Source organism: Paramisgurnus dabryanus, chromosome 16 (assembly GCF_030506205.2).
Source record: "Paramisgurnus dabryanus chromosome 16, PD_genome_1.1, whole genome shotgun sequence".
In the NCBI taxonomy this organism is placed as follows: Eukaryota; Metazoa; Chordata; class Actinopteri; order Cypriniformes; family Cobitidae; genus Paramisgurnus; species Paramisgurnus dabryanus.
In genome coordinates, this window is record NC_133352.1 from 31723612 (window position 1) to 31795700 (window position 72089).

The 72089-nt window shown below is 36.8% G+C and overlaps 2 protein-coding genes across 4 annotated transcripts; both read right to left on the bottom strand.

The window, feature by feature from the left end:
- Nucleotides 1-7925: 7925 nt before the first annotated feature.
- npm1b (nucleophosmin 1b) lies at nucleotides 7926-55857 on the bottom strand. 2 transcript variants are annotated; one of them, XM_065263866.2, is made up of 11 exons: nucleotides 55776-55857; nucleotides 55272-55357; nucleotides 54544-54663; nucleotides 42172-42265; nucleotides 41271-41365; nucleotides 39397-39485; nucleotides 38965-39019; nucleotides 35349-35432; nucleotides 15141-15248; nucleotides 14117-14191; nucleotides 7926-9648 (listed from the first exon to the last, which is right to left on the bottom strand). In XM_065263866.2, exons 1-11 carry the CDS (start codon nucleotides 55822-55824, stop codon nucleotides 9604-9606), a joined length of 900 nt encoding a protein of 299 aa, XP_065119938.1. In that variant the 5' UTR covers nucleotides 55825-55857; the 3' UTR covers nucleotides 7926-9603. The 2 variants fall into 2 exon arrangements, with proteins under 2 accessions (XP_065119938.1, XP_065119937.1); XM_065263865.2 differs by having other exon boundaries at nucleotides 35349-35435.
- A 5226-nt stretch (nucleotides 55858-61083) lies between these two features.
- tlx2 (T cell leukemia homeobox 2) lies at nucleotides 61084-71543 on the bottom strand. 2 transcript variants are annotated; one of them, XM_065263910.2, is made up of 4 exons: nucleotides 70451-71539; nucleotides 64141-64378; nucleotides 61868-62048; nucleotides 61084-61429 (listed from the first exon to the last, which is right to left on the bottom strand). In XM_065263910.2, exons 1-4 carry the CDS (start codon nucleotides 70929-70931, stop codon nucleotides 61418-61420), a joined length of 912 nt encoding a protein of 303 aa, XP_065119982.2. In that variant the 5' UTR covers nucleotides 70932-71539; the 3' UTR covers nucleotides 61084-61417. The 2 variants fall into 2 exon arrangements, with proteins under 2 accessions (XP_065119982.2, XP_065119981.2); XM_065263909.2 differs by lacking the exon at nucleotides 61084-61429 and having other exon boundaries at nucleotides 61496-62048; nucleotides 70451-71543.
- Nucleotides 71544-72089: the final 546 nt, after the last annotated feature.

Consider the following 72089-nt stretch of genomic DNA (forward strand, 5'->3'; position numbering starts at 1 on the left):
AACAATTTTACATGAAAAAACACATAAATGTAAAATAATATCTGTTTGATAATTAATTTATTGTAAAAAGTGTAGTTTCGCTTAAAGGGACACTCCACTTTTTTTGAAAATATTCTCATTTTCCATCTCCCCAAGAGTTAAACATTTTATTCTTACCGTTTTGGAATCCATTCAGCTGATCTCCGGCTCTGGTGGTACCACTTTTAGCATAGATTAGCACAATCCATTGAATCTGATTTAACCATTAGCATCACGCTAAAAATAACCAAAGAATTTCTATATTTTTCATATTTAAAACCTGACTCTGTAGTTACATTGTGTAATAAGACAGACGGAAAATTAAAAGTTGTGATTTTCTTGTGATTAGAAGTTTTGATTCTCACGTAATAATCAAGGACTTTGCTGCCTTAACATGGCTGCAGGAGGCGCAATGATATTACGTTTGTTAGCCAATCAGAAGCTTGCTCTAGTATTGACGTGATTACAGGAAGCGAGCGGAGTCACAGAAGCCCCTCCCATTACGCAAATGTCTCGAATGACTAGAATTTCACGCGTGGCTTTAACGTGCGAATGAAGCGAGTACATTCAAAAAGTGTCCAACCACGCACTAATAGCGCATTTTTGCCGCCTTTTCCACATCTGGTGTGAACGCACAGTTAGACCGAATATGTAATAATGATATTTTCCAGGTTAGTGATATTAACTATCACCTAACCCAACCAAACTTCTTCATCACAGAAAGGTGCAAAACCCAGTAAACATGGGAGATCATGCGATGATCACAGTGACATCACACCATTTTCATACTGTGACAATCTCATTTTATTTATGCCCTGAAAACGTCTCGATCACCCCCCAGTGACTGGTCCAAGTATAGGTCATAAACCCGGCCTCCCCATGTTATTCAATGGGACTTGAGACCAACTAAAAAATTTAATTAACCTTCAATTATCGTTTTTCAGAAGCTGGTTTCTGTCATTTACTGTAATTTTTATCATGCTGATGTACATTCAAATGTGTGTTTTTAAAATAGGTTTGTGTTTAGTTAGTTATTTAATGATATAAAAACAGTGGTGTCACGTCATGATTGACAGCTGTGATAGCGTGTGATATGCACATTCTGCGAGAGCGAGGTAGGGGTCTTGATTTCGTGGCTTCACTTCCTGCTCACTACTGCGCATGACTGGTCCCGAAAACGCTACTGCGCAGACTCAAGACCCAAGATGTCACTGGCGGCTTCACTTTTCACCAATGGAAGAGAACGAACAGGCGTCGTCCATCTTTTTTTACAGTCCATGGTATGAGTGCACAAAAGTGAGCCTTATTTAGTATATAAAATGTCAAGACATGAGATCAAAGAAGCCTATAAATAAAGCTCACACAGAGTGGAGGTAAAAGCGACCACAGTGATTCACAGATTTGTGTTGTCCAAGCATCGTGGCCACGTGGGTAGAGAGTCTGATCCCCATAGCTGGCAGAAAGTGACTGAAGTGTTTCAGTATTGCAGTGATAGTGCCCAGTATTTTTGTCTGCCTCTGCATTTTACCCATCCACTGGAAGTCATGAACACACACAAAACACACACAATCAAGTCTTTTTTTCACTTTTTCTTTTATTGGCATTTTATCAAATGTGTTTGATCATAATAATCGGGAGACAATCTGTAAAATAACAGTATTTGGCTGCAGAACTTTTTTGTAGAAAATGTCTTATTTCTTTATTAGAAATAAGACATGGTTACACTTTATTTTGATAGTCCACTTTAGACATTCTACTAACTATAAACAACTTTGCAACTACATGTCAACTAACTTTTAATCATTTGCAACTATATGTCAACTAACTGTCATTAGAGTATAAGTAGACTGTAAGGGTTGGGGTTAGGGAAGAGGTTTGGGTTAGTGGAATAAGTTGCACCTGCAAAGATACTTATAGTCAGTTGAATATCTGTTGAGATATCATCACAATAAATTGTTAGTACACACACTCTAACCATAACCCTAAACTTTCTGCAGTTTTACAATAAAAAAACTTTGTGTACTATATTTTATAGGATTTTTACAGATGGAGACATCCCCAAAGGGACGTTTTGCTCACCTTTAGGTGAAAATTTGTTGAAAACTTTTTAGGTCTTATCAATTTCAATCAATAAATTTTTCATGTTGAACCAACAGTGTCAAAATAATTTGCAGCATCCAGGTTACCATTTGCAAGCTTTGGCGATGAATGCAATACGAAATAATTTAAAACACTTTGATCTCATTATGCTGAGTGGAAAAGTTCAACTCCGATCTCATCTGTGCAACATAAGCTCTCTGTTTCATTGGTTAATTAGAAGCAAACTAAGCACTTAACTGTTTCATTAACATTGTGAGGTCGTGAAAATACCCAATTTCCAGCCCCTCTTGCTGGTGTGAACTTTTTTCAGATTGTTTTTCTTGCCCTGAAAAACAAGAATGTGTATGAAATGGAGAGATAAAGTTGGAAATTATTCTTGTGTATCATACATATTTTTCTTGATTTTAGTGTTTAAGAAAAATGTTCAAGATTTTTTTTTGCTTATTTTATCCACAAAATCACTTAAATTTGATATTTTTGGTCTAAAAAGGTCATTTTGCTCATCAAGAAAAAGCATCTTAATTTATTTTTATTTTATTTTTTTGATATTTTTACTGAAAACAAGACAAAAATACTAAGAATTTTTTTTCTTGAAAATCATTTTTTGCAATGTAGGCAGTATATTTTGAAACACTACATTAAAAAAATATGCTGGGTTATTTTCAACCAAACGCTGGGTCAAAAAGGGACAAACCCAGTTTTTGGGTTAAATTAAAGGGATTGTTCACCCAAAAATAAAAATGTTGTTCTGAACCGGTATGAATTTCTTTTTTTTGATGAACACAAAAGATGATACATTTTGATAAATGATGGTAAACACACAGCTGATGGTAACCATTGACTTCCATAGCAGGAAAACAAATACGATGGAATTCAAAGGGGACGGGCAACTGTGTTTACCATCATTTATCACAATACTTCCATAATATTTGTTTTTCTACTATGGAAGTCAATGGTTACCATCAGCTGTGTGCTTACCATCATTTATCAAAACGTATCATATTTTGTGTTCATCAAAATAAATAAAAAACTCATATAGGTTTAAGACAACATAAGGGTGAATAAATGATGACAGAATTTCCATTTTTAAGTGAACTATCCCTTATACCCAAAAAAGTTTTATATTTCACCCAACAATGGGTTAAAACAACCCAGCAGTTTAACCTAAATTATAGTCCAATTGGTTGAATTAATTACTTTTTGACCCAATGCTGGTTTGAAAATAACCCAATTTTTTTTTTTGAGTGTATACTTGAATGAATTCGGTGTAGCTCTAAAAAATAAAAGGAAGCACCAAATCTTTATGAAATATACTGAACAACAAGCAGTCCCAAAAAATGCTCACATGTACCCTAGGGGGTAGATTTGGTCTGAACATTAAAGAGGATTTACATTTACGCATATTGGCAGATATCCGAATAAGTTTACAGTGCATTCACAGGGAGCAAAACTTTACCAACAGAACTAGAGGAACACTTGGTGAAAGTGTCAGCTGTACATTTTCATCAATCATAGTTTAAATATTAGGTGATTGTAATTGCTAGTTTTCATTGAAAAGGCGTTACACTAACATGACCTCAAAGCAAACAGACATGAAGTAATAATACCATCATACATGTACAGTAGTCAAGGTTCTGAACGTGACCCATGTTCTGGTTGTGTCCCGGTCTAACCCAACCAAACAACCACTATCACATACATCACAGACCCATATCACTGCCAAGCTCATGACAGCTGAAACTGAAGGTACGTCAAACATTTAATCAGCCTTGATCCAACCAGTTTTATCCCCGAGGGTTCACACAAAACATGCCAAGTTGCCATTCTTTGACTCGCCCACAGTCAACGTTTACAAATCCGTCTCATCTGCTGTCTGATTTCTTCACCGTATGCATGAAGCCTTTGTTTTACCTTGCCCAGGTATACAGCCTGATTCCCTGTATAGTGAGCATGCATTTTAACCAGTCAAACTGAAATGACTGCCGTGACCGAACAACAGCAGTGCTATCAAATAATGATCGTGATTATAACACTGGTTGCAGACCACTGAGTCAAGCCCATTGCATTGTGGGATGCATTACACAGTACAAATTGTGCATTTTTATAGCACACAGCTTTTTAGACATACCTGAAGTGGATTAAGGCTCAGTCCCCATTCACTTTTATTGTGTGGAAATTATTTTCTTTTTTTCTCCACAAAATGATTTTTCTTTCAGGTGAACTGTTCCTTTAAAGAGCCAGTGTTTGCACGCAGTAAACATTAATGCACACTCTGCAACAGTGTTCGGGACAACCTGGACATTTGCTCGAGTTCCAGCCCATTATTAAATGGCATGGAAATGCATTACGTTATCTCGCTGACACTTATGTTTGTGCAGCTATGAGTAGTGAAAATTTCTGCTAACCACTGACTGGAACAGCTCATGGCTTCAGGTGAGATTTCTGTAAGTTCTCCTGCATCCCTGTTTCTGCCTGTAGCGTGTGCTGATCTGGAATTCCTATCCCTTGGGAAAGAGGGGAAATTCCGCACAGTAATGCTTCATGTCTTGCCCTGTCTGCTGAGCTCACTTCCTGCCGTGGTCTTAGACAACAGGAAGTGGGTGAGTGTCAGAAGACATAATAGGGCGTAATTCAGGTGAGAGGGTGATTAATTGCCCCTTACGCTCAGATGGGATACAACGTTCCATAAATCACTGTCATTATAAGCCATTATCGCCCCCATGTGGTGACTAAAAGAAGAAGAATTTATAAATCTAAATTAGCAATGAAACTTTAGGAGAACCCTATAAAATTTAACTTGAGTTACCCAAGTCTAGTTAATTTATTTCTAGTATTTTACCACTAGAGGGCCTAAAGTTTGTAACTGTCTCAGAACTCAGAATGGAGAATACAAAACTTGCTTCTCTCCTAGATATCTCTAAAAATTGCCTAAAATGCTAATTTTAAATGTAAAGGCTTGGCAAATACAAATAGCAGAATGATGTATTTTTCTGTTATTTATTTGTGTGTTGAAGGAGCTAAATAGTAAGACACCGTTTCATCCCACTGTAGCACAAAGGTGTTACTGGATTACGGATGCAGACTGGCTCCTGTTTGTAGGGAAAGAGTTTGACAGAATAACATTTGCCATCTAGACACAACCCACACATCTTCAGTATCATTACATCTAGCAAATAGAAGGCAACATGGTCTGTTCTGCTTTCATTCATTTAATAATAATTGAAAGTCAAAATGGGACAACTGAAACTCAACAATTGAAAACCACTCTCTGAAGATGAAGAAAATGTCTGTCAGGGTTCCTAAAGAATTAGATTCACATTTGCACAAATGGTTTTGGAGGTGCAACAAGAAATGTGAGCAGTGTTTGTATTTTGGCAGTGTTGCATCTTTGTGAATCATTAATCCTAAAAGCATTTTACATAACTGCACATCAAATATCATTGTGTGGAGTTGCACAGCATTTTCATTTGGACACATTACTTATGTCTTGAATCACATGCTCTTGTTTTAAAAAAAAAACTATTTCTAATACAATTTCTGCAGTATACACTTTCACCTTTGCACCTAAAGAGTTCAAATTAATAATTCAGAGGTACATATTGTACCAGATGTATACACACCTGTACCTAAAATATACATATTAAGACAAGGGTAGGGGTGAGCGGGGCACAAAGTAACGCGTTTTAAGTTAGATTAATATTTGTAAACAATCAACACACACATCTCTGCTACAAATGAACATTGTAAAAATTAGCTGTAATTATGCATCTGGTTGCCAGTAACTTAACGTAAAAGATAAAGACTGAAAATGTGAAAAACTGTTCCCAGTAAATAACATAAAAAGTAAAATATATACAGTAAGTTTCTAGCAGCTAGTTGCAAGTAATACCCAGTAATACTGTCATTTCTACAGAAATTGTTTACAGTGGACACTTAAAGTTTTGTTTTTTGTGGGACCTACCGTTATTGTACAATTACACTGAAAATGACAAGAGTGCAAACGTTACAACTTACCCCAACAAACAGAGGGTTTGTTGTAAAACCTGCTAGAAAATTTAGTTTAAATGCAAATACTTCAATAAAAATATCTTTCTGCATACTAAAGATGGATATTGTTTATATATCTGTCTATAATAGATAGATATCCACACATTTATCCATCCATGACCCTTCGTCTAACCATCCTCGTATTATGCATCAATGCATATAAATAGATTTTTTTTGAAAGGGCTGCAAAATTAAGACAAAAAAATTGTAATAGTGAGTTATTTGCCCTGATATTGTATTAATAGTTATAATTTTGATGAATAGTATTTACATGTTTTCATTTCATTATCATTGTATACCTGAGGTTTAATTGCAACACAGTGTGACAACTAACCCCGCCGTGTCAAAATTTTTCAATCCCAGCTATCAGTTACTAGGAGGTGCTGACATGTTTTAAAATGGTGTTATGTTTTAGGTAACAAGACCGTGATTTAAATAATATAAGGTTGGATTTGGTGACTTACACACCCAACTCAGAAATCGAAAAAAGATGAATGAAGATCTTATGAATGAAGATGAATAAATGTCTCTAAAACACTTATTTGTTCAACATCTTACTGAAAACACATCAAATCTTTTTACAAAATCACATGAGATCATCTGACAGTAAGAGAAAAAGACCAAAAGCACGGCCCTCTATAAATATATGAAGTAGCCAACATGATCTCATGGCAAGTCGTGTTACAGTCACGAAAATTTTTATTAATTAATTCATGTCCATGGCACGAAATTCAGCTTTTTTCCATGCCTTGAGCATAAATGTCTTTTTCCTGTCACTAGCACAAACTTTTATCAATAGTTCTTCGTGTCGGTGGCATGACTTTCTTTTTCCTCTTCATTTTATGTATTGTTTTCTCATTGTTTTCCTCCTGTTTTAAAAAAATCATTGTCGGTTGGGGTTAAATATGGGGTTTGAGTTAGGATGTACTTTTGGGTCTACATGTTTTTCTTCTGCTTTTAAAAATGATTCTCGCCTGGAGTAGATGGTGTTTGGGTGTCTAAAAATGTAACAGAAAGTGATTCTAACCCCAACCCCAAGCGACAATTGTAAGAAAATAGGAAAAATCTATGAGAAAACAATACATAAAAATAACACGAAAAACAAAGAAAGTCGTACCATGGACACATAGAACTATTTATAGAAATTCGTTGGAGTGACACGAAAGACATTCATGCTCACAAAAAAGATACATTTTGTGCCATGGACACAAATAAATTAATCAAAATTTTCGTGACTATAACAAGCTTTCCATGAGATCAGTCTGAAAGTAGCCTTGTTACAATTAACCCCGCGTTAGTTTGTGCCCCGCTCACCCTTACACATCTAAAAGAAACATATTAGGACATTTTTAAAAAGTACTGCCCCAGTGACAGCTAGGGTTTTTTTCTCACAATATGCACAGAGTAAAATATTATGTCAAATCAACATATATTTTTGTTTAACTTAACTTATAAAAACATGCTGAAATGTTTAACTTTATTTGTTATGTCAACTAATCAAAACTTTAAATAGTAATGGGTTGAATTGACTTGCAAAACCAAGTTGTTTAACTCTTTACACACTGCACTGTTTAAATAATCATTGTGTGCATAATGTGTAATTTAAAAAATAGCAGACATTATACAGTTATACTGAATATTGTATGATTTAATAAGCTAGTATTTTCCTCTAAACATACATAGTTTTAGAAACACACCCCAACTAAGAGAAAGCTTTGTTAGAGAAAAATAATTGGGAACAGAAAAAATTAAGATGAAAGTTAAGATAAAAGAACAGTTTATTACTTTGTAAAGAATCACACAGTTGCATCTATACACCATAACAACAACTTATTGGTTGCACTTGGTGATCTTTGCAGAGACACATGAGTAACTTCAGTACAGAGTATAGGTAACTTCACATTATTTAAAGAAAAAACAAAAAGGATGTAAAACAGTATAAACCTGGTTTCTTTCCTTTTTTCATCCATGACAAGACATCTCATCTATACTGCATACGAGTGGCATAATGCAACGACCCTACAGTGCTCCCTTTATAGTCAATGAAAAATGACTAACAGTATAGACACATACCGTTGATTATATGAGGGCTGATGATGTTTTGTTACCATGCGCTGCTCATATGCAATACAGACGATGTGTAAAAAAAATCACATCTGTACAAACTTAAAGCAACACAACATGCGTCAAAGAAATTATAACAGATTGAGGACAGACTCTCTCAAAAAACCACCTACGTATATTTAGGGGTTAGCACTAACAAAATAAAAAAGCTTATTGCAAAAAATTAAAATGAAAAGTTTAGTTTTCAAGCATTTTATCAATTAAACAGTATTGTTGTCGTATTTAATGACCTAATACTAGGGGACTAACAATCTTTTTTTTTTTTACGAGGTATAAACTTTAGACCGAACTTCTCCGTTTTCATGAGCATCTAAAGCATTTAAGATGAGGGCAAAGCTTAAATGTATTCAAGCTTACAGTGTGTAAATGATAAAGGCCATACAGGTCGCGGCAGGGAAGAAACCTGAGAGCTATACGGAACACTGGGAATCCTCGATTTAGAAGGAATTTCATGCCGGACGGAATACTTGAAATCCGACGGAATCTTTAACATTTAAGCATCTTTAGGAGTTATTAGCAATGTCAGCTGCCTTCAGATAAAGAGGAGTATTTACAGAAAATGGCTACAGGTAGAGTAAGATCAATTTTAAACCTTGAATTTTTTTAAACAAATTATTATTATATGAGAAATAAGCACCAATGAGCATCAGTTCAGTGGCGATCAATTTTTTAAGCATTTACAGGTGAATCTCAAGAAAAATTTCACATTCAGTACAAAATAAAAATTAAATTAATGTATGAAGAAAATTAAACATTTTCTTTTAGGACCCTTACAATTTTTTTTGCATCGGAAGAATTATTTTCATGACAGACAAGCACATTTCATAACTGTAATGCTTTTGAATGTATTATGTATTACTGCAGTAAAATTTTATTTTATTTTATTAAACCCATGATATAATTATACAAAAACATATGTAATAAATCATTTATGTCACATAACAGTGATAAGTATAAGCACATAACTGGCTTAAAAGTCATGAAAATAAGTCACAATGCAATGCAAAAAATCTCAGAAAACACTCAAAATATTTTTCTCTATTCATTTAGAGATGATGCATAACCTATATAGATTTTGTGAGATTCACCCTTAAAAATTAGTTTAAAATGATAACAGCCTGACAAAAACATTTCAATAATGTTTTAAAAGAAAATCATCATCTATCATTCAAAGAAAAGATCAAACATGAACCATAATATCTCCATTGCCGAAGGCTTTTTAGCTCTATGAGGATCGTGTTCGGTGAGGAAGAGGCCAGATCGCGCAGCTGAAGGAGTCACTGGCCGACCTCAGACTTCTGCACAGAGCTGCCATTACTTTTTCAGTGATTGTACAAACTTCCAAAGGTCTTTGATCACCTGCAAGAAAACAAATGAGGGGAGAGGAGAAGAAGGTGGGGGGGGGTGAGAAGGATGAGTTGCTAAAGTAGGAACTGGGTTTCTCTGATGTAGCGACTCATTTGGATGCTTAATAATTAGAGGCGTGCGAGTCAGTTTGGACGGAAAGCTTCACATTAGCGGCGCGTCTGGGGTATAACTACAGTGCCGAGCCCGGAGGAAAGGGGGGCAGTTGGTGCACATACCAGAGGGTATGACTAGCGCCTCGCTTTGACAAAGACGTCTCGCACGTCTTTGCCTGCTGAGCCGCTTCTACACGAAAACACGCACGCGAACACCTGCTCGGCACTGAAATGTCTCGTTTTTTTGCACGACAATGGTGCACAACACTTGACTGACATAAACGTGCTACTTTCCGAATCTTTCAGAGCTGTCATGCTGACCCTTAGCTATTAACATTACTCTGACCAATCCAACCTTAGTAATTCATATTGACTGTGCACTAATGCAAGTGTGTTCAGGCCAATTTGTTACAGAAATTATCCAAAATGTTGTTGCCAGGGCACTCCAAATAGTGACACGAGGTACCCAGAGAAGACACATGCAGTATTTTCTTTTCCATTATCCAAATAATTAAAATCTCGCTTTTTGTCTCTGTTTAACATCAGTAAGGAATGACACATACATTTCTTCCAAAGCAAATTAATATTACATAACAGCAATTAATTTTGTATTATGCAACAAATTATACTTTGTAACATTTAAAACGAACATTTACGTTTATTCTTTTAGCAGATGTTTTTCAAAGCGATTAATAAATAAGAAGGCATACGGTTATTTACAATTGTGTTCTGTAAATAAAATTAGCCAAATAAGTTCCAAAAGCTAATAACTATTCAAAGTTTACTCCATTATGAACACATTATTAAATCAACTAAATAATAAACAGACCCAAACATTTAAAAAGAACCACTAGTTGCATATTTAGATGCAATAGGCAAGTTTTGGGTAAAATGGCAAAAAAATTTAGTTTAAAATAAAATCTATTTTCTTGGAACCGCTAATAGAGAAACTAACACTTCATGCTCTGATACGAGGCAGACGTGATGGTGAGGTTTAGTTGAGAGATTTTTCTCTTTTAACCTAACCGTCATCATTTGTGAAGCCTGTTTTACACTACTTTAATATGTTAGGTCGACACCCAACTTGACACATGAGAAAAACTTTGACTTAAAAGACACTGAGATAGAGGAATGAGTGAACGAGGCATTTAAATCACAGCCAGACATGTCTGTCCTGACAGATCCCTCCTGTTCTTCTGAATGCCAAGAGGTCATGGAGTACATATTTCATCCTCTGATATAAAAACATGCAGGAAAATCTCAATATGCCACATGTTTACACAACAAAGATTTTAAATGTTTTTTTTTTGTGTGTGTGTTTTGGCTGTTTGTTTAAATAATGGGGTCCTGAAAACGGCAACTTTTAAGATGATACCAATGCATTTCTAGGTTTGTCACATTTTCTTGTTTGATAAAAGCACGGGGGACAAAATTATAGCACTTAAACATGGAAAAAGTCAGATTTTAATTAAAATGCCTCCTGCATTTATTTAACCTTTTAATTATGAAAATGTTGCAAGTGGTGCCTTCGAGGTGCCTTACAAACACATCGGTCCAGCAGCATGCAATTTATATTTTAATTGCACAATAATTGTTTTACCTCGATTATCTTGGTTTTGTAATTGTTTGAATAATTTTTTTTTCAATAAAAACCGATTATTGCACAGCCCTCAAACTTACCTCTTGGTACACTAAACAAAACAGCTCAATGCTTTTGCTGTCTTGATTGTTTGTATTTGAAGAGTTTGGTTCCAAAACGCGATAAATGCCTTTTTTAAATTACCACCAAAATCGGTATTGTATCAGGTCAGTATTAAAAAGTAAATTCTTGTTATTCTGTCTTTTCTCCCTTTTTCCCAAAACGTGATAAACGGCAGTCCTCCTTCTCTGCAGAATGCAATAAATCCGCTTAACCAATCACAGTGCACCATTCCACGCATTGTAAACAACAATGGTGGCTCCTAGTTTTCCTCATCTACTTTGTACTTCTTGATCAACAAACAAACAAAAACATATTAATGCTTTTAATGGCATTGATAAACCTGTGGTGATTTTCTGGGGCGTGGAAGAAACGTAAGCCATCAAAATCGAATAATTTACATTAGAGGCACTCGGGCGAAAGAAAAATGCCGGCTGTTGCTTTTTCTCACACGACATCATCAAGCTTCTGTCATGAGCCCTTTTCACACAGAAATTCCGTAAAATACACGGGATATGCATCCTGGATTTTTCCGGAATAGTTAGATTTTTTTTTCATTCACACTGCCAAGTTTACCCGGCATGTGACGGTCCCGGAAAGACACGTGACCTATTGAAAGTCCCGCCCTCTCTTCTACGCAGCGTCTGAAGTTTGCATATTATATATTATTTCTCTCTCCAGAAACAACTCGCTGTATTTTTGTTTATAATAAGACTATAAAGGAGCGCGTGAACGCACAGTTCTATGCTGGTGAATGATCTCAGCTTCAGAGTGGATATTTGACGACCTCCCTGATTTCTGCTTTGATACAGTTTTCAGACATTTCTCATCGTGATTGTTTATATGCATTTAAAACCCGCATTTTGAGGAGCTGAACGATATATCTTGGTGGGATGACGTGCGGGTATTTTCGTTTATTATAGCTCAAATGAGCACGTGACACGATATTCTTTTATGCTGCTGAATGATCTCTGTTTCAACGCAGTAAGTAACGAGCTTACTTACCTGATATCTGCTTCAGTCCAGTTTGCTGACATTTCTCGTCGTGAATGTTGTAAATTCCTTATTTTAAAGAGTTGAACCAACTTCATCTTCAGGGGACCCTCACTACGGCACGTGCGTCATTGTTTATGCGTCTCATATATCATTTCCTGATAACTGCTTCAATCTAGTTTGCAACATTTCTCGTGGTGAATGTTTATATGCATGTTATCTCTCGTTTTAAGGAGCTGAACCATAACTTGTGTTGTGATGATGACGCGCGCGTCCTCACTTCGACACGCCCATTACGGCATTCTTGCGGCTTCTTGTTCACACAGAGGGTTACCCGCGTATCTTACTAGGTCCTCTTTCCGGCAACGATCCCAGAAGATTAAGGGAACGAGTTTTTGTTCACACAGACGCTTGTCTGGCAATTTTACGGGTATTTTCTGGGACCAGAGGTCTGTGTGAATGGGGTTATGCTAACACATTGACCCCAGGGGATCTTATGAAAAACTTTACATTGTTTTACTCGAAGTCAATGAAAATCGAGCAGGACCAAAATATTTTACAGCTGATCGCTGTCAATAAAGTTCAGTGACAATGTCCCAAGGATGACAGCAGCAATGACAGTGTTTTTAATATGACAAATTAAGTGTTTTCATTATTTGCCACTAATGTTTCTTTTTTAATCAGTGTATACCACTAGTCAACTTACTGTATATAACATGGCAAAGATGAATGCACATTTATATACTGATTCAAGAGATTTATTGCATTTTGCCAAAAATAATCAGTTTTTATAATAAATCTTTGAAAATCAAATTATGGATTTTACATTTTTATTTTTATTATAACCTAAAGATGCTTGTCACTTTCTTGGTATAGAAAACACATTTTTACCAAAATAAGTCGAAATTGATTTATTGCATTCTGGAACCAAACTCTACATTTATAGCTCTGCAGAGGAATGCATATGTGTGCAGGTTTGTAGTATTTCTTTACAAAGTAACATCGCCCTCTACTGGCATGGCATATATAATACATGTAGTCGTCTTTGCAGATCCCTGTAAACGCTGATCTTTTTAACTGCATTGTTTTTCTTTTTCTTGATTTCTTGATTGGCTGAGCATTACTGGAATAAAGTCCAGTTATACTTCTGCGTCATTTGCATGTCGTAGCCTAAGCATAGATGCAAACCTTAACATGTGCCTCTTTAAAAAATGTAACAATGCATCAGTTCTATGTCTATCCCGTCAGGTCAAAAAAATGTGCGTTGCATTCCTCATATGCATTTCCCCTTGCGAAGGTAAAAATACAGATGGACCAAGTTGAGGAGCTATATTTAACAATATAGTTTATGTTTAATTTTGTTTGGAGTGATAGGACCTTAACACTAAAAAACCCGCAATGTACAACGAGACCATCTGCATTCTGTTTCTATACAATATTTCTATTCTACCTACCTAATGCTTTAATATCTCTCTCTTGCCGACTGAACAGTCACTCACTTAATCTCTTAAGTGCACCGTAAGTGCACTCTGTCATTTCTTACATTTATAAAGACCTCTTAGAAGTCTTTCTCGATTTTGACAGGGCCAAAATTGTTTTCAAGGGTGTACGCGTGTTTTTGCACTATAAACTAGCCAAAGAGCGTTTGGCGCTTTACAAAAGCTGTGATACTCACTTGTTTATCCGAGATCTTGAACGAGCTTTTAGCGTAGTTCTCAAACTTCTGTTCCGTTTTTGGAAGCGGCCTCCCCTGTGGAGAAAAACATATTTGTGAAGAAATGAAAATGACTCTTTTCATCACTTTTGTCTCTCTGCTAAGTGTTGAGATCATTCTGACCGCGAGCCAGAGCTCTGCTGTGCTGATGAACAGGGCGAGTCGTTCGGCGTTGGACGCACTTCAGTGAAGACATATTTTTTGTGGCCTTTACTGTAATTCCAGTTCGCCTTATCTACAGCAGACCGAATGAAATCACACCAACACAAATCATCGATCTGCTCGACGCGACCCATCCGCTAAATACTTACAGCTTCAAACTAGATATTACGACATACTAATCAGTTCATCTTATGTTTCTGGAGGTTTTAAGTCATCCAGGCTTTTCTCAAACTAAAGTTTAAGTAGAGAATCTACGATGTTGTTGTCACGGTGTAAACAAATGGAAAACATACTTTACATTTACAAGGGAACAGAAAAACCTCAACAGATTAATTTATCATGATTATCACTTTTTTGTTTATGGGAGAGTGAACTAGCAATGTTTATTAAATAAGACAAATCTGGTCTCTAATGGAGAAGATGATGATGAAGAGATGCAGAGATAGTGGTGGTCTCCATATGCAGTTAGTGGTCCGGGGTGGCGGATGAATCCGGGTGTTTAGTTGATTGAGGAAGTGAGCAAGCAGGTGGGCTCAGGAAGGCGGGTTAATCCCGGCACATGGTCGATATGGTGATGTCATATGGGTGGTCATTCCCCCCAGGCCGTAGTCTTGATACTAAGACACCTCATTAATATTTGACCACCCAATGCTTTGCTGAGCTGGCCTGCTTAATGCATGGCATGTGTATGCATTTGTTTGTATGTCAGGGCTTTGGCTTAAGCGACTGCATGTGTGCGATTATCAACTCAATCAAGAGTAATGCAAACATTGTTAGCAGAGAGACACACCTTGGTACAAAATATGTTGCGTTGTAAGCGTACCTCTTTAGCTGCCGATGCCAGCTTGTTTTTGATCTCACTCAGGTCCGGAGTGCTGGGAGACTTCCCGGACGAACCTGCCGCAGACTTGTCTTTTGACTTCTGTGGTGTCTGTGAATGAGAGAAATCGCATGATGAATAAAATAAGAAAGTAGGTTTTTATAAACCACATTAACTCATTCACCGCCAGCAATTTTTTGAAAAGTTGCCCGCCAGCCATTTTTTGTGATTTTCACAAAATGCCTTCCAGGAAAATTTATTCAAATATATATTTAAACATACAAATATATCAAATAAAAGAAACAGATCCTCTGCTTTCAAACAAACAAAAAACAAAACGGGGAAAAAAATATTTCCAGTTTATCTTTAAAAAAATTTTTTTTGCAAAAAGCTAAAATAATTGCATTTTTGTGAAGGAATTTTGTTAGATTATCAAAACATACACAGAGTTTAAAATTAGTAAATAACGTTTTGGCTTTATTTTTTCATAAATTGGGTAAGTGCGTCTAGGGCAGCGGTTCCCAAACTTTTTTTCCTGCCCACCACCTTCTATGTCCCAACTGGGTTGGCGCAACCCCAATCCCCACAAACAAACAAAAAAAACCCAACAAAGATTTGTTTTCTTGCCATAAAGACTCGTGTTTAATCATGCGCAAATAACCAGGGGCCGGTTGCACCAGCCAGACGTAAAGAAGTTGAGTGTAAGTCCTACGTCGGGCTTAGCTTCGTCCGACATTGTGAAAAATATTTACTCGTGTTGCACCATCTGAAACTACGACTAGACGCAGCTACCCTCAGCATAGATGATGTGCGCCCCGTGTATGCATTTAACCACTTTGATATTTATACGCCATTCGAGTTTACTATGGTTAAAAAACTTACACTTACTGTCACCAGCTAATAGATGACATATGAGAGCTTTCCTCATGTTTACCAGTGCGCTCTCCCTCAAGATGCGTGCGTCACGTGCAGACCCATCATTCACAAAAGCCTTTGCACAAAAGGTGTATAATAGTTTGCAGATTCATTATAACAGCTCAAGTTTCAAACTAAATTAAATGAATGCTTTTAATAAGTTCTCTACAGTGTTTTTGTAAGTATTTATGTATTTTATTAAATAATTCATTGGCGGTCTCTCTACCATGCATGAAAACACATTGCTCGCGTATCATGTGAATTAGACGTGCCTCAGTCTCGTTACATTTCATTTTTTCTATTTTTGCCATGGAAAAAAGTTTCTCTCTCTTGGTCCCTCTCCTCCTTCGTGACTAACAACTTTATCATAAGACGTCCCACTTGACAGTTTCCCTGATTTCAGCCAAGCATATTTATAATATATATGGAATTAATGAAACGAGTTGACAGGCAAATAGCGGCAGCAGTGCATAACAGAAGAGCAGTGCGAAGAAAAAGACAGCAGCTGTCTTCTACGTTTCTATCAAAAACTACTAAATTATAGTTTTTTATTTAAAATAAAAGCGATTACAAAGGAAATGTTTACTGTTCATGTTTTTTTATTCATTTATTGTATGGAAAAATCTCACTTAAAGAAACAGACCGCCATTAAATTTTTCCTCTCGTGCACCCCCTGTTGGCAGCTCCCGTACCCCTGGGGGTGCGCGCACCACACTTTGGGAATCCCTGGTCTAGGGTAATAGGCTTTATGCCCAGCTGCACTACTTCCTGAACTTTAGCCAGCTCCTTGTTTCCTGTCTGCCATTATTGGACAAACTGATTAATCCAGGTGTGTCTGATTATTGTTGTTGTGACTACTGTCAGGCACACCTGGATTAATCAGTTTGTCCAATAATGGCAGACAGGAAACAAGGAGCTGGCTGAAGTTCAGGAAGTAGTGCAGCTGGTCATAAAGCCTATTGGGGGAAGTCCATTGGGTAAGTCCAACTAGTGTATAATCGCGGTATTGCAGATAAACATAAAAATGTATCAGGAACTTTTTTTTATGCAAATGTTTTCTCTTAAAGGTTTAAACCCTAGTTAGTGTGTAATGTTGCTGTAATAGCATAAATAATACCTGTAAAATGATAAAGCTCAAAGTTCACTGCCAGGCGATATATTTTCTTTAATAGAATTCCTCTTTCAAAGCCTACAGCGAACAGCCGGTTTGTACTACAGCCCTCTACTTCCTGCTTTAATGACGTCACTAGAACAGTTTTTTTTTTTGACTAAACTCCGCCCACAGTAATACGTCAGTCGCCAGCTAAGCTAACGGCAAGCTAAGCTGCTATCGAATTACAACGCTAAACAAACTACACAATCAGAACTGGTTACATATTTCTAAAAGGAGGGACTTCACAGAACAAGGAAGACATCAGACCGTTTTGAGGACAGTGAAAATAATACTACAGAGAAGTAAATTGTTTGAAAAACACCGCTTTTTTACACGTGAAAAATGAACACGTTATATTGTTCACTGTAAACACAATCAAAGCTTCAAAAACACAGACAGACGGGAGCTTTAATCGACAATAAGTCGTGAATGATGGGGAAAGAAGTAAGACTCAGCTTACACTGACCAAAGTGCTGTACAAAACACTTTGTGTCTAATAAAGACAAGTAGGATGGCTATGACTTTTATTCCATAATGCCAATGTCCATAATCCGATTATTTTTCTAAGTAAGAGGAGTACAGTAACATGGAAACGGCATTGGTTTGAATCCCAGAGAATGCACATACTGAGTAAGAATGATTTTCTTTTTTAGTCCCGTGACCTGCATTACTGCTATTTTTTAACTGAATGATTTACTTCAGATGGAAGTGTAAAAACTTTCCCTTCCCTGAAACGTATTTTCACTGGAACGGCAACACAAAAAATATATTTTCAATGAAAACAGTGCAACGTTATCGTCATGATACGCAAACTGTGTTGGGGAGACAAACACTTAAAAATACCCGAATTTAGAAAACACCTGCAAGCCAAGCACAACATTTGGGTTCCCTAAGAGAGGGAGAAAAAGAGAGAAGGAAAGAGAGATAGCGAGAAAAAAAGAAGAGGGAGAGAGATAGCGAGAGAAAAAGAAGTGAGAGAGTGAAAGAGAGACTAAGAAGATGTAAAGCAGAAGGCATGCATTGCATTTCATAAAAAACAACTATGCAAGATTAAAAAAGTAATTATGCTTTAAACACATAATAAACACAATAATGCAATGTTACATTTTAAAATAAAAATCGTCAAGATATATCAAACAACCTAACACATCAGCACGATTAAAACTAGGACATGAAGCCACGTTTAAACTATGAATTTTTTAACACTGGATAATCAAAACACTGGCATCTGCAAACAATTCCCGCTATGATCTTTGTTACCGTCATATCAATTCCGCACCAGCTAAACGCCTCCAACTTGGAGGGAAACAGATTTTGTTGGCACGTTTTAGGGAAAATGTTTTATGTGTCTGCTGAAGTTTGGTCACATAAAGAGGGTCAGAGGGATTGTAGGGGTAAATGTCTGTAATATTACAACTTCACTAAAGAATCTGGTGTCCACCCACTATGAGAGCATGTGTGTGTGTATGTGTGTGTTTGTGTGCATGCTCATTGGGCACAGGTGTGTGTCCGGCTTTGATGTGATATACTGTCCCTCTGTTGCATGCTGATGTAAACGTATGCACATGCACACACTGGCCTGTCCATGCACGCAGCCCAGCCAGGAATCCACACTGATTGCAGGGTTACAGTGATGGACAGAGTCGTGTTTTTCACAGTGAGAGAGAAACAGAAAGAGTGGGAATGCATGGAGAAAGAGTGTGTATGTATGTGCAAGAAAGATCTGCAGAAACTGCTACAGAAACATCAGCATCACCTGTAATGCAATGCCTGATGGATCATTTTAGGGCCCAGAGAGCAAGAATTTGGGCTTGTATGAGAGTAAACAAACCAAACTGAGACCATCTTGCGTGGTCATGCGTGTTCAGCCCTAATGGGTTGATCCCCAAGGAACGCACCTACTGTACGGATAGAACAAAAGTAGGGATCTATAAAATCCGTTTTATTTTTTCCCAAATTCCGTTTTATTTTTTCCCAAATTCCGTTTTCTCCGTTTTAATTTTTGCAAATTCCGTTTTATCCGTTTAAATTTTTGGCAATTATATTTTTTACCCTTTACTGTTATTTTAGTCATAAAAAGAGTGTGCCTTTAATGTTAATGATTAAAATGTAAATGATTTGGGGCAAAACTGGATAACAGGATTACTTAATGACTATAAAAGATGCATTTACACACGCACATACACACGCGCGCACACACACACACAACTCAATTCAATGCATTGTTTAGTGTTGTTGCAGGAAGCTACAACAAGGTGTCAAAGCAGTGGTGCCTTCAGAAGTGCCTTAAACACATCAATCCAGCGGAACGCGATCCATGTTTTACAGTGTTTCCCATACATTGATTTATTTGTGGTGGCCCACCACGGAATCAACACTGGCCCCCACAAATAGAATTTTCATGATTCCCATTTACATTTTTATTTCACTATTTAAAACAGCTTAATTTGGCTTAAAATATAATTTGATATATAATACAGATCAAATACAGATACAGATCAAAGAGTAGAAGTGAAACATATTTCAGGTGCCAACACTAGATCAAACGGAAACACGACATGATGACGTCACATATATGCTAATTAGCGGGTGACATCATCACCACCACAGTCTCTTCAAAATCCTGTGGGAAACACTGTTTTATACACAATCGCTTGAAATATAACTTATATAACGCATATAACTTTACAAACATACACAGGATAGTGATCTGACTTAGGACAGCATGAGCGTGCAGCTCTTTGCACGTGCGAGCGAAAGAGAGACAGAGAGCGGCACCATAATGCAGATGATTATATTTTAAATGCGAGGGATAGTTAGTTTGCCTCAGCTCGCTTGAAATGCATAAAACTGAACAAATACATGAGGATTTGTGTTCGCACTTTGGACAGATGCGTGAGCGTGTGCACGTGAGAGAGGTACAGTGAGACAGACGTGGATGAGAGAGTGCATGTATCTTTGCGCTCACCGTGAACAGAGTGTTGACAAAACTTCCAAAATAACAGTTCTCCGGTCACATAAAAGTCATGTGAGACCTGCTCGGAACTAAGGCTATATCCACACGAAGCCGGTGCATTCCCTATCCGATCATTTTTTTTCCTTGCTCTAAAAAAATAATCCGTAAACACGGAACCACTGAAACCGACTGAAAGCGGTGTAGTATATATGCCGGACCAGTATGGGGCGCTGTAATTCTGCCACAGATATACACTATACACGGAGAAGAAGACTTTGAGCATGCGCATAGCCAACGTATGGTGTTGTCCATTATCGCTTGTTGGTCACCACAATTGCATAGACGCAATAGATTTTGCTGTAATAAAGCTAGTAGGCTTTAGTAGCTTCTGTAGCACGAACACAATCACGTAATCCGCCGTTATTGTTGTTGCTGATACGTGTGACGCTTCCGACACGTGATGTGATGACGTTTTCGCTTCACAAAATATACGGATTGGCTGTACAGACGAAACCGCAAGGGTGTCGGTTTCAGATTTATCCACTTTAGGACCAGGTTTCAAAAAATAGCGGTTTCACTCTCTGAAATCGCCGGATCCGTGTGGATGAAACACCAATACGATAACAAATTTATGCGTATACAGTGATTCGCGTCTCCGTGTGGACAGCCCCTAAGTGCTTAGCGTCGAATTTCTTAATTTTTTCGCTAACGAAAGCAGAGTCGTGGAGAGCCACTTCACCATGGTTTCAGTGTTTTGGAAGGGTCTGAAACAACAGGAGAGGGCATGTCGCCCAGATTTACTTCCCTCGGTCTGCATTTCCCCCAGACATACGTTCGTCTCCCACACAAAAACATAATTTAATCCAAAATATGTAAAATTCCGCAAAATTCCGCGTTAATACTAGATTCCGTGTTAATTAGCCAATTCCGCGATTCCGTGATCGCGGAAATTATAGGGCCCTACAAAAGACAGAACGCACTTTCGCTTTGACTACATGTAAATTAAGTGGTCTGAATATGTGACCCTGGACCACAAAACCAGTCATAAGTCCCATTGGTATATTTGTAGCAAAAGCCAAAAAAAATTTGCATGGGTTAAAATGATCTATTTTTAAATTACAAAAATCATTAGGATATTATGTAAAAATGTTCCATGAAGATATATTTGTAAATTTCCTACCGTAAATACTAGGGCTGTCAACGGATTAATTGCGATTAATCGCATACAAAATAAAAGTTTTTTGCATAATTTAAGTGTGTGCTCTTGCAGTCTTGCCAGGTCCTTGTCTTTTTGTACTAATATACCGTTTTGGTGCTTAACCATTTATGGCTTTTGGCTCATGAAGTAATCAAGTTTTTGGTGTTATTAAAGTGTGAACATGCCGGTACACATATTTTGATCTTTGAGATAAAGCATTTGGATTAATTTTGGTTCATTATTGGATCTTTCTTGTTCGCTGTTTTTTTTCGTGCAAGATCTGGCAACACTAGTCAGCAAATGCTCGTGCCTCTGTCATTTTCTGCACCGCACATACAGAAGACTTTTTCCCCTTTTAGGCATTTATTTTTCAGAAGAGAGACCTGTCATGTCCATTGTGCACCTTTAAACGATTTATTAATGACTAGTTGTTCAGTTCGGTTATGTACACACTATGCAGAGTTTCTGTAAATGCGGTTGTCACTACCTGCATTTTGCGGTAGTTCATTCGGTTGTATAATGCGGTTGTCAGTCCCGTAAATTACTGAACTGTGTGTACAGAACAGGATCAAGCATTAAAAGGTGAAGTGACAACCGAATTAATATGGAGTGTGTACGGGACCATCGTAAACTAACCAATTGCGGGACTACCCATTGTCTGCTTTTTCCATCGTTCTTTAAAAACGTTTTTGACCTTCGCCTCTTTGTCCACTGGCTCCTCCTGAGATGTTTCTCTGCAGAACTCTTAATGCCTACGATGTAACGCCACATTTTTGAAGGTGTGCCACCTCTAAAGGCCGTTTCACATGGTACACGGCAACCGCGAGTGTTTCGTTCTTTTTCAATAGGAGACGTGCGGAAAGCGGCAAAACGGGGGCGGTTACAGAGGTGAAGCGGAGTTGGTCCACACGCCTTGCTCGTGCACCCAAAATTCTGTTCCTTCTCCGGACATGGTACTTCATGACAGGCGCCGTTGAAGATAAACATATTTGCACTAAATGCTGCACAAAACGCTTCCAATACAAGAGAAAAGCTGAAGCCGCGCGGCGATTTTGCCGCTTACCGCGTACCGTGTGAAACGGCCATAAAAGTGTCCGGGTGAAACAGTGTGCTATTTTTATTTACGGTGGCCGGTAGGTGAAGCGAGTTTACCCGCCACGACAAAAAATCACCTGCATTTGGCTGGTGCTAATTTCCATCCCTAAGACACACACACATTAATGTTTGTATTTAAGAAACATTTACATGTGTATATATGAAGATTTTGATATATTTTATATTATAAATATAAATAAAAATATACCTAAATAACATTTAAATTCATACATATATAAACATAATATACACACACAGTACACACACATATATTATGCAAACACAAACTTTTATTTTGCATGTGATGAATCGCAATTAATCTTTTGACAGCCCTAGTAAATATATCAAAAACGTATTTAACATTAGTTATATGTGTTGCTGAGTGAGGACTTCAGTTGGGCAACTTTAAAAGGCGATTTTCTAAATATTTAGATTTTTTTGCATCCTCAGATCTTGAAATAGTTGTCCAATTGTCCAATCCTAACCATACATTAATGGAAAGCTTATTTATTTAGCTTTCAGATGATGTATGAATCTCAATTAAAAAAAAAATTACCGTTAAGACTCATTTTGTGGTCCAGGGTCACATATAGTTTCTTCTAACATGTACTGTAAAGTTTTTATATCATGGTTAAAGTACATATTATTTATGTATGATAATAACATTTATTTTTGATTTAATAAAATATGTGAGCATATAAGCTGATAAATTATAGACTATAAAAATGGCGTGTAGGGGAGAGCGGGGTAAGTTGTCACACTTTTTACACTGTCTAACATTTACTGAGCACCATACATCACAATGGTATAAATCTCATACCAAATGAAAGAAGGAAGTCTTGGGAACATATCATTACATTTTCATATCTTATCTCATTATGGAGCTGTAGACTTATTAATAGAGAATGGTGACTTGTGACAACTTACCCCGGCCCTAATGAGCACAATAAAAACCATGATAAACTATGTCTTGATACTCAAAGTTCCTCCCTTAGGCTTTACTGACAAACTTTACAATCTAAAAAAATTATATTTCTTACTTTAGAATAAATACTTCAGAAAGTGTACTATCAGTGAAGGTGGACCAAAAGCCAAAAGTATTTTAAGGTGGACACGAGTGTAAAAAAAATACCCTCAAGCTTGTCACTGTGGACCCATTGTGACCCGAGCACAGTTCGGTTTCAAGATGAAAAGGTGACCGACCTTCAAGAGACTCCAGAACTTTTGGTTATGCCAGATGAAAGCAGAAAGAGAACTAAGTAACGAACAATGTCTTCCAGTCTTTTGCTCTCTGAACAAAATAAATAATCCTCTTTTCCTCCGTAGCGATTGACGAGCATGCGATAGATCAAAAGGTATCAGATTAAAGGACAAATGCACTCACAACACACACACAGACACACACAGGACTGGCAGTGGGCCAGAGAGGCCCGGTGTGGTGGAGCCATTATATAGCAGGGCGTTTTTGTCTTTTTTTGTTGGGAAAGGACAGCTGTAGAGTTAAGACAGCTGACAGACAGAGAGCGCAGGGAGCTTTTTAATCTACGCCAGACGCTGATTACAGATGCCAGGGGACGGCACTTAATCATTAGCACGCTAGCATTTGATGTAATCGGCTGTCCTCAGTACACACAAACACACACACACACGCAAAGCCGACGCACCTCCGCGTGTCCTCTCTGACTCCATGGAGAGCCCATCCGAGGTGGATTGTGGAAGCTGTGATTGAGAGAGTATCTCTAAATCTTTCCTGACCTTTGACAATCCAAAACATTAAGGACTTTGAACACTGTCCTTAGCTTGACTAAAAGTCTAAATTTCATAAGAAATGACATCACAAGCCGTGTTGACACTTAAACCGATACACCACTCAAAGGCATGATACTGGAAAGTACAGTATGGGTTTTAGTGGCATCTAGTGGTGAGATTGCCAACTGCAACCAACCGCAGTTCCTAAACGCAATGAGAAGCTACGGTAGCCACCACAGGACAAACACGTCGTCGTCTAAGACAACATAGTGACGAAACGTGCTCTGCAGAACTGTTTGTCCGTTTAGGGCTACTGTAGAAGCATAACAATAACTTCCATATACGGAGACCCGCGGTGTACAGAGATAAAAATGGCTCAATCTAAGGTAATAAAAACGTAAGGTACAGTAAGGTCTTTATACACCACTGATAATGTAGTTATGTATATTATATTGCATTTCTGTATAATACAGGGGGTCGTGGCTGATTTTGAGCAGTTTTGACCAGAATCGATATTTGTGCTTTTTTCAGTTGCTTAATTCCTTGCCAACCTTTTTTTTTTTTAAGTTGCCAGCCAGCATTTTTTGTAATTTTCACAAAAGTTTCACAAAATGCCTTCCAAAATATGTTCATAGTATGTGTCATATCTTATCTATATTTTTTCTTTGCTTATAAACTCTTAAATATGGGTATTTTTCTTATTCACATTTTTTAAACAAAAAGCTGACATAATTGCATTAAGAAATTTTGATAGAGATCAGATTCAAAACGATTATCAAAACATGCACAGTTTAAAATTAGAAAAAAAATGTTGCTTCAGTTTTTTTTATAAATTGGGTCGAGTGGATAATCGCAGTATTACAGATTAATATAAAACCTCATCAGGGACACATTTTTTCATCCAAATGTTTTCGCTTAATTGTCGAGATAACTTGTCAATGGTGGGGAAAGAGTTAAAAACATAATAATGGCAAAAGTCTCATAACACTGTGTTCAGCACAAACTGGGCTACAATATTATATGAGCTACATGTATGTACATTAGGGATGTGCATTGATGCATCGCGTTCCCATTGAAAAGACCTGTCTAAAAATCGATTCTGAATCGTAAGGCTCCGATTCAGTGATTCATGCACAGCTTGTGCATGTACAACGGCTCCGTGATCAGTAGGAAGTCCTTATTAATCTAAAATCACTACGAGTTTGACTCGTTTATAACAAGTATTTAAAAAAGCAACACTCGTCAAACACAATAATTCAAAATATTCTCTATTATCATGAAAATACCTGAAACAATCTGAAGAACAGCAATATAAATATTCCTGTAGACATTTCCTGGAATAGTGTTTGTAATGATACTTCTTCTGTGGCACAAATGGAGTTTCTGCACGAAAGCGCCCCCTGGCTTTTAAAGTGGCGGCATTTCACCGTAATTCATTTAAATTCATTCATTGAGAAAATGCGCATTTGCCCGATTAATTGTCACAACCCTAATGAACATGCTTGTATTTTTGAGAAAAAAAAATGTAGGCGTGGTTTTGAAAAGGAAATATTTTGGGTCTTAACATATTTTCACATGACTTCTCAATACAGGATCCAGTCGTCTAGAGTTTTCTCATTACAATTATTTGAAAATCATTCTGCCTACTTAGAAATACGAAATCAATATATTGTTTTATGTGTATAAGACACTTTTTGCTTAGAAAGGCCATAAGCGAGGAGGCATGCAAGCTCCTGAATAATCTGTGATTGACAACTGAGGAAACAAAAGACTTGCATAATGAAGAGAGATAACAGAACGTGCAACATGTTTATTTTCTTCATTTTGGGAGTGGGCACAAAAACAGACTTTTAAATGATGTATCTGTATGTCCAAAATCAGTTTTGCTATCTCTTTGCACAGTGATTAAAAATTAAAAAGATTGGGGCGTGGGCGCAGCAGTCGACCCCAGGGAGTTAAATGAACAATATGAAAGTTTTATGCATTAAAATATCCCCTAAACATTAGCACAGTGCTTTACATTTTGTTCACTTGTGTTGGAATCGTTTGGGATAATGTTTGAATGCAGAAAAATTCACAGTTTTAACCGATGTAACTTTCCTCCTTATTGCGTTGCATGTCAATGGCACTTAAGTCCCCGTTATTCTTGGTTTTATTCTTTTACTACTGTAGAAATCATACAGCCTGCACAAACAAGTTGATGAATGACATCAAAATTGCACAAAAGCAATTCGAAAGCAGCACCGTCACTCCCGCAATACTCTGATGTCATGAGTCAATCGATCTGCACAGGGGCGAATGCATAAATAGTTTGTACCATCTAGCATGACACTTTATGCTATAACGTAACAGTTATAAAACTTTATTTCAATACGCCAAACATGAACATGATTTGTGAGTCCTGTAGGACCGATTTCCATCTGCTGTTAAGGTGAGGACTACAACTCCCACCATTCCATGCTCCTTCACATTGGCATCAAGCTTTTATTATTGTTTCAGAACCTCTAGCAGTGAAAATTACATATTGTGCCTTTAAATATAATCCCTTTGTTAGGAAAACAAAATTACTGTTTGTAACATGTGTATTGTTTGTAATAAGATTATGTATGTAACATGTATGGACTGCTCCACTAACATCATCTGCACTAATATCATATTACATTTATGCAATTCACAGATGCTTTTATCCAAATGACCTACTAATGCCTTCAAGGTATACACATCCCTTATAATTATTTGTGTTACTTGGTTTAGGTTTTAGGTTTAAACTGAAATCAGACATAATGGATTAAATTTACCTTATACAGTTTGCAATCTTTAAATAAAGCATAAACAATCTAACTAGACTCAAAACAACAACATTCCCGTATTCCTTAGAAAACCATCCTATTCCGAAATGATGACATCTTGTGACCCATACTATTTACGTAAACGTGTCTCTACATGCGTATGCCGTCTCAGAAAGCATTCCACACTTTCTTGATTATTCTGTGTAAAATGCAAACGATTTCTCTTTATGGTCTCATACCGATATGCAGTTATATATAAAACAGCTCATATATGTGAGAATGCATTGTTAAGCAACGTAGCGTCTGCCACGCTTTAATGACAGACCACACAGTTTCCGCTCCTCTCATGGCCCGCAGGGACACCAAGTCCTAATGATTTCTAATGGTGGGGAGTGGCCACCGGAAAAAGGGTGTTGGTAAGGACGAAGGGTTGTTTGTAAAGCCCACCGGAAGACGAAGTGTGAAAAAGTGCCAGTTTTGACAAGTTTCGAGGTGGAAGGTTGTCCGATCGGGTGTCTGATCTCATCAGGTTTTTTAACAACCGCTGTCTTGCATCAGAACGTGGCTATTATGGAATTAGCCGAATGTGCGCACTGACACACACACAGCCCTCTGGCTGTTTCATACACTAGGTAATTAGCACTCCTCACGACAGCCATCTAAGAAGGTAATGACATGCTTACGCAGTCTTACATTGTTAGGTCAAGTGAACTGCAAGCAGGAGCGATGAAAAACCCGTCGAGACATTCTAAAGAGGTGTGTGGGTGCTTATGTGTTAAAGGTGGTCTGTGTTTAAATGCCAAAAAGCAAAGGTCGACGTGTAACGGTTTAAACCCGTCCTGAGGGGGAGTGTTTAAGGAGTGAAAGGTCAGAAACATTTACATAAGCAGGGAAAGTTTAGTCTCGCTGTTGTCTGTCACCTGTCTTATTCTGACCTGCCCGTTTTAAGTAATTGCTTTGGGATGTTTGACAGCCAGAGCTTGATGGACATTTATGACGATTTTAAATCTGATAATATCTAAAACCCAACAGTGGCTGCCCATGGCCTTGGTTCAGGAAGTATATTTTCGTTGTAAAAATTTTAAATAAATCTTTGGTGTCCCCAGAGTACGTATGTGAAGTTCTAGCTCAAAATACCATATAGATAATTTATTACAAATTGCCACTTTGTAGGTTTGAACAAAAATGTGTCGTTTTGGTCGTGTCCTTTTAAATGCAAATGAGCTGATCTCTGCACTTAATGGAAGTGCAGTGGTTGGATCGTGCAGATTGAGGGGTGGTATTATCCCCTTCTGACATCACAAGGGGATCCAGATTTAAATTGCCTATTTTTCACATGCTTGCAGAGAATGGTTTACCAAAACTAATTTACTCATTTTTTTTCTTTTTTTTTGAAAATGTTGGTTGATAGAAGTACTGAGGACCCAATTTTAGCACTTAAACATGAAAAAAGTCAGATTTTAATGAAATTTTCCCTTTAACAAACAGATGTTAGCCCTGAACCAAACAATCAGCTCTGAGCTTAACTCTTTCCCCACCAGCGTTTTAAAAAAAAGTTGCCAGCCAGCGCCAGCATTTTTCATGATTTTCACAAAAGTTTCATGCCTTCCAGAAAATGTTCTTCTTTAAATATATAAACAAACAATATATCAAATGAAAGAACAGATCCTCTGCTTTCAAAAAAAAATCTTCATTGGTTCTCTTTATATCACCTGTCAAATATGGGTACTTTGGTAGGTTTCTTTAAAAACAATTTTTGTGAAGGACTTTTGATAGAGATCAGATGCAGAGCGATCTTTAAAACATACACGGAGTTCTTTCTCTTTCACGTGAGGTGCTATTTCCGGGTTGTATAAGTTGCGGAAGTGCGCCACCTGGTGAATAATAGCGATATTGCGGAAAACCAGAAATTTTCGTCATTGGCAGGCAAGCGTTTTCTCTTAATTGACGAGTTATCTCGTCAATGGCGGCGAAAGAGTTAACATTTCAAGCAAAGCAAAAAGTATTTAAAAATCTGCAAAAAAATACAACTGCATATTTTAATGAGCAATCCTATGATACACTATAAAACAACTTTACTTTATTGTTTATATTTATAAAATATCACATTTATAAATTTAATTGCATATTTAATACCACTTAAATGACAAAAATCCCACCTTGCCATTAAAATAACCAATCATCAATCAATGATTTTCTGGGGTGGGGCCTTAAATAGACACTTGCCAATCTGTATGCAAGAGTAGTAGCTGAAACAATCTTTTTTTAGCGCATTTTGAGCTTACTAAAGCAAACTTGTGGTACAGTTGATGTCACGTATAATTGTTGTTCAGAAATATGTTGCTTTATTGTTATTTTAGCATGCATTTTTAAGCTGCCTTTTCACTATACATGACATTCGAACATGACTGTCAGAGTTCGCCCCCTAGTGGCGGTTGTCATGAAATTTCAGTTTATTTGTAAATCCATGCCAACATGGGAGAGAAATTCATTCCAGCGTAAGAGCCTTCAATCTATAAATATTTACTATAGTGGAATAAATAAATTTAAACAAATTAATAAAACAATTATGCATATATGACAAAGACCACCAATATTTTTGGAGAGAAAATATAGAGACAAGATAACATTTATATTAGATTTAGATTTAGTCATTTAGCAGACGCTTTTGTCCAAAGCGACTTAAGGTAACATAATAACGTGTAAATATTAAATAAATAATATATTACTTATCAGTAATATTTCGTTTTTAAAGGATTCAAGTGTTACTGATAAAGTTAAATCAAAAAGAATGGATAATTTTCACCTCACACACAGTTTTTGATTGGATTACACTGAAACACATCACTTCCGGTTGGCGTATTGCATGAGGTGTAGCCACAAAAGTTCAACTTTTTAACGGATCCAACGCTCAAAACGGATCTGAAAATGACGCATTCGCAGATGATCGTCACCTCACGCAGCCCCTTTGAGACTCTCCATAGGGAATGAATGACTTCCGGTTTTTCAGCCGTCATTTGTTGTGTACAGTGGAATGGCAGCTTTAAAGATATCTGTCTCTCCCTATTCAAGCACATAGGACTTTAGTCTTGCATGCCTAAAATAGCTGCCTGAAGATGTTGCAAACATGGCCGCCTAGTTGCGTGACTTCCCTAAAGGGACTTTGGTCTGTCCTGAAAAGGTAACATGTTTAAAATATAAATCTATGGGGTCATTTATGGGGTAAATGAATCAGCTTTTTATTTCCAGCCCTTTAGCAGATACATCTGTACACCTCACTGTGACCAGCATTCCTGCTTCTGTGTCTTTCTGATTCAGCACCACAATTACAGCAAGGAAAAAACTAAAGAGCAACATCAAAAGACTGTTCAACGCCACACGACTCCATGTGCACTGGTCAGAAGGGAAAATATGTGATTAGAAGAAAGTCTGGTGAACGCTTTTCAGATTCCCAGCAGTAGTAGTGTGGGGGGGTGATGGCGCAGTGGATAAGACACTCGTCTTTGGTGTGAGAGCCCCGGGTTCGAATCCACTGTGACACACCATTGTGTCCCTGAGCAAGACACTTAACCCCTTGTTGCTCCAGAGGCGTGCGACCTCTGACATATATAGCAATTGTAAGTCGCTTTGGATAAAAGCGTCAGCTAAATGAATAAGTAAGTAAAAAATGAATAAGTAAGTAGACAACCTGCCAGAAGGCCATGGCTATGAGAGTAGTTGTTATTTTAAAGAAGACCACAAATGACCCTTCAAATTGGACATTGTGGGATTGTTGCCACCAGCAGCTAGTTAAGAGTGCGTGCATGGGAACATATGATGGCCCATTTCCATGACCTGAAAAAAAAACCCTTTGAATGCGAAGATGTTGTCTCTAATACTCTTGACTATTAAATGTGCATTAAGGGCATTCACTACAATAAAAGATCCTGAAATAATGGCTTTGTGGATTTGGGACCGTATTGTCCTCCTAAGATTGGGCGTTTTCAACTAATCGCAGCTGGAGTTTTTAATGTCGCTGCACACATTTATCTTCAGGGTATTGCTGGTCTAACTTGCATTTTAGCGTTTGAGGTTGTTGGCTGATCGTAAACAAAGACAAACTGGCTCATTATACTGTGCCTTTCTCTGCGAGACAAAATGCACCTGCATGTTTGCTAAGAATTAGTGCTGGCATTCGCTGGTAGACCTTGGCTTTTGGTTTTTGCTTGGCTGAATGGGATCTGGACAAGATATCAAAACCTGAACTCCAGAGCAACTTCTACAGCGTACAGTAACTCAAACAGGATTTTTGGTAACAGCTGGCATGACCACCACCATCATCATCATCCACAGCAGCAGCAACTTTGGAATTTGGGAACGTAGCACCCTCCTGAATGTTATGAGGATTTATATTGTGTGACTTTTCAATGGGATCAGATTTCTTTATTCTTCAAATACATTGCGGTACTTTAATCAGGGTTCCCACACCTTAGTTAACTTCAAATTCAAGGACCTTTCAAGGACTTTCCAGGTCCAATACCCTCAAATTCAAGGACTAAATGTGGGGACACATTTCAAGTGAGAGCAATGTTACATTGTGTTACCTTTTAAGATACATTGTTACAGTTCCCTTTCAGGGAAACTTGCGCTGTGTCACTGCGGTGACACTTTGGGGACGCTTCCAGGGGTAAGTGCATCTGAATGGGTATATCAAATTCAACCAAATGTTAACGCCCCATTCAGACAGCCAGCGACCAGCAGTAGCAGAGCGACGCGATCTCATTCATTTCAATGGAAACCGGGCGACTTCCGGCAACACATGCGAAAGTGACCGTTGGCGACCGTATGGGCGTGTCCAGCGACGCGAGAAAGTTTAGAAAAGTTTCACTTTATGCAAATGTCGAGCGAATTCAGGGCTCAAAATTAACTTTTTTATTTGGTAGCACTGGTGCTCACAACTTTAAAGAGTTAGGAGCACCAGCAAAAATTTAGGCGCATCCATCCAAAAACTAAAAGGCACCAAAACTACAATGTATATGTTAATAGATTTATTTTATAAAAAATAAAACGCCACCATGGCCAGCATTTAAAATTTGGTCTTCTATTTATTTTATTTCATTTTATTTTTTGCTGCATAGATTCCAAAATTAATACCCAAATGTTGTTGAAATAGTATAGCAATAATAATTTAACAATTACAGGTAAAATGAATTAAGATTACAATAGAAAATCTAGCAAACACGTAAAACACTGATTAATTGGGACATTACAAAAGTGACCTTAATATATATATTGGTATTGATAACTGCATTACCAGGATGCTATTACTACTAAATAGGCAATGTTTTAAAAAATACTATAAAAACATACCATCAACATTGTCGTGTTCCACATCAACATGGACCACAAGGATGTATGTCGGATGTCCATTCACCAGCGCATGCGCACATACACTATCAAACACTCTTTGACAGACAGGTCGGTGTCTCCACCAATAATGAACACATTTGTCATGACACTACTTGTGTTTTTGGCACTTTCGCCATGTTTAAGCAAGGTTAGGCGCTTAAAATGTTTTGATTCCGCCACCAACGCCGTTTTAAAGGATTTACAGTAAATACAGTAAGTTACATCGAGCCATTCTCATAGCGGAGCCAGTCGTAATCTTGAAGCCACTTTCTCTGAAAGGTCTTCCGGTGGTGGAGTCGCATTTGAATCCGGATCGTCGTCATTAATTACAGTAGTAACATTGGCTGTAGTCGGCTCGTTCTCGTCACGCTCGCGGACGGTTCGTCTTTCACATTTTCGCGCTTCACGTACCAACGTAGCACGGCAACAAGGAATGACTGACGCCTATTTTTAGCCAATCTGCTGTCTTCATTAAACGCAAGAACTTAATGGTGAAATTTGATTGGTTATGTAACATTGGAGAACACTGAACCTGGAACAGCAGCACGCAGCATCACAATCTAAATCAAGTCGCACCACACAACAAAATGGGCAATCGCACAAATGCTCCCAAATATATTTTAAGGTGGCACAGATTAAATTTCGGTCGCATATGCGACCAAAATAGTCGCAATTTCGAGCCCTGGAATTTCGGGAGCGACTACCAATGAGAACGAAGCAGTGGAGTTCACGTCATCCTTCTCTCGTCAGTTACTGGCGTGGATGGTACTCATTTGTTTATGACAAGCAGATTTAGAAACTCCTCATTGAAAGAGAAGGGCGACACACAGCGATAACGTCGCCGGCTGTCTGAACGAGGGGTAAGGCTTAACAACAAAGATATGGGGGACGTGAGAAACAGGAAGTATATCGCTATCTAAAATATTGCCAAAGACGGCGTTATAAGAATGAAGGAAGTATGGCAAGGTGTTGTTTATTTTTCTTGTTATGTAAATAAACTAAAATAACTTTTTGTTATTGATTCTTAGCGGAGTTTATCGGAAGTTACACGTGTTCTACTAAAGGCATTTGTTTATGTTGACGTCTTTTGACGTCTATCTTAAGTGCTACATAACGTGAAGCTGTTTTTGCACTGATCTACTTATTTATGATGTGATGTGTTGAAATTTGTCAAATAATATATAAAAAAAGAAATTAATCAATTGAGACAAACGACAATGTACAAATTAACTCTTTTCCCACCAGCGTTTTTTTTTTTAAGTTGCCAACCATTTTTTATGATTTCACAAGTTCAATGCCTTACAGAAAAATGTTGTCTTCTTTAAATGTATAAAAACAAAACAATATATCAAATGAAAGAACAGACCCTCTGCTTTCAAACAAAAAAAGTTTCATCCTATCTTTATTTGTTCTGTTTTTACTTGTGATTGTTACTATCTTGCGATAGAAAAGTCAGACTGTTATAAAAACACCATAAACGTTTTTAACACTTTTTAAAAAAGTTTTCCTTATATATTCGACAGCTTTGTGCGAAAAACAAATGCATATATGAAGATGGTGTGGTGCTCACAGAGTTAATGCACTGGAGTAGCCGTGAATTAAACACGTCATACACACACAACACACAAACACACACAACACACAAACACACACACCAGTGATGCGCGGGTTGGCCTGCGTTCACCCGCGGTTACGAGTCATCCGATATTCGGGTCGCCGTCGGTCGGGTCATTTGTAATAAAGATGCCAATTTACTATTTTAAACAATTACTACTTTTAGGGAGGTTCACATTGACTGTTTAACCGTTAACCGAAGGTAAGAATTTATCACTGATTAACATTATCAGTTAAAAGAAAAAAAATTGTTAACGCATTGTTCATGAGCCCACAGACATTTTGCCACTTTTCTATCTTCAATTTGTGAATGTCATGTAAAAAATGCGGACCAGGAAGTAGGTCAGGTACAATTTTTTTTTTTTCGGTCCGAGTTGCGGGCGGGTTAGTTAAAAACGTTGATCGGTGTGGGTTGTTTATAAATTGACCTGCGCAATACTGACACAGATACAATTCTAAATGGATCAAAAAAGATTGGATCGTCCGATACTCAGAATTCAGGAATCAAAAGGGAAAAAGTGGTATAAACCTACCGCTTCTTCTTTTTCCTTAAAAAATACCAAATTTTGAACAAAAAGCTGAGCATTTTTGTAAAGGACTTTTGTTAGAGATCAAATTTAGAACAAAGATCAAACGTACACAGAGTTTTTACTGTTTTTGGATCAGTGGATGCATCAGTGTTTAAAAAATTGTGTAAGAGCACCACCTAGTGGATAATAGCAAAAAATATTGATTGCCATAAAACTTGTCATTGGCAGGGAAGCGCTTTCTCTTAATTGACAAGATAACTCGTCAATGGGCGGGGGGGGGGGGGGAGTTAAACACTCACTTGACATCCGACCACAACTTTTGTGCCTGTGAGATGTGAATGTGACCTTCATGCAATAGTTCAGTGAAAAAATTAAAATAACCAATGATTTACTCACCCTCAAGCCATCTGAGATACATATGTCCATCATCTTTCAGACCAATACAATTTGAGTTATTTTAGAAAATGCCCTGGCTTTTCCAAGCATAATAATGTTAGAAAACCAGAAGCTAGTTATTACAGTTGATAAGTTTTAAATAGGATCGATTACCCTCAGAAAGTCTTTATTAACCCCCTGGAGTCGTGTGAATTACTTCTATGAGGGATTAATGGACTTTTTTGGGCTTGAAAGTTGTGGACCCCAAGTAAAAAAGCTTGGAAGAGCCAGGACATTTTCTAAAATAACTCAAATTGTGTTCATTGTATGTATCTCGTACTGTTTGAAGATGAGTAAATCATGGGGTCCTTTTTTTTTTTGCTGAACTATCGCTTTAAATTTTGTTAATCTGGATGAACACATCCTGATCTCAAAGCAGGTTCTCCTACCTTTTCTTGAGATTTTCCTTGTGTTGCTGCTTTCCTGTCTGGCGAGCCGTTCTGTCTGTCTGCACTCTTCTTCTTCTCTGGGGTCTGCTTAAATGGACAAAGACATAAAGGGAGAGAGATTATGATCCCTGAAAATATTTCGAAGTATGCTCAGTGTAAGGATCACAACAGTGGACAATGTATGTGAACTGAGTGATTTTGGTGGCTTTGGTCTTCAGCGATGTAATACAATATGCATGTTGAACGTTTTTCAGTCGGCCTGTCAGACAGCCATGATGAAGGAGTGCAGTAATTGGCAGAAAGCACAGCCTGTCACATCATGACCTGAAGGGTCCGCAGGACAACGTCACTGCACTATAACTCTATAGCAAGGGTGATGAGAGAAGATCAAGGGAAGGCGAGAGAGTAATACTTTCTATGAACCCTTTACGTGTATGGGAAAATTATGTCACAATGACAAATCTTAAAATGTAGGATCACAAGTTCATCTCTAAAATCCACTATATGATCAGTTGTGTTCCATTAAAAAATACCACAAAGATAACTCCTGCTATTTTATCTATTAGTAGGGGAGAGCTGGGCACAAGCTAACGCTTTTTGGTTTTGGCTCAATCATTCAAAAAAATATTTGAGTTTGATCCATTATATTTTTACACAAGCAACACCCACATCTCTGCTACAAATGAACATTTGAAGTTTGTTTCTATTACTTACCATTCTTGGACAATTACACCAAATGTGACAGAAGTGCAAACATTACAACTTACCCCATAGGTGGGGTTAACTGTTACAGGCAGGGGGTTAGTTGTAACACTTGATAAAAATTAAGTTTGCAGGCAAATATTTCAATACTATTTTGTCTATATACTTGAAGTGGATATTGTTTATATATCGTCTATAATAGACAGGTATCCACACTGTAATCATTTATCCAGCCCTTTTCTAACAATAGTTCAATTATAAATGAATACAAATGTCTAAATATGTGAGAAAAAGCAGCACAATTATGACAAAACATTTTTTTATACGTGACCCAGTCTGAAGTAACCATACTTCAGTTTCAAAATCTAATTCTGAGATAATGAGCATCAAAGTCTGATTTTAGCCAATCATTTCATTATGATATCAATCTTTGACGTGACCTTATTCAATCAATATTAAAGATATGAACAAAAATAAATTGGAAAAAAAATTAAAGACCAACGGGGGAATGAAAGATTAAAAAAAAACGGGGTGGTGGGATGAGAGTATGGAGAAATGTATGACAGATGAACTGAGCTGTCATTTTTCCTCAGGGCAGGAATCAGTCCTCACAGAGCAGGTATGTACCTCTTACACTTTGATCTCTAAATACACACAAGCACGCTCCAGCAAACACCAGGACACGCACACAATAATATGGATGTATGTGTAATATATATTTACATATGACATGGACCACAAAACCAATCATAATCAATTTTTTGAAATTGAGATTTTCATTGGTGTATGGTTTGTTAAGATGTTGAGCACAATAATTGGCCGAGATACAACTATTTGGTAAGGTGGAATCTGAGGGTGCAAAAAAAATCTAAATATTGACAAAAGTCCTTAGCAACACATATTACATAATGATAAATACATTTTGATACTTTGCAGTAGGAAATGTATACAATATCTTCATGTTACATGATCTTTACTTAATATCATAATGATTTTTGCATACAAAATCGATCATTTTGATGATACAATGTATTGTTTGAAATTGCTACAAATATACTTGTGTGAATTATGATTGGTTTTTTTTGTGGCCCAGGGTCATATATTTATATTAGGACTGGGCGATATGGGGAAAAAATCATATCACAATTGGTTTAGGCAAAATCACGATTTTATCACAGTGCTTTTTCATGTTGTTTTTTTAAAGACTATTTTGCCCTTACTGAGCCTTAACTTCCCCGCCTGCGTTTTTTTAAAAGTTGCCAGCCAGTGCTAGCATTTTTTATGATTTTCACAAAAGTTTAATGCCTTCCAGAAAATGTTCATCTTTAAATATATAAACAAACAATATATCAAATGAAAGAACAGACCTGCTGCTTTCAAAAAAAAAAAAACTGTTTAATCCTACCTTCATTAGTTCTCTTTTTATCACCTCTCAAATATGGGTATGTTTCTTAAAAAACTAAAATTTTTGAGCAAAAAGCTGAGATAATTTAATTTTTGCTAAGGACTTTTGATAGAGATCAGATGCAGAGCAATCTTTAAAACATACACGGAGTTCTTTCTCTTTAACGTGAGGCATTACTTCCGGGTTGTAAAAGTTGCGGAAGTGCGCCACCTGGTGGATAATAGCGGTATTGTGGAAAGCAGGAAATTCTCGTAATTTGCAGGGAAGCGTTTTCTCTTAATTGACGAGATAACTCGTCTATGGCGGGGAAAGAGTTAATAAAAAAAATGCAGTCCTACCAGGTAAAAAATATATGCACAGAAAGTACGCGTACAACACACATACACAAGAAAATATTACAAAAGGACACTCCACTACAAATAATTACACGAAGGAAATAACAAACACTAGCATTTGCACAAACACTACTTTTTTCTCTTCTTTAATTTTTAATTCTTCCAAAAACAGAAAGCTGTGGACCATTTTCGTCACCATAATGTTTGATTCATGTTCTTTGTTTTCTTGATGTTTGTTCTAAACTTTGTTTCCAATGGGGGATCGGCTACTTTTCTTCACTTATCCAAAATGTTTTAATGTACCGTAAATGTGGCAAATCAGTGCTGCCCTGACAGCCTGGTAGAGTAATAGTTTGAATAAGAAATCATTTGTATTGTGTACGTGTCCGAACGACGGCCTTCCCCGAGTAGCCGCGGTTAGTATACTTTAAAAGCTTCGCAGACACGTGCGCGCGAGCCGAGCGCGACACGAACAATCATCCCTTACATCGCCTTCATGTAGCGCGTACTTGATTGTAGGCACGAATCACAAAACAAGATGTTTCCGAAAAAGTGGATCGTGAAGACATTTTAATCGTTCACAGTTAAATATCTTCATAATTGCACACCCCTAATTTATATACATGCAAGTAATCTTGCTTGATTCAGATTGGCCATTGGCAACATTCCAAGCTTTGTTATTTTTTATTATTATTATTTACATCATCCCTTACATTTAAATGTAGGTGTTACATATTTCATACATCGGTACGTAAAGAGAAAGTGACGCTTAAAGCGATGAAGTCATGCTGTCTTAGGGCTCTTTAAGTGTCTGGCCTCCCAGCATGCATTTAGTTAAGACTGCGTAGCAATATGATCATTACACTCCAGACAGGAGAAAGTGTGTAAACATCTGCAAACAGACGGACGTGGACAGACAAACTGAACAAGGTGTTCTTAAGATGACACATGAATGTGAGAGATAAACTGCATGTTATGTGGAGAGACAGGTAGAATGAAGTGTGCGCTGTAAGTTGATAGGATAATTAGAGTTTATGGTGAATGTGGGTGCGAGGGGTTAACATCGACTCTCTTTAAATCTCTTTCAGGCTGAGACTGGCACCTGCTGGCCAGTCAGGTGTTTCCTTCAGTTTAGTCAGGACAGGATTTATTTAAACACTGACTGAAAACTTACTTTTTGAGACGTTTTGATGGGGGCCTTCTTTGGTGTCTTTTCATCCTCATCATCTCTACATAGGCAGAGAGAGAGGCAAGAAAGTTTATGATACACATCTTAAAAAAAACTTTGAATAATACACATTTTAAAGGAATAGTACACCCAAAAATAAAAAATAATTTACTCCCCCTGTATTAATTAAAAAAATTGATTTTGAGCAATGCTTGTAAGCAAACTTTTTGGGGCACCACTGACTTCAATAGTAGTATTTTTCCTACTATGGAATTCAATGGTGCTTCTGTTTCCAGCTTGATAACAAATATCTTCCTTTGTGTTCAACAAAACAAAGACATTCATACAGATTGTAACAACATACAGGTGAGTAAATGATGACAGACTTTTCCTTTTTGGGTGAACTATCCCTTTAACTGTGCTATATTGCATATTCACTCTTCATTGTCGTCTTCCTCATCATCCTCATCTTCCTCACTCTCCTCATCTGAGTCTTCATCTTCATCAGAGTCCATTTTTAGCTTTTTCTAAAAAGACCAAACAATATTACTGGAAACAAATAACAAACGGAGTTAAACTACACAATCATAAAATTGAATGCCTTCTTAGATTTTTTCATACTTGTAAACATGGATAACATACATTAATCTTTAAGTCTTGCTGCCAATATTACGGCTAAACGTTAAAGAGAAATTTTTATTTGCAACATCTCCTAACTGCGGTAAAATCATAGTAATTTACAGCCTCTTCAGGTTTGCTGCTTACGAACTCCAGGATAATTTCTAAGAGCAACACTCTTTAAACAGACACATTGATGGCAAGCTGTTACATGCTCCTGACACTTATCGAAAGGATTAAGTGTGTATCGATTCTGAACAATGTGTCTCTTCATTAAAGTAAACATGGTAACTGTGCAGTGTCAAATTTTCATTGTAATTTCTCATGAATTTAAAAAGGCTTTCTCTGCTTATTATAAGAATTTTTAAAACTTAAAATAGCTGTATTCTACATTGTTTTATCATTTTAACCATTTACATAACGTTAAGGTCATTACAGGTAAAAAAAAAAGTCAATATGTGTGACCTTGACCACAAAACCATTCAAAAGGGTCAATTTTATGAAATTGAGATTTATACATCATATGAATGCTGATATGATAACTGAATAAGCTTTCCATAGATTGCATGGTTTGTTAAGACAGGACAATATTTGGCTGAGATACAACTATTTGAAAATCTGGATTTTTGGGAAGGAATTTTGTTAGAGATCAGATTCAGATCGATTATCAAAACATACACAGAGTTTAAAATGAGTAAATAATGTTTTGGCTTCAGTTTTTTTTTTATTGGGTAAGTGGATAATCACGGTATTGCAGATGAACATAAAAATTCATCAGGAACACGTTTTTATGAAAAAACTTTTTTCGCAATTGACGAGATATGGCAGGGAAAGAGTTAAAGCCTTATTCTGCAAAACCTTAGTCTACATCCTTAACCCTCCCCATTTCTACCAATACTAACATTAACAACTACTTTACAAAGTAATAATAAGCAGTAGCTTGAGGCACAAGTAGTTAATAGTTAGTAAATAGTGAGAATTAAACCCTAAAGTGTGACCAGAATAATTTATGTACTTTTATATGATTAATTCAAGCCATTTCAAGTCTATCCTTGTAATAGGATATAAAAAGTAATTAGTAATAAATAATTAAATACTTTTTGGAGAGAGTAATTTATACTAGGGCTGTCAAAAGATTATTAATGATTAAACGCATACAAAATAAAAGTTTGTGTTTGCATAATTTATTTATGTGTGTAATTATTATGTATATATAAATACACACGCACATACATGTATACATTTTAGAATTTTTTTTATTTATGTATATATATTTTTAATGTATGTATAATATAAAATTTCAATTCATATTTACATACACACACACACACACACACACGTAAATACATGTATGTGTGTGTGTGTAATTATATATACAAAAAAAAAAATTATTGCGAGTGCCGCATATGTACAACCCTAATTTGTACAGTTATCTAATAACATAATTGAAGATGTAATAAGTAACTAGTAATTAATTACTTTTTTGGAGAAACATACACTGGACCCATACAATGTATTATTGGCTATTGCTACAAATATACTCGTGCAACTTTTGCCTGGTTTTGTGGTACAGGGACACATATAGCTTTTATATGCAAGTTAGCTTGTTACGATTGGTTAACCTCTTCACACAAAAAATGTGGGCCAATGAGCAGCTTTATTTGCGATTTGAGATCAAAGGAGAGTTAGGACACCTGAGGCACTTTCGTAAGGGTCATGTTGGACGGTCTCTTCACTGGTGACGTGTTATTCTCTTCCTCCTCATCCTCATCATCTGATTCTTTTGTGCCTGAACACACCACACAAAACATCACATCAAAAAATTGTTTTTAAATAAGCAACAGTAGCACAAGGAACAAGCATTAAAATGCTTTTTAGGGATCGGATCACAAGTGGTCAGGTGAGTCAATCACTGTTTATATCTTACAGTAAAATGCCTTATAACCGCGTGTGTTTGATTTCATGATTACATACATCGCTCACTACAACATCAGCAAAGTTTAAAACTCAGAGGTTGATTGACAGCGAGTCAATCGGGACAGAATATCATTTACACTTGGTTCGCATTCCTTTTTGACTACCTCCATATGTGATCCGATTACAAAATGTTTTGAACCCTGTTCACACCTGTGTTCAGCGTTCACCCCAAACACATCTTAATACCAGATGCAAAAAGGGTCAGGGACTAAACACGAACATGTTTTCATGACAAAACCAATGCAGGTTTGACATATCCATGCGGCAGTCTAAAACGCTATGCTTGTTTAACGTCCAAAGGATACAACCGACATGCGGAAAGTGTCTAAAGTACACGAGCAAACATATGGAAGGGATTATATCAGGGTAGATGATGTCACATGTTGCCAGTTATTTCATTCTGGCCTGGATTTTGTAAGAAAGGTTCAGGGATCTTTCGGTCAGCCCGAAAACTCCCATAAACATCAGGTACAGTTGACATCTCTTTTGTCTCAGCTGTCTCTGATTGGCACGTGGTTTGGTGGTGGTGTTCATTTCAAACACGATTACAATTTTAACCATTTCTAGATCATAACACTTTTAGGTCACAGTGACAAAGTGCAGACAGAAGGTACTCACTGACGAAATGTTGACCACTGATGTAGACCGGCCCTCCTCCCGACTGCAGGCGGAAAGACACAGGAGGTGTGACCTCGAACCCTCCCAGACTCAACTGGAAAGAACATACACATGTTGTTATCCAGCCTGAGCAGACATTGATCTCTTCAATACAATAACAAAACATGATAAATAAGCTCATTTGTAAGTCAAGAAAAGAGCCTGCAGCTTATAAAACATCAAAGTCAACATGTAGGCCCTATATAATTAGGCTGATTAAAGGAATAGTTCACCCAAATATAAAAATTCGCTCAATTTACTCGCCCTCATGCCATCCCAGCTGTACTGTATATGAATGCCTTTCTTCAGTCAAACACAAACAAAGTTTTTCGGGGGGAAGCCAAGAGGTTAAAGCTCTGATATGTCTCTATATGAGTCGCGTGCAGCCTTATTTGAATGTAGCACTAGTATGGGTTTTGGTTTAAATTTCACTAACTTAATAACTCGATTTTACTTACAAACGTATCATTTTACTTAAAGATGCAGTGTGCAATTTTTGCGGCATCTAGTGGTGAGGTTGCGAATTGCAACTAATGGCTCAGGCCACTGATCACCCCTCGCTTTTAAAACGCATAGAGAAGCTACAGTGGCCGCTACCGGAAAAAAAAAAACTAGTTATCATCGGTATGGAAGTAAATCTGTGCCGTTGGGTTTTGAATTCTAATTCTTAGCACTGAATTTTTTTACATCACATTTTTAACACTGAATTTTATTTTGCATCTAAATCAGACTTTGAATTTTAAAAGCCATCGAATTTCTAGCACAGTTTTTGTGCCTATGACATTTTTTCAATGTTTTAAAAAAATTCAGTGTAAAAAAAATTCAATGTCTAAAAAAAATTCAGTGGAAAAAAAAATCAATGTGTTTTAAAAGATTCAGTGTAAAAACATTCAATGTTTCAAAAGATTTTGTGTAAAAAATTCAATGTCTCAAAAAATTCAGTGCAAAATAATTCAACGTCTCAAAAAATTCAGTGTAAAAATATTCAGAGTCAACATCCGGGGAAGCAAGGAGAAGCAATCGATCCCTGTATCAAATCATTCGACATCCAGCCAATCATTTACGCTCCATTGGTCACGTGACACCGAAACGGGACGTGGGTGAAGTTCAGGCTGGTTCAGGCAAAGGGTTTATTTGCATTAACATACGAACACATTTTTCACATCTGGCAGATCGTATCATCAGTATATCAGGACACAGTCCGTTTACATTTATCAACATCAAAGTGACTACTGTATCTGGATGTGTGATCGATCCCGTTGCGGGGAGACGCATTGGATGAATAGCTGTCAATCACAATGGCTACAACTGGCTTTAACCATATGATTTAGGGTTGTCGCGGTAACTGCACTCCCGTATTGTACAGTTCTACTGAGAAGCAAACAGCATAGAATAACTAGCAACCCTAATAACCGTGATTCACCTTTTTAGCTTTAAAGGTTTTATCTTTGCTTATTAATATTTGCAGCGTCCGCACCGCGTACTTTACCTGAACTCGACTTTCACCCACCCACATGCTTTTTACCAACAAAATTAATGTGAAACGTGAGGATGACAATCCCGACTTCACTGTTTTAGTCTGCCTTAATAACGTGCTTTAGGCTCTGTCTGAACTTATACGTTTTTGTTCTGTAGCCTACTTTGTTCACTCACATATTTCTATATCAACAATAAACTGTTGTTACCTTTATTGTTTCCTGATAAGTTTAATATGATTTAAATAAAAGAGCTAACAATTTCCTAAATTTCCTGTTCATGTCTCTCTCTAGGCTAGTGTGTAAGAAGTGAAGAAGTAATGTAATTTACAAACACATTTAGGTATAAGAAACTTACTTTGCATAAAACCAACACTGAGCAAATGTATTTGGTCAATGTTATTATGGTTTGTACGTGTTTAACCTAAAACGTGTTAAATGAGTTAGAAACAGCTGACTGACCAGCGCAACATTCACGTAATGACCCTTGATATGTCGCCATGGAAACTCAAACATTAAAACGATCCATTAAATTCTGCTACTAAATATTAAATCTCTACATTAATAATAATGTAGAGATTGGAACATATTAAACATATGCCTGAATAACTTAAAAATACAAGCAGTGTTAAAATGCTTTTGTATATCGATTTATTTCAAGATACTTTCAAGCTTATATTGCTCCACAAATATGAATAGAATAGACAGGATTTAAATTGAATTTCTTTATCTAACTTTTGCGAGTTTGTCCATGGTTTATATTGTTGTAGTTTTATATTGATTAAACAAATGATTGGTTTGCTTATTTTAAATAAATCTAAGGATCTTTAGATGTATTTATGTATTAAGGCAGGTAAAATATTTTCCATTTATTCCTTTTTGGTAAACCTTCTCCTTTATATAAGTGAGTCATTTTAGTAATTTATTGTTGTTCTGTTATAATAAAATAATAATAAACAAACACTAAGCAGTCGTAGTAATGGAAAATTATGTCTTTCATTTATTTGTGTTAGAACGCATATATCCATCGAATTTGTTTTATTAATAAACAAGCTGTTTTAGCGAGTTTGTCGTTGTACTATTTTATTGGTTTTAAGTTTTTCGTTCATAATAATAATAAAGAAACATTTTAAAAAACTATTTTAATTCAAGAAATGGAAATATTTAATAATCTGACTTTAAAAGCAAAAGTGATCTAGATGAATGTCTTTGCCAAATGGCTATTTCCTATAAAATATGCGGTTTGTTTAGTTCAGAAGGTGAAAAAATCCTTACCTGTATTTCCCTAATAATAGAAATACAACACATCTATGTAAGAACGTAAGTCTCTGTGTTATTTTTACATTATGACTTAAAAGAACAATTTGGAAAATTAGATTAGAAGCGCGTGAATCCGCAATTACACTTGCTTTGAAGGCAGCTTATTTTTCCAGAGAAAGATATGGTAACATTTCTTCAGAAGCATTGCTGAAACCTATTAATTTACTGATGTTTTTATTAGTACTCCAGCTGTTTTATCGGCCTTTGAGATGGGACGCGGCAGTCAAGTTCATGCTGAAAGCGGGGTGAATTCCAAATGGCGTTTTAGCGCCCTTGAAGGGCACTTTAGGAAGGGGATGTCACACAGTCGATCCAAATAAAGAGAAACTGATGTGCGTTTTTCATTGCTCTATTCGCCAAGTCTATTTGAATTGACCACACCATGAGACAATTGTGCAACTTTCTCTAGAGTTTATACATCAAGTGTTCTGATCTTCGAAGGGAATATGGCATAGGGACAATAAGCTATTGGAATACGCCCTTTATCTTTTCGTGAGCGGCAGTCGCGTAGGCTTTAACCAATCATTGAACAGATTTTTAACAACAAATCATAAAACATTTTACTGACCCTAAAGTGTTAAAAAGATTGCGGGAAAATGTTTTGGAATTTCTTTTAATTCAAACATTAAAAATCTCATACATATAATTAAGAAACTAAGAACCCAGGGCTTTAAATGTGATGGCGCTTTAGGCAAACCATTAAACAAAATACACAGAAGAATTTTCGTTGTGTTTTATTTATCCATCTTGATGTGTGGCGCAAGAACGGATAACATTCCAATCACAAACGCAGCCGGGACGGATCTCACTCAATCCAGCCATGGAATCTGCATTTACAGGTCAACGTCACACAAAACACCGCTAACTATCATTAATCTTCTCCCTGACAGCTGTCAAAAATAAAGGAGGTTAGGTAATGGAGCGCATTTTAACACTCCTGCTCGTATTTTTAAGTAATTCAGGCATATGTTTAATACGTTCCAACTATTCATGTAGAGATTTAATATTTAGTAGCAGAATTTAATGGATCGTTTTAATGTTTGAGTTTCCATGGCGACATATCAAGGGTCATTACGTGAATGTTGCGCTGGTCAGTCAGCTGTTTCTATCTCATTTAACACGTTTTAGGTTAAACACGTACAAACCATAATAACATTGACCAAATACATTTGCTCAGTGTTGGTTTTATGCAAAGTAAGTTTCTTATACCTAAATGTGTTTGTAAATTACATTACTTCACTTCTTACACACTAGACTAGAGGGAGACATGAACAGGAAATTTAGGAAATTGTTAGCTCTTTTATTTAAATCATATTAAACTTATCAGGAAACAAAGGTAACAACAGTTTATTGTTGATATAGAAATATGTGAGTGAACAAAGTAGGCTACAGAACAAAAACGTATAAGTTCAGACAGAGCCTAAAGCACGTTATTAAGGCAGACTAAAACAGTGAAGTCGGGATTGTCATCCTCATGTTTCACATTAATTTTGCTGGTAAAAAGCATGTGGGTGAAAGTCGAGTTCAGGTAAAGTACGCGGTGCGGACGCTGCAAATATTAATAAACAAAGACAAAACCTTTAAAGCTTAAAATATAAAGCTAAAAAGGTGAATCACGGTTATTAGGGTTGCTAGTTATTCTCTGCTGTTTGCTTCTCAGTAGAACTGTACAATACGGGAGTGCAGTTACCGCGACAACCCTAAATCATATGGTTAAAGCCAGTTGTAGCCATTTGTGATTGACAGCTATTCATCCAGCGCGTCTCCCCGCACGGGATCGATCACACATCCAGATACAGTAGTCACTTTGATGTTGATAAATGTAAACGGACTGTGTCCTGATATACTGATGATACGATCTGCCAGATGTGTTCGTATGTTAATGCAAATAAACCCTTTGCCTGAACCAGCCTGAACTTCACCCACTTCCCGTTTCGGTGTCACGTGACCAATGGAGCGTAAATGATTGGCTGGATGTCGAATGATTTGATACAGGGATCGATTGCTTCTCCTTGCTTCCCCGGATGTTGACTCTGAATATTTTTACACTGAATTTTTTGAGACGTTGAATTATTTTGCACTGAATTTTTTGAGACATTGAATTTTTTACACAAAATCTTTTGAAACATTGAATGTTTTTACACTGAATCTTTTAAAACACATTGAATTTTTTTTCACTGAATTTTTTTAGACATTGAATTTTTTTTACACTGAATTTTTTTTAAACATTGAAAAAATGTCATAGGCACAAAAACTGTGCTAGAAATTCGATGGCTTTTAAAATTCAAAGTCTGATTTAGATGCAAAATAAAATTCAGTGTTAAAAATGTGATGTAAAAAAATTCAGTGCTAAGAATTAGAATTCAAAACCCAACGGCACAGATTTACTTCCATACATCGGAGACAAAAAAATTTGTCCGTTCAGAGTTTCTGTAGAAACATTGTTGCACAAAATGGCGACTTCCACATAAGGGGACCCTCGTGCATGTAGATAAAAACATCTTATTCTAAGTTAAATAAAAACATAACGATTCATTATAAAAAGGTCTTTATATACCCATGATAATGTTGTTTTGTAGATTATATTGCATTTCTGTCAAGAGATCCTTCTAAAAATTACACACTGCACCTTAAAAAAGACATTTGGAGAGTTTGGTTCCAAAACACAATAAATTCATTTTGACTGATTTAGGTAAAAACGTGTTTTCTATACCAAGAAAGTGACAAGATGAAAACCAACATTCTGTTACAAACTTTCACATAGCATCTTTAGGTTATAAAAACATAAAAAATTTAAATCCATAATTTGATTTATTTATAATTATTTTCCACAAAATACAATACTTTTTTTTTTAATGCTACAAATCTATTGAATCAATATATAAATGTGCATTCATCTTTGTCATGTTATATACATTTAGTTGACTAGTGGTATACACTGATTAATAAAATTAACATTAATGGCATTAATCAAAACACTTACTTTGTCATATTAAAACCACTGTCATTGCTGCTGTTATCCTTGGGACGTTGTGAACTTTTTTGATAGCGATCAGCTGTAAAATGTTTTGGTCCTGCTCGATTTTCGTTGACTTCAAGTAAAATAATGGAACGTTTTTCATAAGATCCCCTGGGGTCAATGGCCCTCATTTATCATTCTTGCGTAGAAACGGGTGTATATGTTGGCGTAAGATTATGCTTACACTCCTCTCACCGCCTGATTTATGAAACTGTGCGTACCGTTGATATTCAGGTGTACGCAATATCTGCCCTTCATAAATGTCGCGGCTGAAAACGATCCTCATTAGAATAACACGCCCATATAAATTCAAGTCTCCGCCTCCCCCACGCCCTTATTTTACGCCATTGACACACGAAAGACGGCAAAGAAGAGAATCCGGGGAAGTGAAAAGAAACAAAATAGTTTTATTTGGCAGTTTAAAGAGTGGGATTAAAGACACATTAATAATTGGATGACAATTTGTAATATTCTTATTATTATTTTTATTATTAATTGATATTTAGAAGAATAATTATTTATTATTATTATTATTATTTACTGTTGCCTACATCTAAATTCTATGTCTGCTTAATGGTTCAGTTAATTTTTTTTAAATAATATTTTAAAATGATGTAGTAACTTTTGTAGTGTGTTGTTCTGTATTTACATACAGTTGTTTGTTAGCTGTATCTTAGATCCAGTTTGATACGGAGCTCCGGATATAATTCAAATTAACAATTTGTTTCCACGACATCCACATATTTTAGCTAAGCTAATTCATAATTTGAAGTAATAATAATTGTAATAGTAATTACGAAATATTCTAAATATTATAATAATTAATTCCAAGGAACAAACTGTTGAATATTGGGAACACATTCTAAATTTATGGCCATACTTTAGACTAAATAAGAAAAAGAAGTGTCCATAGCATAAAAAATTATTCGTGGCCATAATTTTGTCCGCATGTCATCATGATCGGATTTACGGCTCCATTCAACACAAGCATTTTACCTTACCTCGTCTGTATTTATTTATCATCGAATGGTACGTAACTAGCTTACCTTTTATTGCATTACCATGTTTTCGTAGCACATCCTTGTGCTTTCTTGCAATGTGCCGCTTCAGATTCCAGGAAGAATATTTGCTAACTCTTTACAGTCTCTCCGCAGTCCCTTTCAATTTTTTCTTCCTGCTCAATCTTAACTTTGATTTTTACTTTACATTTATGTATAAGGCTTGAATTCCACAACTTATTGCTACACTGTAAAAAAAATCAGTAGAAATTACAATTTAATTGCAGCTGGGTTGCCGGTAATTTACCGTAGATTTAAATTTATGTTATTTACTGGCAAGAGTTTGTTCAAAGTTAAATAAATTTTAAATATTAACAAGTCTTTATCTTTACAGAATAAAACTATACAATAACAGTCTCATGCAAAGCATTCTGGGAACCAGAAATCATCATCAACCTTTTTCTGTTTTTTGCTTCAGATTTTGTTTCCCAGAATGTTTTGCTTGATGCTGTTTGTTTAGTTTTACTTTGTAAAGACAAAGACTTGTAAATGTTAAATGTTCATTCAACTTTGAACAAAATTTTGCAAGTAAATAACATAAATTTAAATCTACGGTAAATTACCGGCAACCCAGCTGCAATTTCTACGGATTTTTTTTACAGTGTAGACGTTTTTACAGATTCTCGAACTAGCAAATTATCAAAGGGCGTTCTGGGTTCAACGAGCGGTGCTGAGGGAGCGGAATTCTCGGAAAGGCGCTTTGATGGTAATATTACCGCACCGCTCAACGCTCCGCTCCCACTAAGCTCCGTTCACATGCTCGCTCTGAAACATCAGGTAAAGCGCACAGGCTCTCAACTGAAGGAATACATATGCATACAAATCAAATGCTTTGGTAAAGTCTCACAAATTAAACATTGAACATTGTTGCAAAAAAATAAACACTGAAGTTTATAATTACTATGTTTTTTACAGTGGGTCATAATATATCATATTTTAGTTTGTCAGTACGTTTTGTGGTGTTAGGAAGTTTTTGCGCATTTCTGCACTAACTCAAAATGTGCGTACACCACCTCCTGAGCTGGCGTAGGATTTGAGCGTGCCATACGCCAACGTCCATATTGATAAATCTCAAAGTCACCGTGGTTTTGGGTGTACGCAAGGTGTACGCTGGAAATTTGGTGTACGCACTTTTGATAAATGAGGGCCACTGTGTTAGCATGACAGAAGCTTGATGCTGTCGGGAGAACAAGCAACAGCCGGCATTTTTCCATCTCCCGAGTGCCTCTCGCGTAAATTCTTCGATTTTGATGGTTACGTTTCTTCCCCAACACAGAAAACCACCACAGGTCTATCAATACCTAAATCAACGGATTTATTGCATTCTGCAGAAAAGGAGGACTGGCGTTTATCGTGTTTTGGGAAATATGAGAAAAGATGACAGAATGACATGGCGGATATTGGATTTGGCATAAAATTGAGAATTTACTTTTTAAAGGTGGAAAAGAGGATGTTTGTTTTATACATTTTTGCAATATTACTTGAAACTGTCTTTACTAAATGATAAAAGACTATTTATTAGCTGCACTGAAAGTAATATTATTAATATACGTCATCTGTGCACAAGATAGGGCCTTAAAAACATCAGCCAATTGCTCATGCGGTCATCGCATAAGCGATTGGCCCTCTGGCTTGTCAATCACTGCCATTACGATCCTTGTGAGAGTCGTGCACGCTCCAGTAACTAAACACAGGCAACGCATGCGCATAGCGCATGAAACTCCGTCTTAAGTTTTGTTTTGTTTTCATTGTCGATCCTGCTTTCCTCCTCGAATTTGCACCATGGTAGAGAAGAAACTCGAAGGAGGATGCAAAAGAAAGACTTTTTTAAGCCGCTGGGAATAGGAGAAAATTGTCAGAAGAACGTAATGTAAACAGAGTCGTTATTGGAGAAACATTTCAACGCTGGAGAGCAATGAAGGAACAGAGAGGTGTCAAGACAGACAGGTAACAGTGATTATTCTTTCTTTGGGGAATAATTATTGTTGTACTGTCATTCAAGTATATTGACGTTGTTTGTGTACTGTAGTTCTAAGGCAGTGACCAGTCTGCTACATGCTAGTTGAAATGGGAGTAGCGTAGACTGATCTAACGTTTTAACGTCTTATTTGTTTATTATCATCATTTCACATAATGAATCCACTGACGCGAGTCACGCGACACAGCATATGCCAGTGTTAAACAAACACTCGTGTTCAAATATTCGTGCAGGAGTTTTGGAAGGCGTTCCCTAGAAATGAGCTGTGAAGGAGGGAGGCTGTTCTTACGCATTCGCTCATTTAAAAAACTCAGTAACCGTTTTTGGATTCTCAGTCGGCGAAAAACATCCTCTTTTGCGCCTTTAATATGCCTTTAAAATGCTTCTACCTCTACATGGACCTATAAGTGATGGATGCAAGAAGGACCTAGCAACAGAAATGCAATATAATATACATAACAATGTTTTCAGTGGTGTATAAAGACCTTAAATAATAAACTGTTATGTTTTTATTAAATTAGTATGAGCCGTTTTTATCTATGTAGACCACGTGGTCGCTTACATGGAAGTCACCAGTTTGCGTCGCCATGTTTCTACAGTAGCCCTAAACGGACAAACTGCTCTACAGTGCGCGTTTTGTTACTAAGTTGTCTCAGATGATGACAGGTTTGTCCTGTGGCAGCTACTGTAGCTTCTCTATGTTCTTCAAAAGGGAGAGGTTAGAGGGCGTGCACACCAAGGCATTTAAACGTAGCTAAAATGCCAGGCAGACGACGACTGTATGCGCGTGCCAGCTTTTTTTAGCTAAGTGATTTGGTTGCGCTGATACTTCTGCTTTGTTTATCAGTCAGTATTGAACGATGCACCGCTTGGTTGTTGTTATGTTTGTCCGCCCCTCTTCCACTGTGATTGAACAGCCGAGTGAGACGTGAAATTGACGAGCTGAACGTATCCAAAGTAGAACATTTTTAAACTCACGGCGCTCAGCGCAGAAAAAAACACTGAGTGTTGGCGCTCAGCGTGGACAAAACCCGGCAGCTCCTGGCTTTTTTGAAAAGCATCCCGCTTCCGTCAAAAAACAGTTTTAAACGCTTTGGTGTGCATGTTACCTTAGCAGTGGACTGAGCCGTTGCAACTCGCAACCTCACCACTAGATGCCGCTAATATCTACACAGTGCACCTTTAAAAAGAAAATGTGGTTGTGTTTAGCTAAAGTTTGTGTTTTTCTCAGATATACATCTGAGATGCATCAATGCTAAAACAAACGATATACATCTAAAATGGCATTAGAGTGAGTAAATGCTGAAAAATCTTTTGGCTAAACTTTTCCTTTAATGGTCATGTGCAATAATTTAAAAGGAGCACCTCTTACAGTAACTTCTATCCTGGTATCCCGGTAAATGTTACAAAATCCTTAAAAAATCAAGATCTTATCTTTGCAATTCTTGTTGCTGCCAGTAATGGTGCAAAAACACACAGAAATGAAGTTATTTTCCCATGTCAAGTACATTTTCTAAAATTGGCATAAGTGCTAAAAACAACTACAGACTGATGATGTCCCCATCTTACTGGGTTACAGAATTTAATCCCGCAAACAAGATTTTCATTTCCCAGAAACACCTCACAACTGGGATCCGTCCCGATCGCAGCATGCCAGTATACTCGATGTCAGACAGGCCTACAGCTAAACATCAACTCCGTTAGGACACAATTGCGCAACTCTCGCAATACAATACTCAGCCAAAGATTGTGAATGAACATACCAGCACACCAGGCAACAGCGCATGCGTCCATGGCAACCACATGTAAACAGATGAAGGCGCGATGGTCTGGTTAATGCTTTAAGTGACAGCTATGTAATCGTTGTAATTACGTTGAATGGCGAGCAAGCCCTCCGATCCAAAAAAATCATAGATGATCCATTTCAACACAACACTGACTGATGCCTTGATTGTCTACCGAGCAATCGAGACTAAATGTTGTAATTAAGGCTTAATTACTGCAATGCATTTTTTTAGCAAGTTATCCCAAAGTTTCAATTTTGGGATTACTGAATTAAAGATCATACAGACGTACCAAAAATTTACTAACTAACACTAACTATCTTTTAAAGCTGATGACTGCAAAGTTTTAGAATAGAACTTCTATAGCACCATTAAAATTTTTATTGCCTAATATTGCACCCACTGTACTAATCATAGCAATGGTTTAAAGCTAACTCTACAGATGTTTTTACTGAGCCATAAAACATCCATTCTTCTCAGGGTTCTCTGGAAATGTTTTAATAGCCGAATGTCATGGAGCATATGTGCCTGCTGTCCCGATGATGCAACTATAACCCTGCCCCTTCTAAAAACAATCTGTCAATCACAACTTCTCGGCACAGCTGGAATTTTTATTAGACGCATTCTTCCAATACCATAAATCAACTATAAACAGGAGTCACACCACAGTATAAAACAAACTAACAAAATCATTGGCAATATAAATATCTTTAACAGGACTTAACATGTGCTTGCTGTAAACAAAAGAAGAAAAAAAAAAGTTTATATTATGCGCGTTTTTATATTATTATAATAAAGCTGCCGTAGAAAAACATGGTAAAAGGTTTACATGATTTCATACACATTAAAGGGATAGTTCACCCAAACATGAAAATTGTGTCCTAATTTACTAACCCTAATGTTGTTTTAGACCTGTATACATTTCTTTTTTTTTGATGAACACAAAAGAAGAAATTTTGATAAATGATGAGAAGCACACAGCTGGTGGAAGCCATCGACTTTCCATAGTAGGAAAAACAAATCTTTAAGTTTAATGGGAACTGTCAACTCTGTCAGGATTTCCCGCAGCACTTTTTAGTTCGGGCGGCTCGCCTAAGCTGGGAAACCCTACCACCTTAACAAGGTTGTTCAAAAAAATTTGCAGCAAAAAAGGCCGTCAAGTGCATCTCGGAAAATAGCCCGGACTCTTTTCACACCGCGAACGAGCACGTGCGGCACACAGCCGAAATGAGAAAGACATAGTCCGGACCATCACTGTCTGGAGGATAACTAGCCATATCGATAAAACACGTGTCCGTGAGAACTGTAAGTGGACTTGTTTTTTAGTGTTTTAAATAAAAATATTTTTATTTTCATCATAACGCGTCCCTTTGATTGTCACTACCCCCGGCCCTGTCGCCCGCTACCCCCCGGCCCTGTCGCCCGCTACCACCTTAACTAACACATTTTCTGCGGGAAACACTGTCTGTGCTTACCATATTTTATAAAAATATCTTCTTTATCATTTATCTTAATACTTCCACAGTATTTGTTTTTCCTACTATGGAAGCCGATGGTGTCCACCAGGTGTGTGCTTATCATCAGAAAAAAGAAATTCAAACAGGTCTAGATTATGACAGAAAAGAGTGAACTATCCCTATAACATGAGCGTTGTATTGTTCTGTTCACAGGTTCTTTAGAAATAAATACTAGCACTTACAGAAGGCAGAACGGATGGTTTCAGAACAGCAAGAGTGATTTTGGTCTTCTTGCCATCGTATGTCAATCCCTCCATCTCCACGGTGTGAAATTTATCCTCTGCCTCTGACCCCAAACACACCTGAGAAAAATAGAAGAGTGTAAAGAAACTGTTAGGGCAACATAGACAACTAATAAACAATTTATACTAAAACACTATAAACAAGATGCATATTATAAAACACTACTTCTGTAATATAAAAATACTGCACACCTTGTCCTTGGCGATAAATAGTATAAGACGATTATAAAAAGTCTCTCTATCATAGACACTTGTGAATATAGTTTATAAACATGAAGTACACTTAGCAGCACGTCTCTATATACAAAAAGAGATCCTTGTGATGATACGGACACATTTGTGTCACAGAACTGAGTGATTTGTGTGTTATGATGCTGTATGTGAACTGGATGGTGTGTCTCTAAGGATGCTCTGGGCTTTTTCTGCAACGTTGTTTATCTCTAATACAGAATGCTTTAGATGAGAACATTACTATTGCCGCCTACTAAGGAATATATTTAATTATTACACAGACTACAATATTAAAAATTGTAAGATTTTGAATGTTACCCAAAAGGAAACAATAAATTAGAATATGATTTAAAATGTTAAGAAATAAAATGCCATAAATGTACTAAAATTATAAAAATGAATTAATAATGATAAATCAATAAAATCATCTTTCTCACCGCACTGAGTGACAGCTGATGTTCATTGTCATCATCATCCTCCACCTCAACTCTGTGCTCTTTCTTATCTGCTTTAAGTGAGCAACCTGCATGACGATAAAATTAGATTTTCATTCTTAAATAAAAAACACAGTAGGTCATTCACAGTCTAAATATGTAAAAAGAAAAACTCTTATACTGTAAAACAATTCTACATACTACACAACAATGTCCTTTACTAATGTCAACCTAAAATAAAGGGCAAAACATTACTCGTTATATCGTTTAAATAATAATAAAAATAATAATGATAATAATAATAAAAACCATAAGTAGCCTATAGCTTTTCGCAAAAAAAAACAAAAAACAAAGGCAATAAAAGACATGAGGCTAGCTGCATTAGCCCCAATTTACTTTATTATACTGAAATAATAAAGCAAACGCATGCCAAAAGACATTAAATGATTGCAACATTATTTTTCGGCACATATATGTTTATGCAATGTATAACTATACTTTCGTTACCAAATAAATACATCTGAGGTCTGCTGATGTCTTTAACGTTATCCTCCATTTTTGCGCCACAGATACTGTAAACGTAGTTCCGGCGTGGAGATTGAAACCTGAGTGGACCAATAAGCGTTCGCGGGTGGGCGGTCTTGTTCAAGTCTTATCCAATAGTATGCATCATTGATTATAAAGTAAAAGACCCATTTTTTTCTTGTTTTAGCTGTGGTATCATATTTGTCCACTAGATGACAGGATATACTAAATATTCAGTACCTCTTACATTCCCTAAATATACGATTTTGTATGTAAGCTTGATTATTTGGATCGAACTAATTATTTAAAGATGGATTATTTCCAAACTCCCCCTCCAATCATATGTTTTAAAGACCACATCTCATAGTCTTTTTAATTTTAATAGATAAAATCAGATTAAAACATTGAAGGAGTTCTTAAATGATGTCCTTTCATTTCACATGATACGTCATGAAAAAGCATACTTATTTCTATACAAGCCATAATCTTGTAAAATTCGTGTTAATAAGAATAAAACGAATAATAAAATAATAATAATACAAAAAATAATTTGCCTGCCAATCATTTTGCGCGTTCGGTTTGCTTGACATGCGATTGGCCGACGTGTCTCTAGAGGGCGTTGTTTTGGAGAGTGGGCTTGTTACGGTTAATCTCTTAACAAACATATGGATGACTAAATTGATTAAATTACTGAATGCTGAGTGAATGTGACAACAAAATTATAAACAAACTACTGATTTATCGCGTAGGCCACATTGATTCACTAATATGGCAATAGACACTTAGTAGGTCGATTATATAAGACTTTTAGAGGACGTTGAAGCTCGTCGATTCTTTGAGATGACGGCTACACATCCATATAAGGACTGAAGATAATCGCTTCCACCCGTAATGCTGGCACTTGGTGAAAAAATGACATCTTGAAAGAAAAGTTCAAAACAGGCAGCACTTTAACGTGAGTGACCCGTATACACACGCAGAGACACATGCCGATGATGATACCCGAAAACACTACACGGGCTTTAACACTTAAGTCTCTGGCCTCTGTCAACACCTTCACTTACATTTAAAAAAATGCTTCTTTCTCATAAACTCCTCAAATGGATGGTGTAAACTTACGACGTGACCCACTGGTTGCACACTCCCTTTATAATGCTTTGCACTGAACTGTTGTGTGTATACTTTTGTGCATGGCTTGTAACATGACTATTTGTGTTGAACCATAATGCACGGATTTGTCACATTACTTTGAATTAAATTTAAATGTGGTGGTGGAATTATGGTTTTTTAATGGTCAATGCTTACATTGATTTAATGCTGATATGTACACCGTACTATAATTTAAATCACAAACACATATTTTACATAATTTTAATGTATTGCTGGCATTCACTAAAACATTGATATTCAAGCTGTTGTTAAATTTGATAGGTTTTAGAATAATTTCCTTAATTTCTTTAAGGGGACATTTCACAAAACTTAATATTTAAAATAAAAAAATATATATATATAAAAAAACAACGTTGGTGTCCCCAGATTATGTATGAAGTTTTAGTTCAAAATACCATATAGATAATTTATTATAGCATGTTAAAATTGCCACTTTGTAGGTGTGAGCAAAAATGTGCCGTTTTGGGGGGTGTTTCCTTTAAATGCAAATGAGCTGATCTCTGCGCTAAAGAGCAGTGCGGTGGTTGGATAGTGCAGATTAAGGGGCGGTATTATCCCCTTCTGACATCACAAGGGAAGACAAATTTCAGTGATATTTTTTCACTTGCTTGCAGAGAATGGTTTACTAAGTTACTGGGTTGATCTTTTTCACATTTTCTGGGTTGATAGCGCTGGGGACCCAATTATAGCACTTAAACATAGAAATAGTCATGATTTTCATGCTATGTCCCCTTTAACCAAACTTGATTAAATTGGCAAAAGCGGTCATCGATTTGGCCAATATATAAACCACTCATATGTCACTGCTAATAATGAAAAAAAAATCACTTCTTAAATGTTTTTCCAACTTGTCACTATCAGGATGAGGTCTTTGCAGACGTGTATCTCTTTCTGGAAGAGAACATTGGCTATCTGATTTACCCAGATATGTACAGGTGAGTGGATCAGCATTTTAGATCTGTCAATAACACTACACTGATATCAGATGTTTTTCTGTATTGCTTTTTTTGGTGACGGGTTTGACGGAACAATACCTTCGACAAGATTGTTCCACAGATTTCCTATAGTTTGCCATGTTACTCAGTGTTGATGTGTTTTTTTTTAAGACAGTGGCAGAATGTACAAATGTGCTGACACCTATATAAAGATAAAGGATAAACCATGCCTGTACTATCTTTTTGTAAGTTAAATCCTGAAGAGAGAAACACACATGGCATAAGATATATGGATCACTATATGGGCATTTGCACATCATTACCTATTCTTCTTTATATAACCACATTAATCATTTACAGTCCTTCTTATCCCTTTGTCAGTTTTTAGAAAATGTGGTGCATTGCATCTCAGCACTGTTTGACATCTGAACCAATCAGAAAATCCAGGCATATTATGAAAAACAGTACAGGCCATATAGGTCATATTGGTTTGTAGCGTCTATGAGATAAACAGGAGCCTGTCTAAAAACATCGAGTGAGATAGGAAGTATGATACTTTAACCTCTGCTTCTCGCTCATCTTGTGTGGCAACATTTTATTGGATAAGGTGAGGGCCATCAGATAGATAGGATGATAAAACATAAAGGGCCATCAGGAGGACAAAAGAAGCTCGGAGCACCTGTGGCCAAACACAATGAAGAGCTTCCGAAACAGAGGCTGAAAGGAATTTCATCGAAACGAGCGAAGTCACGTTGCATAATAGACAGGAAGATGAAAGCATCTAGAGGGCTGGCAGAGGAAATAAGGGTAGGGGAGGCGTCACCGTGGCAACCGACTCGCACTGCCAGGATCTTAACCAGGCTAGATGTCATCATACTTGCCTAAACAAATCACTAGCGTCATGATAGGTTGTAATACATAAAAAAATATTCACATAAGAATAAATAGTCATTATTTAGCATTATTTGCTATGTTAACCTATAAAAGAAAAGTTATGGATATTTTATTTGGGCTGACAGTGTATTTTACCTAACAGTGGCGGCTCTTCTGAGGGGCGCAAATTCAAAATATGTGTTCGGAGTGTCGTGTGTTGCTCATGTTTTCAAAATATGTGTTTGTTGCGTCATGTGAACCATGTGCCTCACATGTTTTGTCAAAATAAGTGGCTGCTGCACACGCGTCAAAACCGTTTATGAAAAAAGAGACGCTCAAGTTCACAAAATACACGCAAGACACTCCCTCAACAGTAAACTCACATGAGATTATGCAAGTATCTGGCAAACGCGAGCATCTCTTTTATCATTTAACCCTTTAGACCAGTGGTTCTCAAACTTTTTCAGTGTGCAGCCCCCCTTGTGTACGGTACATTCCTTCGCGGCTCCCCCAAAGAAAATTAAGACAAATTTGTTCTAAAAGGTAACATTTTAATTAAACAAAACATATTAAATTATACAAAGTAGTGCTGTTGGTTAGTAGCCTTATTTTTTAAGGTTTAATTACACCGAATTCATGATAAATTAATGTATTTTATAAAATGTCATAAAACTGGGGACCCACTGGCACCATCTCGTGGCCCCTCTGGGGGCCCCGGACCCCAGTTTGAGAACCACTGCTTTAGACACATCTGCCGCAGGCACTTATTTTGACAAGACACGTGATGCACATAAGATCCGACGCGCCGAACACATATTTTGAAATTACAAACCACACACACGACAGACTACATAAATGTTGTGACGAACTTCGCATCGTGCGCCCTCGAAAAAAGAAGTCACCGGTACCTAATGGTTTATTTCATGATTGTGTTTTTCATGAATATTCAGTTCAAGTTCGTGTTTAGGTTTGTCTGGGTGACATTTATAGTAACATATGTGCAGAAATAGCCAATGAGGATACAAATATACAGATTTCTAACATAGATGAGTTAACAACAATAGCAAAGTCTTCCTGTAAGTCGCTTTGAATAAAAGTGTCTGTCAGGTCCGTAATTGTAAATGCAACACGTTTATGCTTTGCGTCAATGAAGGTGTATTTAATGATGGGGTAGATAGATGGATGAATAGTTAGATATATAGATAGATGGATAGATAGGTAGGTAGGTAGATAGGTTGGTAGTAATATATATATACATAATGGGTAAATATTGGACAGAACATGTGCTGGGTTAAAAATTACCCCATGTTGGGTTGTTGTTAGGCAACCATGGGGTATAATAACCCAGAATTGGGTCAGTTTTTAACCCAGCACATGTTCTGTCCAATATTTACCCATTATGGGTAAAAATTAACCCAGCCATTTTTAGAGTATAGATAGATAGATAGATAGATAGATAGATAGATAGATAGATAGATAGATAGATAGATAGATAGATAGATAGATAGATAGATAGATAGAGCGTACTATTATCATAAAAGAAACCAATAACGAAACCCCACCCTTAAATCGCCAAGGTCACAGGGGGCAAAGCAAATCGTACAAAAATGTACCAATGTCGTCATACGAATTAAAAACCTTGTAAAATACATACGAATTGCCATAAGATAGCATTGGATTTAGATTTACTCACCAATGGAAAATAATTATAAAATATGTTTTTCGTGCATACAGTATGCGTTTTGCGCAACTGCTTGTTCTTTTCTAAGAGCCACAGGCTGTAATCACTTTACCTCTTTAGTATTTCCTAGGAGATGCAGCCATGTGTAGAACGTGAAGGCTCATTTACAGTGAATAAAACTGCCATGATTTCACGTCCGCTCTCTGAGTTACCCTCATAACACTCTTCTGTGGTAACCAATGAGGAAACTCCTGTTTTGACTGCTGTCTTGGCTTTCCGAGATCCCATCAGTTGTTTACACCCATGCAGTGTCTGGGTGGACATGGGTGATGGATGTCTCTAAAATACATGTCAGGAACTTCATTTTTTTATTCAAACTGCACTCACAAGTTTTCCTCTGCAATTTATGATCCCTTTACGGTGAATGATGATCTGGAATCTGTACATAGGTTGTAAAAATTAAGGTCATACATCTGTTTTCATATTTGAAAACTTATATCTCAGCTAAATATGCAACTGTAGGAGTTGATTTATCTGAAGTGTGTAAACTTTTTTGGTAGTTGAGATATCAAAATAATTTTACAGAGCAGGAAAACAAAAAAAAATCTTAAAACCCATTTTATAAGTCACAATTCTTTTTAATATAAAACACCTTTAAATGTCACATCGATGAAAGAGTGCCTCCGTAATTGCTTCCAAAACGCGATTTAGGAAGGACTCCAGTTCGACAGAATTAACAGTTTAAAGTCCATCTCTTCGTACAGGAAATGTAGAGAACATGCATCACAAACACATCTTACAAAGTCCAAAAAAACACAAATAAAAGGAACAAGAATGAACGAGTCTGGGGTTGAGTCAATCTCCTTGATGCCAAATGGCACGTAGACAAACAGCCATCTTGATGGGTGAAATTCATCAGACTGCTTTGCGGTTTTGGGTTGGAGAGGACATAACCCCTCCCTCTCTTAGATGGGTAGCTGAAGAAAAGAGGAACGAGAACGTAGAGTAAGGGACAAGTAAATGACCAATCAGATTTAGGTGGGAATGAAAAAGTGCATTTTAATTGGGAATATATTAGCCTTTTCTGTTCCATGCCAAGATTTAACTAACAATGCTCATGAAAATAAGCAATAAACTAATACAAAAAAAAACAGTTGCGTTAAATCTCTGATTATTGGGTTTTGCTCAAACCATTGTATGTCAGGGTCAGGCCAATCAAAAACCACTGAAATCGAATACATTTTATAACGTCCCACCAAAAAACGAAAATAATTCGTGGTTTCGTACAGATGGGTGGCTCGTAAAATGAGTCCAAGTCACTTAAATTCTATTCGGGATCGTATAATACACCCGCAACTAGCACACATGAGAAGTGTGGGTCACACCACAGATGCGACTGAGGTGACGGAGGTCACCTTGTTCTCTTCTGCCCATGGTTGTAAGTTCTGCAGGGCGTAAAGTGAGGAGTTGTGTAGGCAGAGAGGGTCTTGTTGAAGAGGTTGACTCAGGGTCTTCTGAAAGGCTTCCTGTTGTAGCTGCAGCATCAGACGATTGGCCTGCTGCCTCTCGGCCTCCCTCTCCTCCGCAGTCTGCCTCCTGTCATCAGAGACATGAAGTCAACGTAATGCGTGGTGACAGGGACCCTTTTCAAATACGAAAGCAGATTATGTCATCTAACATGTTTATCTAGTGCATGTCGTAGGCTGGCTTTAATTACCGCGAGAGATCTGAGCTCTCGACGTACACAAAAGGGGAATGGCACGCCTTTATGAAAAATAACCAACGTGTGCTTTATGACTAAAGTCATTTTGAATGAAACATGTGAATCCTAATGGTCCTTTACATTTAATAATACCTTGGATGTAAACACAAGCAGCGAAGCAGACGGTGAATATATTACAGTACTCGTATGCAGGGGTAGAGCAACTGTTGTAATTGGGGGAAGGGGGAGGACATACAGCACCTTTACACATATTGTTATGTTTACATTATTTCCTTATACATAAATAGGTTACGCTACAGCTACGATTTTAAAGTACTTTTTGCCCCTTTTAAGTAGCATGCACATAGCCAAAAGACAATAGCACCCCCGTTTATCCTGAAATTAAATTACGTTTCAGAGAGCACTCCATGATTTATGAAATCATATGGTCTTTATCCTCCACGACAAAAGTTGTCCACAATAAAGGCCTAAATTGTCGCTCCATACCTGCCGCCCGGCATCCATTAGTCACGTCACCGCTAAATGCATCACGGTAATGTGTAATGTGATTGCACTCGCCTCTTTGATCACAGGCTTGTTATCCATACGATCGACGCACAAATGCATCCTTCATTCTCAACGTGTCTCTCTAGACTATTATTACAAAACTGAAAAACCTAAATTTAAAGGAGCACTTGTTTCATTTCTGGATATTGGTTTATGTTTTCATAAGCAGCATGAAGAAACCAGGATTAGGCCTCGGTTAATTTATGAAATTTGACTAACCTTTATAAATGTGAACAATGTTACTTGTGCAGGTTAAACAAAACAACGACATTAAGTCAGTGCAAGACACAAACTTATATTTTAGTTTGGGACTTTTATGCCTTGTCTGTGAAAACAGGCCAAAATGTTTACATTTAAAAACAAAAGATTTGCAGTTATTCCCTTATGATTTTTTACTTTTAAATTTAAATGAAATCTGACATGAAATATTATTTCAATTAAAATCAATAAATTAGATTTTAAGTAACATGTTATTTGTTTTGCTGCACGGTGTCCAGTTCTGATATAAGATTTACCAGCATTTAATTCCTAAGAGGCCATCTAAAAGCACTGCAAATTCAGCAATCCTGGGAAGTGACCGTGCTAATGAATATTTCCCAGCAGCTTTCAACAGATCCAGATAATTGTTGAATTAAGTTGAGCCCCATAAATATTGATGAGTAGGCATACAGAAACAACCACAATAAATGTTTAGTTGTTAAAGGCCATGACTCAGCTTCATTATAAATAAATCACGTCCAGCAAGCTATGTCTGCTACTGCAGCCTGTTGGTAAAACCAAAGGTAAGTAAGCCCTGCTCTTAATTAGATTGGGCACTTATTTGCTCCAAAAGAGCCAACAGCAAAAGGTTGAGTAGATTATGGGGAAAGAATGGACATGCTCTCAATTATTCAGAAGTATGGGCTCTGTAGTGCATGGGCAGCAAGTTTCTAGAGCCTTTTAAGAGCTTGAACATTTCTGCTTGGTCAAGACAATTGGTGTCCGATGTAAAATAAATAAACAAATAAAACGCAAACCTCAGCAGATCCACAGTAGTATATTTCCAGTAGGCCCTAAATGCTCCAATAACTTACACTCTTTCCTGACTAAATTAGCTGCAATTGGAAAATATAATCATTTATTGCCCACAGCAAGCACCAACAATTGTTTGCAGGCTGGTGATTTAATGTTTTATTTAGTTGGTTAGGTTTTTGGGGGGACTGTGTCAAACCAAATGTATGTAAAGCAGGTTTGTAAATAACCTATTTAATCAGAAAAACGAAGGACCTTATATTGAATGTGAACATGACAAGTAATTGACAATTAATTAATTAATCGAAAATATGTTATCAAATATGTTATTGACGCATAACAATTTGACTATACGTCTGGGTTAAAACTGTATAAAATGATTTTAAAAAATGCAATACAATAACTCACCTCCATTTTGTTCTTCTGTTCTGGAACCAGGTTTTGACCTGAGCATCTGTCATTTTGAGTGCTTTGGCGAGCGTTGCGCGCTCTGCAGACGCGAGATATTTCTGCCGGTGAAAGCGCTTCTCCAGCTCGCAGATCTGCACGCGGCTGAACGACGTACGCGGCTTTTTCCGTTTCGGTGGAGTTCGGTTCTGGTACGGATGGCCGATCCTTCGTGTCACGGAAAACGGCGAAAGAGCAGCTGTAAAAAAAAAAAAGATGGCACGTGAGTATAGTTGCATATTGAAATATTTATATTCGATCACACTTGACTTTAATAATAACATTCACAATTTATAAACAAAAAAAATGCCTATTTTGAATACTTAAAGTTGCTTATAAAACATGTGCGAAATGTATAGAAGATAAAATAAAAATAGTTTTACATTTAGCATGTTATTGTATATCATTTAATAGGTGTATTATTGTGGCCATTTTTACACAAACAAACAAACAAACCCAAGGGAAAGGGTCTTTTCTGACCTATGTTTTTTTTGTGCATGCATCCAAGTAGATTTTAAACTATGTTTTTTAATTCACTTAAACAATAAAGTATAAAAAAACACAGAAATAATAACCTAAATTGTGTTGTGAGTGCACATCTCCCTGAACTTTAGCACAGACATTGTCAAATTGTATTTCAGTTTTATTTTCATCAAAATGCTAATAGCGCTGAATTGAAAACGCAGGCTATTTTTCATTCAGCCATTCTGTATTGTTCATTCATTATTCATTGTTTTACAAAAAAGGTCTTGGCTTTTGAATTCTCAAGTCATTGTACATATTTATTTAATATTTTCACTGTAAGTCTCTCAGATTCATCAAATGCCAGCCCACGTTGACATGTTTGCCTGTTTAAAGTATATTGGGATTATAGTAATAGATAAACAGTATATTATTTAAGGATTATATTTGTAAAAAGCATGTGACTTGCAACAGTGTTTTGCCATTTCTACTTTCTGCTTTTGTTCACCAAACAGAAACAAATTCTGTCTCTACTTGCAAATGAGAGTCTTTATCAGCTTGATGTTCTGGGACATACCCAAGGTATGTTTATTTCCTCATGTGCACTGCATCATTGATTGGCAGGTCACACACATCAATGTCCAGTGTAATAATAATAATAATAATAATAATATTTTTAATTTATATAGCACCTTTCTCAAGCTCAAGGACGCTTTACAGGTACAGCAGTTTAAGACTAATGAAATACAATATGTATCAAAATACATATACATATTCGTCAGACATTTGCCCAGGACGAAGGATCGCATGCAGCTGCATGAGATAGTAACAGAAAACACTGTTACTGTACACTTTGCATTTTGCATTTGAATAATGCAGATCCCTTTATAATGTGCCACATAAGGAGTGTGTGTCAAACTGTACTCAATTTTAACTAAATGCAAATGTTAAATGTGAGCAGTTTTGCTTTAGCATTATAATATTGTCTGTTTGATTCAGTGTTGCATCCGAAACAGACAAAGTGAAACATTTGAGGAAAAATTAGCATATACGGGATGTTTGAAGAATAGATTAGAAAAAAGCGAAAGTGAAAGGTTACAAAAACATTCAGTGCCTGTAAAGTATTTAAATAAAAACAGACAGTTAGACAGATATCACTAAAATCGCTTGTTAAGAAAATGACATGAAAGAATAGGATTAGAAAAATTTACAAGTAATTGGGGATGATTATTTTTAACCCATTCTTGCACAAAATCTGTTTTTGTCAAGTGAACTAAAAGAGTGACTTTTACTGAAATGTATCTATTTGAGTAATGTGATTCTTGTTGCTAATCTGAACTTGGGTCTTGGAGTGGTTGGCTACCCATGTGTGAGAACAGAAAGAGTTCTGTCTTTGGCAGGTTGGAGCTTAGATTAAACCATGTCAGAGATCTGTAAATGTCTGTTCTTGGCTATAGAGTGCTCAACTACATATATTCACGATCTTGTGTAATTTAAGACTGACATGGTGTGCAGTCCTGTGCTGTCGGTAACTCTCAAAAGAACTTCTTAAAAGTTCACACTAGTCATACTGGGATTCCTCAAGGTCTGATGTGAGGTCAGACTGACATTGAATCTGTTTTGGTCTCCTCAGATGAAGTCAGTCATAAATATTAAAAATATTAAAAATAAAAATAAAAAGACAAAATTAAAGCAATCTTAATATTGGTGTACTTAGTAAGAATATATTATGTATATGTATATATATTCCAGAAAACACATACCCTGTATGGGAAAAAAATGTACCTTGAATGCACTTTTGGATTGAATAACTATTTGGATAAAAGCGTTTGACAAATAAATAAAGACAAATGTAGCCTAATATATTTTTATTTCAATACGGACACTTAATGTCAATACCCTAGTAGTTATTTGCCATCTTTTATTGGACAAGCAAGTAAAAAGGCTTCTGATTGGATTAAGCGCATAGACTCTTCATTCCTGTGCGTAATTAGATTTGATTGCTTTTAATTAAAACGCTGATCCTGAGTGACAGGCGCTCCGCGTCATCATCAATTAAGCACGTGGATAACGCTCAGTCTGATTGCTGTAAAATCTGATCAAAATCAATGACAAATTCATTGATAAAACTTAACTTAATGGTTTAAACATGTGAGCTTTTTTAACTAACTATGGTTGGTTGGTTAATGAAAAATGAACAATACATGTGTTACATTTTAATAATTTTAACATTTATTAATACACATTTAAAATCAAATTAGTTAATGCACAATGAACTAATTGTATTAATTAACATGAACAAATATTAATAAATGCTGAACAAATATTACGCATTTTAGTTCATGTTAGCTAATGCATTAATCGATGTTAATAAGACCTTATCGTTTTACCAATTAATTATATTATTATTTTAGCCATTTGAGAGCAAGCTTTGTTTGCTTTTATGCTATTTCTTACTATGCAGGACCCAAACAAAACTAATAACACATTTCCCTGAAACCCTTCACTCCCCCGCAAATGCATATGTGGGTCAAGTGGAAACAAAACAATCTCCGTATTCGCTCTCGACAGCAGAGGGATTTCTAAATGATATGTCTATGTAATAAAATTTATCGTGAGCACATCAAAAAATCAAAGCTCGCCTTAGAGAATATGCGGACAGTAATAAAATCAGTTATACGTGATATCACCTTCATGCGACAGCGTCTGCCTTTCCCATTGCGAATATTACCTTTGTTGCAATCTAATAAATATACATGTAATGGATTCAAAGCGAGATATTGAAATATAACATGGGCATTTGTCGCTATTTACGCGCGGTGAGGCAAAACAGAATGTGCCTTTAAATTTTCTCTCATGCTGGGAATTGAAATATCAAATAAAATAAAATAATTGTCAGGAAAAGCCATAAACCGTCCGCTCAAGAGCCGCCAGTGACGATTGTCTCTCCCTTTAGACACTGTCACCATGGCTACATGGCCTCGTCTCAGTTTCATAATCATTTGTATTTATGGTTGGGAAAGATCATTATTGTCATTTCAGATAGAGCGCCATCCACATGCAATTTCATTTTCCAATTTCTCTAAGGCCGGTGATATCAGATTACGACCATCACCTGCCCCTTGTTGTGATGCAGCTCTGCCCAATAGCCTCCCACCATCACCAGTAATGCTGCTCTGTAAAATAAATTTACCCACTGATGAATATACTGTTATGTGAAATCTGTGGACGCCTGTGTGCCAGTTTAAACCGTGTGAAAGAAATAAATAGCCCACAGACAGTGAATGTAAGTGCGATTGGGGAAATCCATGCGCATTTTGTGCCAGTGTGGATTCATGTGTTATTTAAATAGATAAAACTGTTCAACTATAACAGTTTTTATGTAAAAAGCTCCTTGCACCCCGCAGTTGTCGCCAATGCTGTTAACAGTGACGGTCAAGCCGGGCAATAAGATCATTTCACAGGGACAAGGCCGCCGTGCGCATTTACGATTACCAAACCACCTGTGTTTATTGACTGGAGAGCGACTGATCTGTTTATGCATTTCTGGATTTTTATAAACTTGCAGACTGCCAAGGAGTCAATTAACAAAAAAACATGTGGTATAGCCTTTCATCGCCTCCCAATACGGCATGATATGTCCGGCCTGCAGTGCATATCGAGTCTCAGGCCTATTCGTGCACCTATAACCGCTGTGACACTTGTGGTGAAATGCAGACATGCAATTTAAGATGACAGTAAAAAGAGTAGGAGGAAATCGTACCTTTGCAAGGCGTGTGTGAAATTAATGTACGTTTAGAAATTAATGTAAATGAAAGCATGCAGAAGCTTGCAGAAGGCTACTACTAATTACGTGTTGTACATGTACATGTATTTTTTTAACGCAAAAACGATTCAGCAAACAATCGTATCAATAATAATAATAATAATAATAATTGTATTGTATTAATATGCAATGTATTTAGTTAGAAATGCTGAATTAGACCCTGCAGTAATTGCAGGCATCCCATTCCATGTCACGCAAGAGATAAAATATAATAAATGAGCGGCCCAAAGTGACTATGAGTAAAATTGATAAGCATATTTACAAAAGCGCTTTTGCAGTTGACATATCATTCTCTCATTTGAATAATTAATGAGGATAGAGCGGAATTGTGAATATTTAATGGGCAGAAATCCATATTCTTCTTCATTTTCATCTCACTACGGGTGACGTCATTTGAATAAGCGAGCTGTCCAAATGGAAAACGCACGATTGCTATAGACGCACCAAAGCATTTTTCTCATAATTATAATTGATATGCTATTTTTAATGTGCTTACAGAATAAATATTTATTTTCTGTTTAGTAATTAAATAATTAGCAGAATAAAATGTATTCTACATTTAGTTTAGCTAGAAAAGAATGAATGCTTCCTTTAGTTTATTCTTCACGAACACATGTATTTTTCCTCCCACTTGGATATGTTCTCCAAAATTTTGCTCTCTTGGATCTCAATTGCTTTTACGTTTGCGTAAATTAAAACAATTTGTCAACATGCCATTATTACGCATCACTACGGGCTGTGACATACTGGCAACATTTAGTGCCCTGCTACCACTGTATCATGATTCATTTATCCTAAAGGCCCAGAGAGCCAGTAGTTTGAGAATATGGACGTAAGCGGCCTCATAAAACATGCAGATGCAACTAATAGGAGGAAATTGTGTTTTTAAAAGATAGTGTGTGTTTTATTGAGCGGGTGTAGGCAGAGTTTGTGCTGGTCCTAAAGCTGTGCGCCTGGCCTGAGCGCAGTAAAACATCTGTAAACCAAATCATAGACCAATAAAAGTTAATTATTGTGAGGGTACTGGTTGAAGATGTCTAATGTTACGCCATCGTATTTTCAGACTTTTATGACTTTTTTAAATTTCATTTTCAAAAATATAAATTAATAAGTATCCATAATTTATTAATGTTGCTAATGTACATTTAGAACGGGGGTTAGTCTACAAAAATAAATCAATATTAAATAAATATAAACAATTAACAATGAATATTATTCCCAATAGAAAAAATAAATGATTTTAAAATCCATTTGGTTTCAAAAACATTTTTGTCATTTACAATTTTTACTGTTAATTAAAATAAGTGGAATGTATTTAATTAATTTTGTCCTAAACGTGAATAATGTGCCCCCCCCCAAAAAAAAAATTTCACTGGAAATGGGGGACGTGATAGAGAAGACTGTTAGCATGTTTCGTTCAATTTCTGTTATGAAAAGTGTATTATTATTTCAGTTATTATCAAATTAAAAATACATAAATATATAGGCTACCAAATTAATAAATACGCATTTAGGTATTCATGCAATCTTGAAAATGTAACTTTTTAACTAGTTTTAAAAGAGAGCAATGTAACACAACCTGCATTTTAATAGGCATTTCCACACATTTTTTTAAATTTTAGAATTATTTGTATTTTTATGTTGTTTTAATAATTCATATAGCTTCGTGAACACGGTGACTATTTGTAAATGAACAAGGTGACTATTATTAGCCTATTAACTGTACTGTTGCTGCGTTATTTTGTTATATATTTTTTGTATACGTCTTCCACCCATTTTTCCACTGATTTAGTCAATTGCACAAAATTCTTTCTTATAAATTACACAAGTTGTTTGTTTTTAACAAGAGACTCGTACAGTACCTTTTATTTCACAAAATAAACTGTCTTATCGCTGCTGTTCAGTCAGACCGGACCGCGCAAGGCTGTATATGGCAGCTTTTAATTTGGCCAAGACATAAACAACTCTAAAAATAAGTCTTACCAGTCAACCGATCCTTCGCAAATCGTCTACTGCTTTCCATCCAGGGGAACGTGAAGCTGTGGGGGCTGCCCATGCTGGGCACTGTGGGTACGGTGGGTATTCCCGCCCCGATGCCAGGTGGATGCGCAGGGTTCGACGGGTGAGGCGCAGGTGGCATGGGTCTATGTGCGGGGACGCGGATGACACCGCCTGCGTTCCCCGAGTTCACGTTAACGTTCATATTCATGCTGACGTTCATGTTCATGTTGACGTTGTAGGAACCTGCCAGACTCGCCGCCATCGAGCAGGCCGGATTGTACACGCTGTTGTAGCCGTTGGCATAGACGTTAGGCGCGAGCGGGTAGTCCTGGTCGGTGGTTCGGCTCGGGAGCATGCAGCTGCTCGGCTGGTCCGAGCCATTGAGAATCTGATCTATTCCAAAGCTGATGGGTTCGTGCTGCTGGTGGGTCTGGTTCACCTCTTCGATTCCCGTGTGCTCCATTGTCGCGGCTCTGTTCGTTACGCACAACCTCACCAATGTTTTATTCCTAACACTTCAACACCGTTTATTCCCCAATTTTCTTTTCTAACAAATATTCTTCATTGATGTGCTCAGAGCCATGCAGATTATTTCGCTGCCATCGGATGTCCAAAGAATAGTGCAACAGAAATCACAGTGACTCCATCACGATTAGAGCAATTCAGTCATCATTATCCAACACTTCCTTACATTGCGTTTGCCCTGTTTTCAGTTCCATGTCGATACCTAAAAATCGACTCGACCGTGGAAAATGCTTGGCGCTTAGTGTTAAATCCACGGAGTGACGAGTTGCCAAGTTGTCATGCAGGAAAATGACGCGCTTCTGGAGTTGTACTATCGAAAGACACACGGGCCAGACTTGCGCTCATCACTGTTATCTAAAGTGAAGTGTTAACTGTCCGATACGTGCATATTAATTGTAGCGATCTGAAAATGTCCTGTTCACGCGCCTCTTGAAGTGATTTGGAGCAGGTGAGACAAACCCCTTCTGTCCGAACTCTGTCACGCGTCTCTTCATTGGCTCGCGCTTACTTCTGGAGAGACAATGCATTGCGCCCGCACCCCTCTCTTAAAGAACCCGCTTCTGTTTTTGCCAGGGCTGTTGGGTTATAGTTCACATTGTGAAATGAAAATGCTGTTTGGCGAGACAAATAAAACAGTGGTTTAAATAACAGTGTGCGCAATACGCTGGACTGAAAAAACAGGAATATGACTGCTGGCTCAATAGGCTATAAATTATATTTTACTTTATTTTTGACGTTGGGATATGCCAGATGAAAACAAAATATCTTGTAATGCACAGTTTGTTGAATCTATTACACTGAATTGATGGTAAGGTGTTTATTTTAGTCTAGATAAAGAAACTCTCGGGTTTTGTCAAGGGCATACGGGAACATGCAACTTTAAACATGGCAATACGTTTGCTTAATCAAATGAAACTGAATTTCATTGAAGTGCACTAGCCTTTGGGTGCGTAAAATAAAGGGCGAAGGCTCAGTTGCCTTCAGTCTTGCAGAAGCCAGTGTGATTGGCGCAAATAATTTAACCTTTTTTCGCCTGAAGCCACAGTGGAAGATTCTCCGCGTTCAATTCAATAAAAAATGAAAAATGGTGCATAAT

Coding starts and splice junctions, on each gene's coding strand:
- npm1b (XM_065263865.2), bottom strand. CDS start 55,824: ATGGAGGATAACGTTAAAGACATCAGCAGACCTCAGATGTATTTATTT. Junction 55,358..55,775: donor ACCTCAGATGTATTTATTTG/GTAACGAAAGTA, acceptor ATCGTCATGCAG/GTTGCTCACTTAAAGCAGAT. Junction 42,266..54,543: donor AACCATCCGTTCTGCCTTCT/GTAAGTGCTAGT, acceptor TGTTCTTTCCAG/TTGAGTCTGGGAGGGTTCGA.
- tlx2 (XM_065263909.2), bottom strand. CDS start 70,931: ATGGAGCACACGGGAATCGAAGAGGTGAACCAGACCCACCAGCAGCAC. Junction 64,379..70,450: donor TGCGAAGGATCGGTTGACTG/GTAAGACTTATT, acceptor TTTTTTTTACAG/CTGCTCTTTCGCCGTTTTCC. Junction 62,049..64,140: donor AACAGAAGAACAAAATGGAG/GTGAGTTATTGT, acceptor CTCTGATGACAG/GAGGCAGACTGCGGAGGAGA.